General features: G+C 35.7%; 1 protein-coding gene across 2 annotated transcripts; it reads left to right on the top strand.

Annotated features, from left to right (window-relative positions):
* The first annotated feature begins 6,257 nt into the window (after positions 1 to 6,257).
* LOC115924032 (ikaros family zinc finger protein-like) lies at positions 6,258 to 30,454 on the top strand. 2 transcript variants are annotated; one of them, XM_030985610.1, is made up of 3 exons: positions 6,258 to 6,325; positions 24,949 to 27,100; positions 30,010 to 30,454. In XM_030985610.1, exons 2-3 carry the CDS (start codon positions 25,002 to 25,004, stop codon positions 30,044 to 30,046), a joined length of 2,136 nt encoding a protein of 711 aa, XP_030841470.1. In that variant the 5' UTR covers positions 6,258 to 6,325; positions 24,949 to 25,001; the 3' UTR covers positions 30,047 to 30,454. The 2 variants fall into 2 exon arrangements, with proteins under 2 accessions (XP_030841470.1, XP_030841469.1); XM_030985609.1 differs by lacking the exon at positions 6,258 to 6,325 and adding an exon at positions 21,890 to 22,892.
* The last annotated feature ends 25,935 nt before the right edge of the window (positions 30,455 to 56,389 follow it).

Raw genomic sequence — 56,389 nt, 5'->3', positions numbered from 1 at the left:
GAGCAATCTTGCTACATGAACATGCTTTAGATTTCTTTAGTGTGAATGGGGCCTTACTGAATTTCAAAGTGACATTTGCCTGTATAATTATGTTCACGTTTAGCCCTTCTAGCTGTACTTTACTGTACTTCAACCATGAGAATACATCCTATATCATTGAAATCATGTGTGAGCTTCCATTCATAAATGACGATGCAATTCGTGAAATTGACAGTGACATTCAAATAAGGCCAATCTTGTATGGAAATAGCTCGTTTTAACCATAGACCTATTCAGTAGTAGGTCCATATATAGATTACATAGATTAATTCCTAATGGATGTTTGAAATCAGACAAACATTAATCCATCCTACACTTGCTTATGGTGACCAAGTTGTACATACATGCAAGGGTGTTGACGTCAAGGCGTTTAATCACTCCATGAATCACAGGACTCTTTTAGCAATATTCCTATGTATATTCCCACTTTCCCATTCCCATAGGCTTCACATCATCAGTCAACTGTTGAAACCATTTTACTATCAAACCTCTTTATATGTTTACATGATAAACACAGTGCCTTTGATGCAAACCAACCCTCATTTTCCCCATTTTTGAAATAAAATAGTTTACCAAAATGTTTAAATTTTAGAGGCCATGTGATATGGCTGATGCATGTGGCAGGGATGAAGTTAGAATGGGAATTATACGCAAACAATATAATGAAGGATTAAATAACAATATTGATACAAATGTGCTTTTTTTTCTTTGCTCATTACTGAGGTTTTATATATTTTCTTCAAAAAAGGAAAACGGATACTCATTTGGTAAATATTTATTGGCTTAAATAAAAACTTAGAGTATTAATTGTATTTATGAGAATTTATTTTTGTAATTACTAGATCTTAAGATTGCTTTAATATCCCTCACAAAGGTGTTTTTCTTCACTCTGGCTTTACCAGAATCAAAGTTAATTTCATTCTTTATGAATACAAGGTTTATTGAAAAGTTTCAACTCATTTACAGACTTCAATTAATTTCAATTCCTAATGTAGGAATTCAGATTACAAATGTATATGGTAATTGCTCTGAAGTATTCCATATCGATCAAAACTAAACCGCAGGACTGTTTGTAGCTGAATTTGTGATGTATAGATCTAGTTGCAGAACAGTGACGGGCTGAAGGGATATAGCATCGGGTTACTTTCTACGAAGACTGGGGTACGCGGGGACAACATCTCTAATGTCCACTACTACCCACTGGCCAGAATCGTTCAGTTTGGTTTGCTCCACATTTGCCAAGGTCAGCGAACTTGCTGCTGCCGCTGCTCAGTCATAATGACGATGATGAAAATCAGGTCAATCAAATTGGCAGCGTCAGTCAGCGCAGCAATGAACATAGCAGGCTCTATGTGTTAGAGAGGGCAGGGTACGTGTGAAAGAGATTACACCCCACAAATAGGGATGCAACTCTGAATGGGTTCTAGTTTGCTTGCATTTCAAATTTGTAGCAATGCACTACTGTCAGCTAATGAAGGGATTACACATGGTCGATGCGCTGAAGCCTTTGCTGTCGGGATCTGACATCGATGACCATTCGAGTAACTCAGAATATTGTAACCGCATCATCTTTTGCTACCTATCTTCGCCTGATATCTTCGTTGTAGGATTGACTTGTACGGATTTTTGTCGACTAAATTTACAGTTTTGCATATTTGCCTATTTGCAGAATTAAACTTCGAGAACAGGATTTTGTGAGTTTCAGCCATCTTTTAAATGGTCAAACCTTTGTAGCAAGCCATATATATATAAGCCAACATTGTAATTGCACTGTTTGCAGAGAATTGATTTGTAAAGTATATTTATATAATGTGAACATTGAGAATATGTTTGATATGATTTAGGTATCAGCAATATGGATATATAAACATGAATGTAATGTTATGAATTTTATTTTTGTTTTTGCTTCATGGTCGACTGTTCAAATGTATGTTGAATACGGTGGATTCGCAATCCACAGCGCCATCTAGTGACACCAGTGTTGAGTCGATTTCATGTGATGCATCATGGGAAAATCAAAATTCAACAAAAATTGTTATATAGCCTAGGAGATAAGGGCATTCAATCAGAAATTTTTCTGAGGAAGGTTTGAATATGATGGACCCTATACTTCTGACCTTTAGGTCATTTTGACCACCGTTTGGCCAAAACTTACTATTATGGTCAGCAGTAATTTTTCAAATGATTATTGTCAGCAAAGGAGATTTAATGGGCCTATTTCATGTGAAAATGTGCCCTGGTGGTCACTCTTTGGCCTAAAAATTGAAGTTTTTATTGATATTTGCCTCAAATCAGGCCAATTTGTTAGTAATTTTTGATGGGTACGTTCTGACTTCCAAATAAAATTGTTTGCTGATATCATAATAATCAATCTCATTGAATGGATTTACAATTTGGACCACTTTGGACATTGTAGGTGGCTAGCGTTATGCTGCGCTGCACTGGTTGAAAGATGTCAGCCCACAAGCTGAAAATTGTTACCTGTCACGGTTGTTGGTGTGCGGTTGCTGTTAATTGTGAATCCATCCTACTGAATAAGAGCTTACAAATTAGGCCATATGTAGATCAAAGCTACTGGTGTTCATTTTGAGTAGAAATCATGTTACCATGTACTTCTCATCAAGAGGAGCAGATGGAATACTCATTCATGCCTCTTCACTTTTATGTTCACATGAAAAATGTCACTTTAACACTTTGGTTGCTTTCTTCGCCTCACTGCACTGTCACTCATGTGCCATATGTGCAATCTTGCACAAAACACTAGGCACTACAAATTGACGGGAGAATTGCTTTTGCAACACAATGGCTTTACAAAAATACATTTTTTCTGGTCTTTATTAACACCTCTTTTTAACACCGGTATAGATAAATCTTGCACTAGATACAGTTACATAGTCTGGAAGCCTTTGTTACATTTATCCCATGCTAGATACAATGTGGTACAGGGAGATTACTAGTGTTGCATATAAAGAAATAATGGTAATGTAAATTCCATCTAGAATGATTGCAATTATGCAGGAAATAAGTTGTAAATACTTAGAAGTTTGTCTACGTTTACGGCTATAAATACTTTCATACGCAGTTGCAACGTGTATTCCCACGTCTAAATGGAAGTATTTATTAATTATCTCACATCTCAATCAAGTATGAAGGGTTTCACATCGTATATGTTTCACGATATCAATCTAGTTTGTGATTAGTTGTTCCATGGCATGCTCTGTGATGAAGTGCTCAGTAGTTGGAAACGGGTAAGAAAAAGAAAGAAATCCTGAACGTAATTTGGAGGGAACGGAGGATAGATTGCGAGGAGGCAGTTGTTGATATCGACGACGCAACTTGTATTCATGAGGTAGAACATTTCAAGTGATGCATTACGTTTGCGTCATATGAGTATAGCGCCAGCCCATGGGAAGCATGGGTACTTGTGAACCGCTGCATTGTGTTACAAGGTAGTGGGTATGATATGACCAAAGCACTGGAGGAGAATGAATGGCAGTGGTGGAGATAGGGAGGTAGGGAAGGGGAGGGAGGGCTTGAATATAGCAGTTGTATAATTCCATTTGTAAATCATTGTTATACGCGAGGGGGGGGATTAAAGTGCTCATATCTGTTGCAATGTCTTACCATCAATCTAGGGAATTCAAGCTTAAGGGAGCAAGGGCAGGAATCATTAGCTTTTGTTCTTGTACTTTATAGATAGCTAGGTGCTGTTCACTGTTACTCTGTGACAAATTAATATGCGGTACACTGACAAATCACATGTTTGTAGAGTATGCTTCAGGAATGGGAGGCCGGGAGCTTGAAGTGCGTTATCTATTACACTTAGCTTCATTTAAGTATGAGAGAAAACTAGAGTTTTAAGAGGGCAGATTCAGGCTGGTGCAGGGGCAGGTATCCTAGGCATTCCACCTTAGGTATACCGGTAGGTAAATGACGTACACTGTTACCACATTAGAAACAAGTGTGGGTATTCAGGGAGGGATGTGAAGGGGGGGGGGGCAAGTGAAGTGCTGATATCTATTACAATCTAATACATATAAAATACTGATGAAAAATTGGATTTGGGGAAGGACAAGTTGAGGGGCAGTTACATGTATCAGTGGCATTTACCCATAGGGATCAATAGATACATTATATTCTTTAATCCTATATGATGAATATGTGAACAAAATGGCATACATTGCCTAGGGGTTGACAGGGGTGGTAACAAGCACTGTCCCGCAGGAGCAAATAGATAATACTACGTGTTGACTCACTATTGATACAGTTTCTATACAAAAGGCTTCATAAGTTCCAAGGTAAATCATGATTTTACAAGAAAATGTACCCGAACTTAATTAATTACAAATAGCGTAAAACATAAACAAAATATTTCCTCATAATAAAATGGTAGGATTATTACGTTAGAACAGGAAAAGATGTTTCTATCCCAAATTAGCTTGATAGGGAAGTAGGAAAAGGAGAGGGAGAGAGAGGGTGAGTTAGTGAGTGAGTAAAGAGAGAACTATCTCAGTTTTAAAAATAAATAAATGAAATTGAATTTCTGGCAATTTAATGGCCATAATTAATTCACAGCCACACAACTTTATTTGAGCTATAAACTCTTGAAGTTTTGTGAGGTTCTGCACAGCTCAAGTAAATGTTCCGTCTACTTGAGATACTGTGGTATAATACCATAGATCCTGTTTCCATGGAAACAAAAAAGGTGATGATGATGATGATCATGTTATCAGGCGCACATGTCAAGAACAGCCACTTTATCACAGTCTGTTTCAGGAAACAATAGGTGACATGACTCTCTTCACGAAATGAAGTAATCTCCAGAAAGGGAAGATGGAAGATGAAAAGTGGAGTTAGTTTATTATAAAGAGGTACTCTGGTTGCATGATTATCAAAAGTAATTACAAGTTATTTGAAGAGGTCAGTAAGTAGGTTTTCACAGCAGTCAATCTCAACATATTAGCTCTTGTATTATAATTACTGATTGGTGAGCTATAACCAAAAAAAAGGAATATGCGTTATATCTTCTTTCTTTTTTTAGAAAGAAATCGTCAGGATGACCACTTTCCATTTAAGTGTGCTTGAGGAAAAGTGGGAAAGACCTTTCATGAAGACTGATTGAGAAAGTACTCCTACTTGTTCTAAAGAGGAGAGCACTAGATAATACAGGATTGATTGAACTGACATAAAAGTTGAAGAAATGTAGTTGTTACCATGACAGCTAAATACAGTTATTTTATTTAAGATTTCCTAGAAAGATGCAAAATTCAATTTAAAAAACACATTGCCACTGGACCAATTAGATTTTCCTTTAAGTCTCAATACGTGTCGATCAAGTGTATGATATTGATCTTAATTAAATGACATTTATTGTTGCTATAATGATAATTAAAATTAGTTTTCGATACAGATTCCAAGAAAAAGATATTTGCTCCAGTCAGTGAACTGATAGGAGCAAATATATATCTGTATCGGTCGGGTCTAGTACTTGTTGATGGTTTCATTTATAAGTTGAGAAACCATAATTGATGAATATGTTGAAGATATTGGCATTGATGCAACGGCTGACCATTTTATTTCATTGCATTTTTCATAGGGATTCACATAAAACAAAAGGTCTTTTTCCATTAAATTGATGGCCTTGACCAGTTTACTCTTCCTTGAAATTCAAGCCAGTCTTGGTCAAGTATACTATATTTTGGTGACATCAAGTGATTTTGATATAAAATGTGCGATATGATTACATTCTCTTATTACATTCTTGCAATAGACTTTAATAGATAGCATGGTACCTGCATTTGTATCGTTGTATGTGAGGCTTTATGAGACCTTCTGGTCAACTACTCCATGTTCTTTTGGTGGTATCATAGTGAAAAAGCATCCTCTTTCCATTGAAACTTCAGTGGAGGACATAATGGCATCCATGCAATTTCCTTTTCCCTGTATCCGTTAATAAGTATCTTGAGATTTTTAAGACTGCATTTTCTAAGTTTTTTACAATTCTATGAGAATTTTTACTTTTTGAAAAATGGATAGTTGGTAGATGACTATACAGGGCATCAACTCATACACTTTCAAACAGAATCAATGCCCTTCTAGTTTCAAACAGACACATTCTTCTCCATAGTTGATTAGATATATAAGAGATATATATTTGTCACTGTTGATTATTATGATTCACTGTTTATTATAATATTTTTCTTATGTTTATATCTCCTTCTACAGATGTCCAATAGATAATCCATTGTGCCAAAGCTGTTCTTCTATTATGCTGTTACATTTGAAGGTGAGAATTTGTTTCCTTCATTTTGACCAACTATATGATCTGATCATTCTCTGTAATTGATGATTCTAGGTCAGTATCTTGATTTAGTCATATCCAACCTAATTTATTTCATTCTCTTATTGGGCTTTCCTCTTTTATTCCAAAGCTTTGTGAATAATGCATCTGTGATCCTCTTGATTTCAGATGTGGCTTATCACTTGTTGTACACTTGAGCTGAGATATTGTGAGGTATACCGTTTTGTGTGCTTCTTTTCTCCTTTGACTTCAGCCAGTTTTTTTTCCAGCACAGTTTGTGTAATGGGTATTTGGTTCTCTCTGCATTCAGAAGCCAAGTGATAGTATGTTAGCTGAAATGCTGTTGGATTTAATGCTGCATGTAGTTTCTTTTTTGAAAATTGGTCACTTTTATTGAAATGATGATGAAGACATAGTATTTTCACAGCAGTTTGTATGATGGAGCTTTCGTCCTCTCTGCACCTCGAACAGGTTGGTTGATAACTTTTGTATTCAGTTGCTGAGATCAAGATCTTGCAAAATACTTTAGATGATAATAACTGTTTCTTATAAAGCTAGAACCTACCACAGAGCTTACAGTGTTACTATTACCCTGTGCATTCAATTACTATTCCACAGATTACAATGTACATTCTTCACTCCCTGGGAAGCATTCCAGCTAGTCGCCTTTTTACCGGTGTACACATGCTAATCCAATGACATTGAGCTTTGCATCCTACTGGGAACACATTTAGTACCTGGGTGAAGAGGAGCAATTTAGATAAAATGCCTTTCTCAAGGACATAAGTGCCATGTTGTGGCTCAAACCCACGACTTTTGCATTCCCAGTCAAATGTTGACTACCACACGTCTACTTTTTTTCTGTTATAACCAACCTTGAGGCGACTATGAAAAATGTGCTTTGATAATGAACCCCATGCTGATACCAGACTTACAGAGCACATCATCATTTCCAAAACTGGATGATGTCAAAATTATTTTTGGCACGACACCTGATGATTGCATCCGTCATAGGAAATCAAAACAACTGTGCCGACCAGGAGTGGATGTTTATTCTATCAAAGATAATCTCTTCTAATTACATAGTTGTCAAATCCTGTCAATATGTTTAAAGAGGAAAATGTAATTTAACATTTGATTCATGATCATCATACTCTATAAATTATTTAGTGGCACAGAAGGGGTTCTGTTGAGAGCCAGAATGGCATTGACTCTGTGTTTAAGTATATAACTAAACACCTTTCTGACTCCAAACTTATAATTCAGTCTCAGCCTTAGAATGTTATCTACCGGTAGGCAATATTCAGGGCTAGCTCAACCCATACAGGGATCCAATACACATGATTTGCACCCTATACTTGCAACATTACAAAATTTAGAATTTATAAATTGATTTAGCCAATATTCAGGGTTCAGCACTAAAGGCTCATTTAGTTATGCACAAAACCGCCACAAAAACTTTTTTGTTTCCACATGTAAATGAATGGCTACTTCTCACACATCAGAGGTCCTACAATTATTCATACCCTTGCCAAATTTAGTGATTTTTTAAGTATATGAAAAATTGATTTGTCCCAGTTTATGTTTCATGTGAATGTGAAATATTAAAGCTTACATCTAAAGGTATTCAACCAAGGTATTAATTCAACCACAGTCCACCTTTCATTCTTGAGTTTTGAGAAACACAAAAACCCTCAAATTGATGAAGGGGTACAAGTAATTTAGGTGTTCACTGTAAGTGTATTCACGTACATGTACTGTAGCTCTGTGTTTAAGATACAGAAATATGAAGGGTATTACACTTAACATCATTAAACAAAATGTGTTGGTTCTGCCACATCATATCCAGTTCAAATGGCCCCCGTCCTTATTTACATCCTGTAATTTTAAGAATTCACTAATCAAAACATAAATAAAATGATGTTAAATAAAGCAGAGAAAATGATGTACAAATCTATGGATTGATTGTTTGAATTGATGAAAACAGCACTGTATTACACATTTTTGACCTCCACATGAAATTTTTGTATTCCCAAATATTTTGTATATGTACGAAGAGACAATTAAATGAGGAAAAATTAAAATATGATTTCCCAATAGTATATTTATGTACACTTCCTGATTTTTTTTTTGCATGCATTTTTCAACTCTACAAAAGAAGTTAGTACAGGTAACTTTTATAACAAATTTAGAATGTGTTTTAGTTTAAATTTGGTTGACCTTACATAGGATGTAATTGCATGTTGGTTTATCCGGTATACGTTCACCTCCCTCACCCCACCCCACCCCACCCCACCTGCCTCTATAGTATTGACAGTAGTTCCTGGTAAGAGTACCCATGAAATGAGTAAAGTCAAAGATTATGACCTCTAATGTAACTGCCATGTTTTATGAAACCTTTAACACAACGTCACTTCCTCGATCATTCAACATAAACATTGCCCATTTTCGCATTTGACCATATAAGGCCATAGTGCCTATGAGACTCTATGATTGTTAATTAAGGTAAACATTCTGTTTTCACTCTCTGACGATTATTGAATTGTGCATGATTAACTATTAGATTGTCAGAAAGAAATACACATGTATAAAAAAAAGTTTAATAAGTAGAAAGAAATAACTTTTTTGTGTACAAAGAAAAATTTACCAACTTTTTTTTCCCTTTACATTGATACATTTATACATTGGAAAGTGTGAGTAACTGAAATATTTTTCATGTGTTCAAATTCACCAACTTTCCTTCCCTTTTAATTTTGATGAAAATGTTTGAATTCCACATGTGAGGAAAGAGAATCACCTAATATTTTTGCTCTATTTTTTTATGGTATATAGGGTCAAGTGATACACAATGATATTAAAGGGAATTTTAAAAGATAAAATTTCTTGCAAATGTAGTACTTGACCACCCATTTAACTAAATATCTTGCATGTTTTCATGTATCTCTTTGAAATGTAACAAAGAAAGACTTCAGAATTTCTAACATTTCAAGCCTATCAACAACAAAATAGCTTTCATATTTTAACACAAGAGTTAGCACCCTTCTGACTCTGAACAGATGATTTTATCTTCCATGATGTGTTACAGGGGTACGATAGAAAAAGGGGATTATGACATGTTTCAGGCGCTTTTTTACTTCAACACTCTTTGTTGTGACAATCAAAAAGACAAAAATTAATCAAAAGAGCCCATTTTCCAGGTGCTTTTTTGTTTTAACTTTTAAAGGGTGGCACATTTTTCTTTTGTGTACTGAGGATATACAGCAGTTAGTTTTAAAAGGGGGCATAGGACCTGTTGTGCTTGCCTTAAATCGACTGCTGCTGATCATGAGGATATAAAAGCGCCTAGTGAGGGATTTACAATAGAGATGAGCCTGCCTGCAGGGGGTAGGTACTGTATGAAACATGGAAGTGGTCAAGTATTATGATGAGCTCTTTTTATTTTTTCCACTCACTCTAGTTAATTACTTATGACTTCATACACCACTAAGACCTTGACCTGAAGCCTATAGGCTAGCATGGCCGGCCTACCCGCCTGCCTGTGTAAGTCCAGTCTCTATACCCGCTTCCATCCGTTTAGCGCCATGATTGAATGATCATGTTGTCCCTATTAGAATCGTCATCGTGGTTGGTGTTGTTGTGGTCGCATGGATTTGTAGAAAGTGAAATTTGCCTCTGTGATGAGCAGTGTCTATTCAGTAACATGAAGAAAGGCACTTCAGTTGTAGCAGTTTTTACAAATGCCTATTTCCACTAGACTTGCTTCGAAAGTGTCTGTGCTTAATACAGAAATTGTTCAGTAATTTTATTTATGGAATGGCTTATTGCTTTTGCATTTGTTTTGCATAATGAAGGATTCAGACAATGACTTTTTAGGGAAAAAAATAAATGAACTAAACAATTGCATACGTAAATGAAAATGATATTCTTTGAATAGTCCAATTCTCATGTTCATGTTCCCTCACCTTATTGCTCAGCTAATATAATGTTTTTATAGAAAATAGTTCTGCACACAATCTTTAGTTTTCTAGTTTCTAACATTCACTGTATAAGTTTGTTTAATTCATTTGACAATATATTTTCTTGCATTACCAGTCCTTGAGATTACCTTATTTTAATTGTAATGAAAAAGTTGCCATTAATAATGTATTTGTTAACTCATTTGATGATTCATTTGAGAGATAGTCCTTTCTCATAAATCAAGCCAAGGATAGCATATTCATGAGTTCATGTTTATCATTCTAGCTTTAAGCTATGTGTCAGGATGCGCCGCGAAGCTGAAAACAAGCAGAAAGATGAATAATTGACACTTTGGATTAAATGAGGCTTATCTATTCGATTGTGTATGCCAGTCTACATGACGCTGATGGAAATTGCCTTTATGTGGCAGATATTATCACAAGGAGGGTAAAGATAATGTGTATAGATCTACAACAAACATTTTTTTTAGTGTGGTACAAAATTAGCATGAATATCCCATCCATATTACATTTAAAAGCTTTCCCCGAGGTGCATTGTTAATGTAATATCTTTTAGAGTGGCATATAATAATTGATGCTTTGGAGATAGGAAGCTGAAAAGCATGCTATCCAGATAGAGGAAGGAGAGTGGGTGAGAGGAGGTGGGGGGGGGAGAATGAGGAAAAAGAGATGGGGAGGGAGAAAAGGATAGAAGAGAAAGGAGAGACAGAGTGAAAGAAAGATAGGGAAATTGGAGAAAAGAAAGAGGGGAAAGATAGTGAGTGAAAAACAGAGAGAGAGAGAGAGAGAGGAAGGAAGGAAGGAAGGAGGGGGAGGGAAAACACAATACAGTAGCAAATGTCCCCTGACTCTATCAAAAGAAGTAGTTCTGCAAGAAAAACTATAGTGCATGTTCCATTTGGTTGGATTGGGAGTTATAAATAAATATTGCAACAACAAAAGTCAGCACTATAATTACAGTCTATCACATTTCAAAAGTGAAATTTACCTACCTTTGGTTAAAAACATATTCATGAAATTATAGTAATAGTAGTAATAATGAGGGTTTCTGTAGCACCGGTATTGATCCGCCAGCTAGGTCATCATGGCGCTTGCTGCAAAACATGATATGTAATCGGTTGAACTCTGGCCTCAAGAGAAGCAAAGTTATTTCATATTTTTGAGAAATTCTTCACTCAATATCTTGTTTTCTTCCAAGACAGATAGTATTGGTACTGTGAGCTCTAATTTTGTGCTGTTCAATTTCAAATGTTTTGGCTTTTCAAAAATAACCTCAACATTTGCCCTTTTGCCTCCATTTTGCATTTAAATTATTGAGCTCATCTTTGAAACCGGAATCAGATATCATCTCGTCAGAGCCAAAAGGGTGTTCATTCTGTTAATACATAGGAAGAATTAATGCCCTCCTGGCTGTGAACAGATGATATCTTCCCTATTGGTGACACTCCTTCATAATTCCCATATCGTTGATATGATCACTACTTTATTCAAATTGGACACTGACGAACATCAAGGCACATTATTCAGTTTCATTTCCTCATGTTATCAATAAGCATAGATTATGACTCTAGATATTAGAGTGAGGAGCATCGACTCTTTCATGCTTACCGCACTGTCCTTGGGACATACAAAATGAGAGATGGAATCATGTTCCAGAAGGTGTTGACCTTTATCGCTGTACTTGCTCTCAACAGATGAAACAAAAGATGAAATAATTAGATGAGCGACTGTCATCTAGCTGCATCTCTTTAGATACTGACTTTTAAAAGTATCCAAGAATTTTTGTTAATGTGCCTGAACTTTGAAATTGACTATTTCTTACAACTTTGAGGCTCTTCATAATGTAGTGAAATAAGTTTAAACAATTGTAGAACACAAGTTGTTTTCTTCTTTTGTGGTCATCTTTTGTGTTCATAACACCCCCTTTAAAGTAGATTCTAAGCAAATAGTCTGTAGAGAAAAAATAAAACAAAAACTCAAATTAATTGTGAACACTTTGGATATCTTTATTACTGTGATAGTTGCAATAACCGTTATCTTTATTTGAATGTTAAAAAAAAGGATGAAAAAGTATATTTGTTGATATTGATTGATTTGGCTGACCTATGAAGTGGGGTCATGATGCTGATGCTGGTCATGCATTAACCATGCAACCATTTTCTTCACACATAATGAATTACAATTTAGAATGCTTTGGTCAGGTTAATAATGCAAATAAATAGATCCTGCAGTCAGTAAATGAAAGAAACTTCCTGAAACCAAGGAGTTATGAGGAGCTCCTCAAAGCCACTTGGTGAAACCATATGAAATAACCGCATGCTGTAGTTGACTGAATTGATGAAGAGAAACGTGAGAAGAAGGACAAAATTGTACTTTTATGCAAATACAAATAAGATAGCCATTTAGTTTAATGAAATGTGTGTGTGGTGTTTTTTTTTTTTGTTTTTTTAGGGGGGAAGCAAGTATGAAAACAATCATGGCCCTGCAGCCCCCTCTAAAGCATTGGAAGCCCCAAAAAATGGATTGCAAAATTGCACTTAAATTGCATCATAATGTGAAAGAGGATATCATTTAAACACATTTCTGCAAGGATTTTCAAAACAAATGTGTTTAAAGCCGAAATATAGATGAAAGAATACAAAATTGAGGTTTCCTGTGTACAACAGAACACCAAAATTATGTATTCTTTATCAATATTTGAGTTTGGGGCTCCCAACACTTTAGAGGGGCTTTAACATGAATAGAAATAGCCATGTAGTGTAAAGAAATATTTAGAAAAGAATGCGAGTTTGAACAAATAATGGCACTTTCAGTAGAAACCACATGAAGCAGATATGAAAGAAATTTGTGAAGTCATGCAGAAAGATTGGTTTTCATTGGTAATAACTTGATGATGGTGGAATGAAATGTTCCAAAAGAAAGAAAGAAAGAAAGATTCTTCCTATAGAATCCATGCTTCTGTTGGCTGTTCAGATTCTTGGAAAAAAAACAATAAAATAGGATCAAGCGTAACATACCAATGTGCTTATATCATTATAGGAATCATCATGACAAAATGCCAACTCTGGTTGCTTTCCCTCCCTTGCCCCAAGCAAGCTTGTCCCAGAAGGCGCGTCTTCATCATCTCAAGATTGCAAAATATCTCGAGATTGCCAAATAGCCCGCTATTTGGGAAATAATCCCGAAGTAACAAATCGCGTCTTCACTATCTTGAGATTCGACCTCCAAACTTGAAACTCGACCTTGAGAAGTTAGCTCGAGATATTTTGCTCAGCGTTAGCGTGTATTGCGAATCTTCGGTCTAGTGAAGACGCACGGGACAAATAGCTGGATATTTTGCCAAATAGTAGGATATTTTGCAAACTATCCCAAGATATCTCGGGATGACAATCCTGACCAAATATCCTTCTAATTGCTACTTCGGTCTGATGAAGACGCAAATTAGCGGGATAGTTTGCGATTGGGATAGTTCAAATAGCTGGATATTTGGCAATCTCGAGATAGTGAAGACGTGCCTATTGACATGAAGAACTTGACAGGAATGTATCTTTCCTAGAACCCTTTCAACATGCTGCTTTCACTTGTGACCACAGAAAGTTTTGAGGGGGTATGTGGTGTGAGTGGTTTGAACCCAACGGAATTCTGCTCCACTTTCGTAAAGGCTGCATTCATAAAATATATTTAGTCCACAAGAAAGCCATTAAGAGATTTCAGAGATTTTCCAATTCAAACATGAGCCTCAATGAATGTTCTGTTGATCACAATTGTAATTGTATTTAAACCTCTTATTTGAACTTTATGTACAGACATGTTTTAAATTACATTTGGCTATATTTAGGATTTGCTGCGAGATCTCAAACATTGAATTGTATCTATGCTAGCATTAGCTCATGACCGTCCAGAAACGCAGGCTTTCACTCATGGTACACTGTGCAAGGTCTTTAGATAAATGTCCCAATTTTTAATTTTAATATTTGCCACATATAATATATTGAGTTAAGCCATTTCTAAGTCAGAATATATCTACTGTAGGCATACCATTACAGCCTACGCAACAAAACAAAATATCGCTTATAGCCAAATGTATTAACAGAACATCTGCCCCCCCCCCAACAACAACAACAACAACAACAACAACAAATCTCATGAAGGTACAGGTAGTATGGGGGGGGGGGGGGGTGTGCTACAAATCAGTGACTTATCAGTGTATATATCATGCTCCAAATGTTGACTTCCTCACAAGCATAATGAACACACCTATTTGAAAGGAGTAAAAGATGGCTTTGTGGAATTCTATCGATGCTGAATATGAACTCTGTGGTTTTATACATGTGCCTTGAAAGGAAATTTTCCATGAGAGTTTTAATAGGAAGTCGTGATAATGGTTTTCTGGGTTGTTACATGTGGTGGAAGAGGAAGCCTTGACGGAAAGAGAAGTAACTGCTTATGTTCAAGAACTCATGTACCACTGCTGGTGGGGTGAGTTTTGTAGCGATAGGCTTTTGGGTTAGTTTTCCTGGAAAAGAAATCACATACGTTTCCTGCTTTCACGTAAGGATAATTGAGTTTGTATTTGTGATGTGATCGAGGGAAAGATCAATGAATTTTCCCAGTTTGGGCAAATATCAGATTGCTTGACAGTGAATGTTTCGTTGTCCAAAGACTATAGGTTACCTAGCCATCCTGGAAGTCAGGGAAAGTCTGATATATAAGTCCCTTTTTTTGCAGGCGGAGGAAAAGGTCAGGGAATTCAAGAAAAGTCCTTCAAATCCGGGAATTTTCATAGGCCTCAAAAAAAGAAAGCAGTTGATTATATTTTGTCTTGTATCCAATGGATAATGGATGATTGGCTATGAATTTGGAAACTCCATCAGTGAATTTTGTTTTCATGAAATGCGAGGAATTCTGTGGAAAAGATTGAACAACTGTTGGTAAGTTGGAAATTGTATATAAAGTTTTCATAATTCAGACATTGCTGTCATAATCTTCTCATGCAGTAACCATTTTTGTTTGTCTGTTTTAACCCATTGGCTACGGGAACCAGGTTGCCACTGTATTAAAGGTAAAGACCAGTATTGGAAACGCCCCAATTTCAAAAAATGAAATGGAAGCTCTCATTACCAATCATGTGAAAGAATATGTTTTGACTAATACATGATGATCAAAAATTTGCCAGGAAACCGCCTACTAATTCATATATTTGGTAAATTTGTTTCTCTCATGGTCTGTGAGAGATATAGGGTAGTCCCATATACATCTTTCTGTGTATAGTGCTTGTAACTTTACGAAGAATGGGCCAAATTTCTTATCATTTTGATGATTCCAGAACCTTGCAGATGCTAGATGCTAGATGATCAAACTTTTCTGATCGATTCCACAACGTTTCTTTCACAATGCAATCGCATGACCATAACTTGTCTTTACCTTTAAATGACTCATTATATTTATACTTACTCTTTACTGAGCATGAAAGTAATTTCCCCATTTTGGAAACAATGAGCACTTTTGACCAGAGATGATAGATTACATATAATTAACCTTTTTGGACGTAGCACTAATGAGTTCAATTCATTGCAACAAATAACAAATGTTTGGAACATTTTTGAGATTGAAAGTTGGCTGTGAGCGGAAGGAGGTAGAAGGGGGGGGGGGGGTGGGCAGTGAAAGAATAAACATGTTGCTTTTTTGTCTGTCACTATGAATATGACTGACAAAGAAAGCGGACAAAATATACAGTTCCTCAGGTAGACAAAGGAACATCCCTTCACTGCTATTATGTAAAAATGTGTAGAACAGGTGTGACATGCATATTCACCTTTTTACATAATAGCAGTGAACGGATGTTCCTTTGTCTACCTGAGGAACTGTATATTTTGTCCGCTTTCTTTGTCAGTCATATTCATAGTGTGTTGTCCCCGAAGACTTTGTTTTTGAATTCTCGCTACCCTAAATAGGTACGAAAATCTCGAAATTCGCGAGACGAGGTAATTTTCACTCTCTCGGGTCGTCACTACAACTTCCGGTATAGAGTCCCATCCCAAGTCACGGCCTTCATCCACCCCCATTTTTCAGGGTTCTTACGCTTGGAATCATGAGCCCAGTACTGTGCAGCCTCACAAAAGAAAACCATCGTCACTGATGTCAAAAGACGCAAAAAACAACGAATGAAATGTTCAAATAAACGTTGAAATATTTGCGAAAAAAAAACAAGACCGAGCAGACGACATATTCGGTGCATACACGTTGTGTGGCGACGGCGTTTTACGTTTGCGCTATCGCGCCGCCTGCACAGGAAGCTGTAATGTCGAAAAGCTATCCCATAATGCAATGCGCGTTTTCAGGATTTTCCCCGGATCTCGGCAGAATCGCTATTTGGGGTAGCGAGAATTCCAATCCTTGGTAGGGAGGGAGGGAGGGAGGGAGGGCTTCTTTGGGCTAAAAGTATAGGTATGACAGTAACATAGTATGTTGGTGGTGGTTATAGTAGTAGTAGTAGTAGTAGTAGTAGTAGTAGTAGTGATGATACCAACAAGTACAAAATGGGTCTACAGAACATTATATTGACGAGGTGATGCCTGTCTGAGAAAATTGATGCTGAATGCTCATTAGCATAAATCGTTGACCTGAGACCTCGTTCACATTAGACTTAGAACACAGGTTTTATAGTTGTAAATATTTTGTTTTAATCGTTTTTTTTATAACATTAACGTTAAATTTGGTCCTTTAAAAACTTTAAAAACTGTACAAACTCGATTTAAATGTGTTTAATAGAGAAATGACAAATTGATGTTTCCTTGGAGGCAGGCTAGATTGGTGGTTGGAATTATGTTTCCTTTATGCCTTCTTACTAGACATAAATGGAAGTGGCAAGACAGGAGGGAGAGGAAGTAAGGGGCTTTGCAAGTCTGGACTCTTAGGGTAGAAACTGACCCAGATCACAGACAAATCAAGTGTTTTTCCTGATTCTTTATCTCTCTTTCTCTCTGTCTCTCTGTCTCTCTCTCCCCCCCTCTCTCTCTCTCTCTCTCTCTCTCTCTCTCTGTCTCTCTCTGTCCCCTTTCTCTGTTTCTCTTGCTATCTGTTGCTTTAATTATCTGTTCCACTTTTAAAAACAGAAGAAGAAAAAAGCTTTTGATATTGTGTATGCCTATGTTATATCTTCTTTAAATTATATAGCCCCCCCCCCCCCCCCCCAACTGATGAGAGACAATTCGTCGCTGTTTTCACGAAGTGACGGTAGTGAGAAAAAAAATTGCATTCACTTTGCGTTACGATTTTCCTCACTACCGTCACTTCGTGAAAACAAGGACGAATTATTAGGAGTTTAATATCCATACATCGAGGGCAACTTCATTTTGCTCACACTATGAGCCCTTTGTTATCCTATGCCCTCCCTCATCAAACTTTCCTTTCAGTCTGATGAGGAGTTGACTTATTCACACTGTAGCATCCAATCAGACAAACATATACAATTGCCAGATGATTTTTTTAAAGTGAAACATAATTACAATGATTAGACCATGCAACTTGGCTCTTTTGTCCTGTATTTGACGAAGTAACAAAACTGCTTTGTAATTAGGCTTTGAGAACAAGTCCTCTGGCACGGTATGATGAGTGTGGTAAATAAAAAGTATCCACCCTAATTAGGCTATGAGACCAGCCTTTAATGGCTTTGAATAATACATATCCTAACTTGAATAATAACCTTAATGCTTCTAATTAGGCCAAGAGAACAGCCGGCTTCATAGCAACTGTTCTAGTGAGTGGCTGAGTTAACCCATTATAATTTGCATTCATGTGCATTACATCTAATTTCCTTTCTCCAAGTTGAATGCTAAAACATAATCTAGGCAAACATAACATTTGTACGTTATTCCATAAACAGTAGGCTGTCTTTCCATCCTGTAAGATCTTTTAACTACAGTGCATTGAGCAAAAAAGAGAAGTATGTTTTCTCCACATACATGTTGTATTTCAGAAACTGGTTCAGAAATATTTTCTTGAACTTTTTATTTATACTGGTTGTTTTTTCATCTATCAACATTTATGAATTGTTTTTCATAAAGAGGCTGTCTTTGTAATGTTTCAAATTAAATATTTCTCTATCAAGTGCCCGATAATCAACTAGTGCATTCACCTGTTATGAGTTATTGCCTTCAATAGTCAGAATTCTTTTATTCACTGCCCGCCCATAATGCAAATTTCATACAATAGATGTTTTCAGGTCTGACGATTAGCCTTGTTTATAATCCAACTAGCAACATACGTGCAATTTGCATTCAAACAAATGAACAATAATTCATAAAATTCACCACTAGGGAGAATTATACCATTGTAAACACATTACCCCTGCAAAATAGCTTATGACCATGAGTTTTGAATTTATTTTAAGATGCTGGTATTCAGTATTTATTTCTGGATCCAAGTAAAGAATACATAGATGAACAATTGACTGTATCATGCCATATGCTTCCAATATGTTCATTTGAACTAAATACATGACCCCATACCAAAACTTTGTATTACCCGTAATGTTCTTTTTGCTCTTGTTAGATGATATGCTGTACATTGTCATTGAGGTGAATTCTCATGCACTTGATTGAACATAATATTGGCTATGGTCAATTTATAACTTGAAATCATTCACTGTTCTCATGGTTTTAATATTAACCTAATTCAAACATCGTGTAGTTTATTAAAGATATGCACTGCAAGAATAGTGCAAAATCTTCATTCGTGTGGAATAATTTTTCACATATTTTCAAATGATAGGTATAATTGGTACAGTATTTGAGAAGAAAAAAAATGACATACACTGTAATTTGATATCAAACACATCCAGTACTTAATAACAAAATATGCAATTTGAAAACTATATCACATTCCGGGGTACTCTATTGTTATTGAAAAATCTCTCTTTTTTCACTAGCCTAAGGACAACTGTTGGTGCCCAAAAATAAAGGCATGTATTTGACCTCATTGCTGCTTCAGTGCACCTGTGTTAATCTCACTAGCAGACCCATTGATGCAAGCCCTAATTGGCTGACTACAATTCAAGTGTAGTTATATATTTTTTGTCTGTACAGTGACATAAGGTTAATAGAGGAAATCATGGTGAATATCAGTTGGATGTTGTTGAAGCAAAGCATGAAATTCAGTCTAATTTGGTCAACTAAAATGGACTATCTAGTTCCTACTGGTCAAGAGGTCTGAATGTACATAGACTAGTAATGAGTTCTTGGCCATGGCCTCAATTTCTTGTCACAGAGCATAAATGCAGTTTATCAATCTTTTGTGGTCACTCGGCCTCCAGATGCACCCCTAAAATAGCTAGGCTCCTCCCACATTTCATTTACCTGTTTTAGTCTAAACAATTCAGACTCCTTTCCAAAGTTAGTAAACATATTAAAGGTAAAGACCAGTAATGGTCATGCGATTGCATTGTGAAAGAAACGTTGTGGAATCGATCAGGAAAGGTTGATCATCTAGCATCTAGCATCTGCAAGGTTCTGGAATCATCAAAATGATAAGAAATTTGGCCCATTCTTCGTAAAGTTACAAGCACTATACACAGAAAGATGTATATGGGACTACCCTATCTCTCTCACCAGACCATGAGAGAAATAAATTTACCAAATATATGAATTAGTAGGCGGTTTCCCGGCAAATTTTTTATCATCATGTATTAGTCAAAACATATTCTTTCACATGATTGGTAATGAGAGCTTCCATTTCATTTTTTGAAATTGGGGCGTTGCCAATACTGGTCTTTACCTTTAAGCTTGCCCCATAATGCAGTGTGTGTATTTTATTTAAGATAATGTTCCATGAAAGTTGCTAAACATTTGATAACTTTTTGTGATTAACATGGACTTCCTACAAAGAACATTCCTCCTTAATTGGTTCCAAGCATAGGCCACTAGTAGTAGTACTAGAAGTTTGGGTTTTAGCCCTATGGCTACTGTATTCTCATATGGTTAATACAGAGACCACCCAGTTCCATAGGCAATGGGTTAATTGAGATTTCAGAAATTTTTTTGGGTCAGAAATAACCGTAGACAAAATAAATTGAAAGCACGGGTACATCCGTGTGTAGATATATCTTTAAGAAATAAAGGGCACTTTTAACCCGGCCCTTACCAGTTAAAAAAATCCATTTATCACAAAGTTCAAGCACAAAACAAGCTGTACATACACTGTTATCCACTTCAGTTTCTCCAACATATTGTGGCAAGAAAAGAGGTGGTTCTTCGGCCATTTTCAATTCTTGCTATCGCTAATACCCCGATGTACTATGCATGTGCAGTATACGTACCCGAACGCTCTCTTATTGGCTGCTACTGAATCCCTTTAGATTTTTTACAAGTCCATGATTATCCCAGAACAAAGTCCCAGGGTGCAATACCACTAAATGTCCATCATGTTGCAATTGTTCTTTGTCAAAATGCCAAACATAGTCATTTCAAACTTGTCTTGCCTTGATTCTCTGCAACTTTTTATATGTCATGTACTGTGTAGGGTTTGTTGGGAATTTTACCCAAATCACATCTCTTATCAAGGGATATTTCTCCAAAAGCACACAACAGATTCACAGTATCGCACCATATTCTAACTGACAATTCAGTTTGTAAGAGTAGAAAATTGCCTACGATATATACAACTTTACTATCAAATAGAGCTGTGTGTAAAGTGTAAAATACTTAGCCAAAAGCTCCAACTGAATACCAAAGTTGGCTAAGTATTTTATCTAAGCCACAAACTGAGTAAAAGACTCATATTTCTGGCTTATGGGTTACCGGTAATTAAACACAGGCCCTAGACCTCAACTTCAAAAAGTTATGAGTGTAATATAATTATTATAATAATATGTCTTGTTTACCCAGGGTAGCCTCATCAGTATTCATACTGTTCTCCCTGAGGGCCCTGCAATCATAATATGTAATGATCATGTGATGAACGTTAGTGAGATATCCCTTTGAACTTTTGATGTTGATTAGGTCACAAATCTCATTGCAATCATTATCTATGGACTGTGCCATTAATATAGTTATTTTCATCATGTAATGAATGAGATAACCATGTGATAAGTTTTTCCTAAAGGAAATGTTTGGGAGCATTGCATCTTTTGAATAGGGATTTATTGACCATGAAAAAAACATATACCTAACAACTGAATTGTTCATACCCCTTTTAAATATGATGTTTTTTGTGTTTTCCATAACTCAAGAATGATAGGTGGACTGGTTGAATTTATAGGAACTTTGTTGAATACTTTTAGATGTATTGTAACAAATCAGGACAAATTACTTTTTTCACATACTTCATAAATTATATAACTTAGTAAAGATATGAATAATTTAGTTGTTAACTGTATACTGGTATTTACAATAAATCAAATGCTATGAAAGGGAAGGAGATTTTGTTTTCCATTTTGATATCGGGCTCGAATTTGATCAGAAAATCTATATTCATGAACCAAAGAAAAGTTTGCTGGTGCTTCGTCATTCTAGCGGGGCTTTTTTTTCAGTTGGTATTTCCTTTCAGTTGGTATTTCCTTTGTATACATGCCCATTTTGAGAGAGGGGTGTTTTCAATATTATTCCAAAGAGTGAACATGAATGGATAACATGAAAGGAAGTACAGAGAGTTGGAAGTGTTTTGAGGTCAATAAGGCGTTACCAATCTAACAAACGGATCAAACAAACCAATCAGCATGTAGCGATGTTGTAGGGGTGGGAAATAACAAATCTAGAGAAAAAGGTCTTCGATGAATATGTATCATGTTCAACACATGCGCAGTTGGTGGATATGATTGGAGAATCATTATTGAGGAAAGGCCTGAGCAAAGAAGTTATTGACAACGAGAGAGAAACGTGAGCAGCATTGGTTTATTATAAACTGGAGTTGGTTGCATGTTATTAGCTGATTATGCTATCCATGACCGAGCCGTTCACCAATCAGATAGAGGAACAGTGTTTTTACATTTGGATCACAACTCTCGTAATTGTACTACACCCTTGACCACTAACTGCTGGAAATGCATCATAAGCCTAAAAGAAAAAGAGAGAGAAGGTAAAAACACTTTGCCAACCCAGCACAGCAACAAAAGCAGAAAGAAGAGAGGAACAGTGATAACAGATTTTGATTGGGTGTGCATGTATGATATAGGCAGTGCTCCCCCCATCCATGGAGCGGGTTCGGTCACTCATTCGCGTCATCTCAACACTGTACATGCCTGGTCAAGCAATGACAATGAAGAGAGAATAAATGCTGCGCACAATACAAGTACATTAACGTTGGAGTGTGAGGTCATTGCCATACCGAGCTAGAGCATACAAATCATATGTGGTGTATATAATGAGAACACTATGTGTGTGTGTGGTTAGTAGGAGGATTGGTTCTTTCCCAAGCTGCTGGCTGGCTGCATGGCTATGAGTGAGTAAACACTTGGTCAGGATCAGGCAGGGCTTCTCTTCTCTCTCAGTCTCACGGATCATTCATTGTCCATCCACTCTACAAGCAGAGGGCTTCTCTTTCCGCCAGCAAATATGGCCTCTAGGCAGGCCAGAACAGGGGTATGTTCTCTTCCATATCTACTACTTTTTTCATTTCTTTTCCACAACATTTCAGTGGTGGAATCTGTGGTAGAGTGTTAAGTCATCTGTTGATGCAGCCTGCAAGTTGCGTTGCACGTTAGCTCTCTCTCTTCCCCTCTCTCTTTCTCTCTTCCCCTCTCTCTTTCTCTCTCTCCCTCTCTCCACTTCTCAGATAGCCTACCACTGCGTGGATACTATGTTGTATGTGGCTTTGCGAACGAACTAGAACTACCCGTTAGATGTGCGGCCATGTACAAATGCCACTGGCCACTGCGTACACACACACACACCCGCTGCATTCACCTACAACACACGCTCGCTTTCTCACACACACACAACACACACACACATTCAGAGCTGAGCGCACATACAGCGGGCAAAGGAGGGCTCATACATGCATACCGCACTAAAGGCCTGTGCAGTTAGAGTTCAATGTGAACCTATGTGATTATGTCAGGTCAATATTTACAGTGGCCTCTGCTGGTTGCGTATTGGTCTTACTCACTCATTGTAGAGCGTAGTTAGGCTCTGGTTTCTGTTAGGCTTATGGAGTCACACGTTTGGAGTACTGTTGGTGGTGTAATGAAGCCTGATTCCTTCTGCATTTTTGATCGGTCTTTCTATCGTTGCTACAGCTTCTGAATACAATGTACTAACATATTTTTCTGCATATTTGTATTCTGTAAGGAAAGATAATAATAGTGTTCACATATTTGAAAAGGCTTTTGAGGGAGTTATATATATATATATATTCTCTCTCTTTTTCTCTTTCTCTCTCTCTCTCTCTCTTTCTCTCTCTCTCTCCCGCTCTCTCTCTCTCTCTCTCTGCCTCTCTCTCTCTCTCTCATTCTGTTTAATGATTGTTCATTGAACCCTGTACTTGGGATTACTACACACAAATTTGTTCCAACCGTTGCACTTTGTCCTCTCCATGGTATTGTAGTCACTTCAATAACCCTCTTAAATTTGAACTTCAGCTACCAATCATCTGTATTTCTACATGGTATCTGATATGCCTTTAAAGCTTAGTCGCTGTATTACATTATGCTTTACCAATGAATAAAGAGAGAAAACTTAGAATTTGCATGATTTATTTAGAGAAAGAAAGGTTTTTATTATCATTGTGAAGTTGAGAAAATCAGTAAATTTTATCATGATGCAAGAGGTATATTTTATACATTTCATAAATAGGAGTAAAATTATTTGTGTTCGACACTTTTGACACTTTTGACTCATTTCTAATTACTAATTTTAGTGGATCGTTGATTATATTGGCATTGTAAAATGCATTTATTTTATCTTACACTATTCAACATCAACAATTACATGTATGTTAGCAGCTGAAATCTGACTACCCCATGTGGTACCAACAAAACTTATTCTTTAAATTGAGTTCTAAAATCCATTTTTATTGAGAACAATTCTTTGGTTGTCTTCTTCACTCTTTTGACAATTCATATTTCCACATATTAAATAGATCACTGAATTTGATAAGTTTTTTTCCACACCGTACTTCATTTTATGAATATATAATGCCTTCTCATTATTGATTTTATAATTGTAGGTTGAGATGATATGTTTCATGTTTTTTACTCTTTTTTTGTTACTTTGTCATACTGTGTTTCCAAATTGCAAACTAATACTCTCATGAATTTCTAATATTTCAGCCATTTAAGATTACCCCGGTATGTTTAACCCTTTGTTTGTGAGGAAAGATTTTTATAGGCCAAATCAACTCCTCTGGATATTCCCATGTATGTTTTTACCGCGTGAAACCTTTGTTTAAGCTATTTACTCTTTTCATTACAAATATGTCTTCAGAAAATGGAAATAAAACATGCAGATTTAACATTTGCAGTGAAAAGTTTATACATACATTTTAAAGAGATGTTGATATACTTCTAGAACACATATCAGCCCAGGATATATTTCCTCAAATTATATTTCATAGAAGGACACCAATTATACCAGTAGATAATAAGCAAACTCAAGACTAATTATCCTTTTTTGTATTTTATCTTTTTTCTTCATGCAGGAAAAATATTGCAATCTCTGTTTCCAAGGAAATTGTGAAGAATTGGATCATGAATGGCTAACAAAGAAGAATTACGAACAGTTGGGTCATCCCGCAGTAGCTCAAGTCATTCCAGTATTGGTGAGGATTCGGCAGGAACACCTCCAGAAGTGCAGCGGAACACCTCACCTGGCGTAAGCCCTCGTAAGCCAAGCCAGGGATACCAGTGTCAACTCTGTACGTTTATTGCATCCACACAGGCCGCCTTTGACGAACATATGAACATTCATACGGGTTCACGCCCATACCAGTGTTTAGAGTGCGGTTTTAGTTGTTCATTACACAGCACGTTACAGCAGCATCTGGCAGTCCACAGAATCGATATGACGAGCTCTATCCTACTGGATCGACGCATGCCAGACATTAGTAAAATTAGAGACCTGCCCCCACCCCTCATGCCGGAAGTGAGTCGTGGCATTCCCTTGCATGTATCTACCTCAGGTCCCCCTCCTACCATGGAAGGTCTCAACTCCCTAAGCGCCCTTTCCCCATTTTCTGAACATGGACGAGTGTACCAGTGTAAGCTATGTACACACATTTCTCCTACGAAGACACACTTAAACGAGCACATGAATGTTCATTCAGGGAAGAAGCCCTACAAGTGCCTGGTTTGTGGCTTCAGCAGTGCCTTCCGAAGCAGCCTGATGAGGCACTTGATCGTCCACACCGGCACCAGTAAGCAGTTCAAGTGTGACCAGTGCCACTACCAGACGCCCTACAAATGCAACCTTCAGGCCCATCGTCGCAAGCGCCATAATTGCATGGATGTCAATGGAGCGCCTTTGCCACCCTTGTCCATGGACGACGACAACTCGCCACCTTACAATGCTCAAAATAATAGCTCCTCACCTTCAGATGAAGGGCCGTATAAGGCCCCTCTCTATATCAGTGAAGGCAAACATGGCTTAGATACCTCAGGTTTTGAACATGGTCCCCCTCCTTTAGCTCATGCAATGGCCATGCAAGAAGGAAGCCTCTACGATGGCTCAGACAATGGCATTAGAGAAATGGAGATGGGCAATGGCAAGATAGCAAAACATTCAAATATTTCACTACCTCATTCAGAAATAGCCTCCTCAGAAACACTTAGTCCCCAGAAAGCAAGTCCAGGATCAAGTACGGGTCAACCTCAGGAAATGCCTCCCCAGGAATCGCTGGACTTCCCGGGCAGCGCCTCACCACATCTACCTTCCCGAGATGTCCATGAAAGCGATTGCAACCACAGTGCCCCTCCTCGATCAGGTAACATTACACCTGGTTCTCTGGGCATGGTCAACAACACCACGAACTCTGTAATTTCAAATACACCTATCTCCCCTCATCCTCTTCCTCCCAACGAAAATGCGCCTCACTGGGCCAACTTTCCAATCTTCAGGCGCAAGAAGGAGGGCGGTGCCAGGAAGCGGAAGAGGACACCCTTCCCGAAGAGAGAACTCGTATTATCGCCAGAGCAGGAGCATGGTACTGAGCTCTGGATCGACACCAGGTCTGACGTACCCAATGCAGAAGGTCAGGCAGCAGCAGCAGCAGCAGCATATGCCAGTGAAGCTAATCACCCTCTTGGTGTAAAGGCTGAAGGGGTCATGCCTGCATTCCATCATCCCCAGGCAATGGTCAATGGTATTGACCCAAGCTCACCACATGACCTCAACATGTACAAGTATCCTCATGGAGTGGTCCAAAATCTAAGATCACCTGGTGATGTCACACCAGACTCAGATGAAAACCCTGGTCACTCACAGAGGTACTTCAAACAAGGGGTCTACGAGGCCGACCAGGTGATCAACAACGGTGAAATCTCTACCTCTATCCCGCAGACATCAGACAAGGGCAACAAGGGCAGCAACAAGAGCAGCAGCAGTAGCGGTGGTGAGGAAGATGGCAAGACAGATGGTCAAGCGCAGACGGAATGGATTGGAGGTGATCCGGTGGGCATTCCACATCAGGCGGTCAAATGTCCTCACTGTGAAACCTTCTTCACTGACCATGTGATCTTCACTCTGCACATGAGCTGTCACGGCACCAGGCATCCGTTCCAGTGCAGCATATGTGGCTACGTCTGTCGGGACAAGATCGAGTTCACCTGTCATGTGACTAGAAGCCAACACATCAGGTAATGCTTTCAAGCCAAGAAATATCTTTATCATTACTTTGTTACTATTAAGTAGGTGTTGGAGCTTGGAACTTAAATATTTTATGATGCGGGTGCAAAATATATGAAATATAAGTGTTTTTGACTATTATGTGTTGAAATGTTCCATGTTATACTTTAGCACAAGCTTATTTGTCAAACTGCAATGACTGTCGATTTTATCATGTAAAATGTGTATTATCAAGTGTATTGAAATCATTTGACACAAAAGAGTCAGTAAGTGCTTGCATTTAATTTTGTTCAAGCAAAGTCTTATCAGGAGAACTACTGTTATAGTTTTATACTTTTATATCCAATGAGAATATTTCTTATGTGCACCACACATAGAACACATTTATATGCCAAGTATTTTCTTGAAAAAGAACATGATTTGTTCATGTTTCCTTGATTCATGTATATGGCCAGTCAGTGTATCTATTTTTGCCTTGTAATAGGTTTTTATGATTGTGAATGTGGACGTTTTTAAGTAGGGATGTCTTATTGTAAATTGTGTAAAAATTGATTATTGGTAGTATATAAATTTGTACCTCTGTGTGGAATTGATTATTGGTAGATATATATAGATCTGTACCTCAGTAACTTACATTTTATGACAAGAACAATTTAACAACCATCAATTTTTCTTTTAATTGTCTGCACAAAGACATAAGTATATGTTTTCAAAGCCAAACACATATCTCACAGAGTTTTACATGGCTGATGATGTGCCAAAGTTACCTCTTTTCATTCAGCCAAGCATTTAAAGTGAAAAAAGAGAGAAGAAATCTTCTCGTGATGAGCCTATCCTGTAGGATTTAAAAATCTGGTCTTTGTTCTTGGTAATAATGAATTATTAATAGAGTCCCAGTCAGCCCACATATTGATCTTCTCCTAGTGTATCATAGGGAAAATAAGAGACTGAGGAGTAGGCCCGGGCCTCGTTCACATACGATACAATAAACCGCCTTTAAAAAAATGCCATGGCAAAATGAAATTTCACAAGCCTATATAAATGATGCACTTCGCATTTCTCCGTCTAATCACACGCATACATGTAAATATGGGTATGCTTTGTTGCTTGTGGCTACATTTTTTTCCTTCACCCTAACCTGCCATTTATTTATGTGTGAAAGGGTATAGTCAGATGGCCACAGCACTTTTCCGAGGCGGTCTAATAACTCATATGTGAATGAGGGTTAAACTGCCAAAACAAGTATTAGGGCGAGTCTAGATTGACATACATCTTTAACACCTTCCTAGAGTTTAAATTACACCCCTCTCTCTCTTTCTTTCATTCTCTCTCTCCCTCTCTCTAATGTTAATGAATTGTATTTTCTCAGAGTTTCAAACTTAAACTCCTTAATCTCCCACTATCTTTTGTCCCTCCCCTTTTCTGCTCCCATCGCTTGTTTTAGCTGACTTTTTTTGCACTCTGTACCTTTTGTCTCCATTTTATCTATTTTCTTTCCTCCCAGGCTCCCACATTCTCTTTCTTGCTTGCTTTCTCTCTCTCTCTCTCTCCCTCTTTATGTCTATTTCTCTCTCCTTACCATCCTTCTTCTCCTTCTATTCTCCATGAGCTAAGGATTATGAGGATCTGTAGCAATCCAGAGTTTTCTCTACTCTCTGCTTAGTCCCATTTCATGGCCTAAATTTGGTGTGCCTTAGAGAGCCTCATCATGCATACATTGCTATGAAATCCTCACTGATCTACCTTGAATGTATAAACATACATAATATGGAGATAAAATAAAGCATTCCCCTTATGCCCGTTCTAATCACCCTTCCATAGTCTGATCCCTCAACCTAATTCTTTAGAATATATTTTATCAACAGTGTCAGATGAGGGAGATAGTTTTCTCATTAAAATGCATAAGTCTTGAATCTGAGTGCCAAAGCTGTTCTATGGTAGCTTTTAAGTTCGCAGTTTCCGCTGTCCCATATCAACAGATAGACAGTGATTTTACAATACCGGTCTGCCTTTCTACACCATAAGTTAACTTGTATAATATGCATTGGCATGGTTCTTATTATGATCCTCTATACTACATCCTGATCCAATGTATTTCTCATGTCAAGCTCCTACCCCTTCTTCTCTGTCTTGTTGGGTTCAACTTCATACTTGGTTTATCAGTATGAAGGAAATGGACAGTCATAATAGCAAGGTCATATACAGGGGACAGTTACAAATTTAGCTCTACTCGCTTCACAGGGGCTCCTTTTACACCAAGTTCATATCCTGCTTGCCTGATGATTCAATGCCCTTGCTCCTGACATACTTCTTTCCTTCTCATTCTCTCCCTCTCCTGCTTGTTGGTACATATGTAAGTCCAAGACTGCCACATTGATCAGGATTTGATTGCTTCCTGATTAGCCCCCCCCCCCCCCTGGATGTCTCGCCAACTCTTTAGTTGAGTATTTACTGAATGAATGACATCTGTAAGGGGTGAAAAGGAAAACCCGAACACTTCCCGCTTGGGAGAAGGCTTAGCCTGCATTCAGAAATACGGGAGCTGAAGTGGATCACAAGAGTAGAGATCAAATGCAATCTGATCCCTCGGAGAGAGATCCATCTTCTCATCTCTCCCTTCTCCCTCTCAATGTCCTCTGCCCCCTCCTCCTGCCCCCTCCTCCTCTTCTGTTTACATGGATGTTGCCATTCTTATTTGAAAGACTTTGACAGCTTCTAGATCACCACCATAACAAAAAACAATGCCAATAGGTGTGCATATGGTGTTTGTTTAACTTTCAACCAACCAATTTGCATATTCAAATTTCATTCTCGCTTCTATTTCAATGGTCACTAATGACAACCTCCTAGCTTTTAATAGACTTGTCTAACATAGCAACAACTAATGTATGCAACCTGCATTCTGACTTTTGAAATACAGGAACTTGGAGGAGGTGGATGCAATAGTTCGTGACTAGGATCTTGAGGTAGACGACTCCAGAAATTGGGATTCATTTGTGAACTGGTCTATACTAAAGCTTCTGTGGCAGTGACTCTTTTCAATCCATTCTTTCTGTTGGCACTTTATCACTTAATCGCTTTATCACCTTTCTTCACTTTTGGGATCATTAGATTATGTTGTCGGGTGGGAATGAAGTAAGCTTGGTAACTTTTGTCTCGGGTATCAACTATCTTGTAGTCTGCACACTCAACGTATCAATGCATCCATATTCGGGTACTTAAACCACATTAGCCTGCTACAGTCAAAATCATAAAGGAATTGTTTGACAGGCCAGTAAATTTGTGTGTATAATAGTAGAGCAATGACTAATTCCTTACTAACAATGACTAACCCTATCTATCAACCCCCTCACTTCACTACAACATCATCTTTCTTTGTACGGTATGTGTATATTTTAGACACTTTTTATTAGACCCTCTTGCATAAGTTTTTTAGAAGATGTACAATTTTTTTTTTCATTCTCAGGCTGCAAGAAACTGAAATATAATGAGTACAACTTATCTCTCTTAGTCAAACGCAAGATTTCGAATGATTTTTAGATTCCAAACAAGAAAAAATACAATATGATTACGGGTACTTGTTTGGGGTCTTTAATATCAAGGGTTGATCGATGTTTGAGTCATTGAAATCATCATTTCTGAGGAAGGGGTTTGGTCACTCATTCTGAAATTTATTGAAATACCTCCCCAGAGGTGTCGTGGTCGAGTGGATATGTCACCGGACTGTGGATCACAAGGTCCGCGGTTCAAGTCCCGCCACGGCACTAATGTCCTTTGGCAAGACATTGATCTACATTTGCCACTCTCCACCCAGGTGTTAAAATGGGTACCCGGTAGGATGCGAAAGCTAATGTGGTTTGATTAGCAATGGCGCTTGTAAAATGGCGACTGGCTGGAATGCTCCCCAGGGAGTGGAGAATGTGCATACCTTGTGTGCGGGTAAGCCTGAATCCGATGACCGGGGTAATAATATGTTCCGCGCCTAGAAACGTAGTATTAGGCGCATTATAAATGTGAGCTATTATTATTATCTGGGATTTTCACCAAATGAATCAATGTTAATTTGATACATTTAAAAATAATCTCGTCTGATATGAAGCTTGAATCAAGCTTTGTGTCAGAGAAGATACAGATAATATTAATAGATATCTGAGGGTATATTTTGACCAATTTGATGATGTATAGATTAATGGGAAACAGGAATTTGCATTCATTGTCTGAGAACTTTGAATGATAAAAGGAGAAACTGTGTACATGTTTTGTGTATTATAGAATTAAAAAATAAAAAAAAAAGTAACTGAATTTGAATGGCACTGTTTCCCATGCACATATTTTCTTTTGTTTTTTTTTAGCTGCATTTCAATTTTACCATTCAGAAATATTCTTTATGCTGCATGCACTATTTCTGCTGCTTAGATTAAGTAGGTGGAAACCATTTGTAGATGAATTGTGCAAATAACTATCAACTGTAATATAGGATTAAGAAGAGTTTTTCAAATGGGTAAATAAATGGGTTCTCATTTCAATGCTAGTGCCAATCGTGTTGAACATCCCCTGTTAAGCAAACTACAGAAATGTGTTGGGACAAGGGCTAAAATCTGTATCTTGCTATACGATTTCATACTTCTTACTTTCAACATTACCGGGCTTTAAGGGTTTAGTGTTCTTGCTCCCATAGAGCTCTTCACTCAAAGCTTTTGCTAGTATCTTGTGCTTCCAGTTCAATGCTCAAAATCAAACCTTTGCTGATGATCCTACCAACACACTCCCCATGCTACTACCTCTATTGTCATAATACGTGCCATCTTGTCAAGATATGCAACTCATGGTTTCTTTTTTGTGCTCATCCAAATATTTGTTTTCGCTCCCTTTCTTCCTCCCCAGCAAGATTTGTTGTCAATATACAAGTTATGAATCTGTATTTCAGAGAAAAATCACACTCACTATTAATGAGTATACCGCATCCCAGTGATATTTGACGGCTTAGGTGTGATGTGTCCAGAATAGACATTAGGGCTACAAGGAACAAAGCATTTGCATTACATGCTGAAATGAGAATTATTAAATGATCAACATATACATATCTTTCCAATTCTTTGTGAACCCTTACTAAGGTCTTGTCTTAAACAGCTCAACATTGATGAGATTACTGAAAATCCTCTTTCTATGAAGCTATAATAATGATTCAAGAATATCACTTCCCAGCCCTTGAAAGGGGTAGTCCACCCTCATAACTAGCTGGTACATGCATGTATTAATGAATTACAATGAGTTCATTATCTCAGGGACTTCTATTTTGTCAAATATCTTCTGAAATAGAACCTAGAGGTACACAAAGTTAGACAATGGATCCTCTCTACTTATGGTATTAAAATGAGCAAAATCAATATATTCATGTATTTACACTCTAGATTCTCTAAGGTGGTATCAGAGAGAGAATCGCTACTTTCCTTTTTTCTCTCCCATTATCTTGATGTTTGAGCGCATTTCTTTGAAAAAGGGTAGATCAATCAACGGAAGTGTTGTCATAATTCCACTTGAAAACCTTATTGATTGCATAGAAAATATGATATTATTGTGCCATCACAAGAGGCGCAAAGACACATGTGTTTGAGACTTTCAGATGATATGTGAACGCCACCCCCCTGAGAAGTACTAATGTATGTGTGACAAAACGCACAGACACAGACAAATGCCATGTAATTTATTTCTCCTTTTGTTTTGATTTTGTTTCCCTGGTATTGTAATGTGCTGTGTACACAAAAAATTGCTACCTCATGAGTTGTTGTTGTTGTTTCTGGGATTTTTTTAGCTGATAAGATTTGTTTAACCCTTGTATTTCTGATACACAAAATAAGTATTTATAATTCACAGAGACTGAAGCACAAAATTTGATATATATGGGTAATGAAATGAAAGAACTAACTACATAAATAAACTATAATTATTCAAGCGAATTTTTGAAATAAATATAAAATACAGGCAATACAAAATATTGTTGAAAGCTTCATGTGGGTACTGGTACACATCTTGTGTACATGATGTTTTTAAGCGCTTTGTGTAGTAATTATCACAATAAATCTTGACAATGTTAATAAGAACATTTGTTAGTGCTTTTACCTTACTTCTTTGTCAAATTGGCAATGATGAAAAGATGAAGATTGTGCATTATCTGTCTACTAATACCTCACTGTTTGTATACAGCACATCTTTATTGAGCCATATTTTCAATACACACTATTTTGCAATTTTAAAGATGTATAGTATATGTGTGGGACTTTAAACACATTATAATGTCACATATTTTTGTGAAGAAAATGAACTACCTTTTTAGAGTATGTTGTTCAAAGTGCATTCAAATTTTTGTTTACGCTATCAACGAATATTTGGTTCCTCAGCATTTATTTCATTTTTACAGTTATTACCATTTTGTGAATTTTTTCTGTACTACAAATATTTATGAAACTTCAAAACAAGCAGTTTTTTTTAACACATAGTTGGGTTTCCTTTTTATTATTCTGTGCCAGTTTGATTCATGTTCAATGATTTAGAATCATGAACAAAAAAAAATTAAAAAAACAACCTTTTCACCTCACTTAAATGGGATATATCACTCTTAATATATTCTGTTGTAATTGTCATTTTTTATGAGATTATAATATTGCTATGTTATTGATGAATGAGATTTTAATGAAAATTGTTAGAGGGTACTTGTAGTGGCCATTGTAAATATTTGATATTTGTTGAAAATCTACCTCACTAACTAATTGAAATAAGAGAGATAGGCCATTTTAGGTTTGAATATATCAATCTCTCTGCCACTGTAGTGTATTTTGAGAGCATTTATTTTGTTGTCCTTTAAACTTAGAGGTATGAGTTTGTATAAATGGAAGGTTGTTAGATGTGTTGTGGATTTCTGCAGGGAATATAATTTGTTTGTCTACATGCATCCACTTTTCGTTGTTCTTTGTCTTCGGCCCCATTGTTCTAACGGGTCATATTGTATTATCTTTTTTTGCTGTAGAATTAAAGTTTTTTCCATTTTGAATGTGACATTATCTCTCACAAAATGATGTTTTGATTGGATGAATGTATACATGTATTATAGGATTGTTTGCTTCTAGATTCACGCACAGTGTTTGGTGTAGTGAAATGAGATTGTATAGTTTAATAGTAGCATTAGTAAATTGATGTTGTATAACCGTTATGGTATGTGTAGACTGTAAGCAATTCAGCCACATGGGTCTCCAACAATGGATCTCAAACAAATTACATCCAAAAGAAAAAGGAGGAATGACAAATTATTATCCTTGCACTTCGTAGGAAGTGGGTAATAAAGAAGAAAATGAATTAAGTCAAGGTAACATTTGTTTAGGGATCATATCTTATGATTTTTATTTCCAAAATGCTGCAAGATCTATTGAAATAAGTATCCTCACATAATATACGTATATGTGTATGTCACTTTATGATACTAATTATGAAGAAATAAAGTTGATAGTGATATTACTCAAGTCAGTAATAATGAACTTAATATTGTCAGTTAACTATTTCTAAAAATGAATCGCCCACTGCTCAATTTTGATCATCAAACCTTGCCATATTGTCACAGCCAAAATAAATTTTCAAACTCTGGCCAGTATAACCTGAAAGAAAGTAATAAGAATCTGTGTGGAGCTAGAAGGGCATTAACACATATATTAATTACACACATATAATTCCTTCCTGGCTTCAATCAGGAAAGATATTCAGTTAACCTGTAAGAATTAATGTTGCATTTACTAATACAGAGATTGTTTGATGGATAAAACATATTGAGCCAAGTGCAGAAATAAGCAGCCACATTCTTAGAGAAGTTGTATGAAATTTGGTGTCCAAGTATGTATTGATCACACACTGGTTATGCAATACTTAAAATCATGCTATTTGTTGCGATTGAATTTTATTACAATTGAAATAGAAATAATAATCATCCTTCTATTTCATAACGGGTTGAAATGTTTTCTGCAACTCTTTATCTTTAGGCACATTTTAAAAGGATAAAATGGTGTCTGATCCCATATCCATCAAGTAATTACAATGAGTCACAGATACACTGTAGCTTCTGTTTGGAGCTGTCTTGACTGGAATAAGAAAAGGCTGCTATTTATGGTAAATTTGATTTAGAAGGAAATCTTACAATCATTCCCATGTGACATTCTCTCATGTACTTGTTTATTGGGCCTTGCTTCCTAAAATAATGCTCATGTGTTTATTTCTCTATAATAATTATAGCAATGTTTTTAACAACAGAAATTATGAGGAGATGAAAGGTTTAAAGTTCATATGACAAGGAGGATTGTGTTTTGTGAATTCAGTACTAATGCCCTTTCATGCAGCAGCGAGTAGATACAATTACTACTATTCTAAAGAATCAAATAAGATTTTGTTTGCAAGTTAAGAAATTTAACCTGATAGCAAGTCAATATGATGTAGTCAAAATCAGCCTGTAAAGCAGTTGGTGTAAATACAGAGCATTTCAGTTCTGATCCAAAAAACTTTATTTGGAGAAAAAAAAATCAAATTAGTGATGAAGCACCCTACCAAAATGTTTGTGAAACAAAGCATTCCTATTCATGGTCAATGAGACTATATCATTTCTTTTCAAAAGACGAATATTGATTGTGAAATTTTCAAAAGAAGATGCTTGTTTGAATACCTCCACACTGGTACGTATCTCTTGTATCATGCAGGTAATTCATTTAACTCCCAGAAAAAAATTGTTTCTCGATCTGCCATGTGGGCTGTTTTGCAAAAGAAAGGAAGAAGAATATATGTGTTTTACAAAATTGGATAGTTGTCATGGATGGGTAAGTGGAGGAAATTACTGAAAACTGAATTTGATTATATAGGTAATGGGTTATTGAATGATCCATTTTAGAAAGCTAGATTGTAGTACATTCGATCAGTAGAGATAGTGCGGTGTGTATAGAGTGAACTAAATAAAAATTGAATTAAATTGAACTAGTAATTACTATTACATTAACCATTGATGGTGTATGAAGAGGAAATCATTTGTAAAGTGCATGATGATAAAAACACTATTTTGTGAGGATTGGGTGTCGGGAGGACCTTGTGGGCCCTCTATCAGATACTCCCCTCCTAATTTGTATCTCAGGGAATAAATGCTATATGTTAAGATAAATACCTGAGCCTTTTTTTGTATTATGCATGCTTTTGTTTCCCATGTTATAATGTGTGATAACAAAAGATAGAAAGTTTAATGATGTCTCACAGGAGAGATATATCAGGGATATCATTCAGGCGTTATATAGGTACATGTATATGTATATATATATATTTATGGAATATATATGTGTGTGTGTACCTATATCATGGATCCTGACTTTTTTCTTTTCTTTTGTCTTAATTGTATTTGTACATTTGTTGGATATATTCAATTTTATACTGTGTAACATGCTTGCTATTTTCTTTCTATCTCTTGCATTTTTTTTTCAAGCTTCTTGCAGTTTTAGTGCTATTAGATGATAAATACCCTGTTACTATACAGACTTTGAGTAACTTTTTAGCATGTATCAGTAGTGTATAATGTAAGAGGCAAAATAAGAGAAGACTTCAAATCTATTTGAACTTGTGATTTGGAGCACTTTTGAGGATAATGCTGTGTATAGTTGTAGCACACTAATGAAATGATTGTACTGTTCACAGTGTATTTACTGATTGTGGGTTTCATGTCATAACCCAACTCACTGTATACCAGAGAAATCACATCAAGGCAATGGAATCTAATCCCCATTATTCTGATCTTCAAACAAATGGACTTGCTCCTTTTTGTTACAGAATCGGGGCATTTCACTCACTCACTCACATATATGTATTGTATTTCTCAGGGAGCTCTCATCAACTCAAATTTGAAAGAACTGTACTTGTAACCTTCTGTGGATGAGTGAAGGCACAGTCAAGTAGTTGTTGTAAGAAAATGAAATCATTGCCAAACTTGTGGATTATTTGTATCTTTGGATTCCATTGTCTTTATTATGTTGTTTTTATCTCTCTCTCCTTGATAACTATCTTATGGGGCATGACTTCCTGGTCATCATTTGGGTTTTAAACAATATTCCATTAATTGCAGGGCCAACTTACCCTGTCCAAATGATATGTGGTATAACGGCTCCCATCTCTCATCACCAAGGGAACCTTCAAAGATTCCATTTCACCATACAGAGGTGTGAAGACACTGGAAGGGAGGGGGCCCACCCGTACACAATGTCAATAGAATAGACAGTAAATGGTATGACACCAATATTGTTTGAAGTTGTAGAATTTTTTGGGCAACTACAACAAGAAAGAAAAAATGAAAGGGGGGGGGGTGATTCATATTTAAATGAAAATTTGCTATCTGCAGAGGTCATGCCCTATAGGTATAGGAAAAATGCACCATACACTTTGAGCAAGTTAGTAGTAAAGAAACAAATTACTTATATCTTGTGTATAAAACTTAACACGTCAGTGTGTACGGTTATCTAATTTGTTGTGCTTGAATTTTTTATTTTCTTCTTAATTTCTCTCTATTCTCAAAATTATGATTCTCCATTTTAAGAAAAAAAGAAAGAAAAGATATTGTTATATTCAGTATTGGTGAAGGGAATTGTGTTTTATATTTCACTACTGAATTCAATTCTGATTGTACATTTGTTGTTCTTTTTTTCCATTTCTAATGATATCAAGAATCATGTTTGTGTCTGTTTATGTTTGTCTATTCTTGTACTATGAGGTGTTTGGTATGTCATGCACAGCTACAGGAGATGTATCATATATATTTATACAGTGCAAGTGCCGATACCTTCAATGTACAGTCCAGAAACACATTAAATTTAAAGATACTCTGTAACATTTTCATTGTGTACTTGTGTCATGTGTAATTTGGTTATTTTCTGTTTTTCTTTCCAAAGTGAGATATTTTTTAATATTACTCTTAGATCTTTGCTTCTCTATGGTTCTCTCTCTCACTCTCCCTCCTTTTCTCTTTTTGTTTTGTTTTCCTTCTGTGTGATTTTATTTCATCAGCAATTAAAATAAAGTTAAAAGAATAAGAGAAAGAGATGGTAATGCATTTTTGAAAGCGAGTGGGAGGTGGTGGTATTAAAAGCAAATGTATGAAGAAACACTTTAATTAAATGAACGAGAGAGAGAGAGAGAGAGAGATGAACGGAGCTAAAAAAGAAATATAAACAATGTCAGAGGTTAATATTACATTAATAATTTACTTTATTGTAAATGAACTATTCATTTACACGTATATGCCCCCCCCCCCCTAAATTTTTTTAAAGAAATACACTTGCTCAAAACTCAAACTCTGTCCACTGTGTAGTTCAATTTTGTGAGACAATTTAATCACAATGGCATATTTGATAATTGCATACATAATATGTCATGTGGGATATATTGAACATTACATGCATCAGGCATAAATTGATGTGAAATATTTTGAATATTATAATGCAAAATCATGCGAAATAATTTCAAGGAAAAAAAAATCTATGAAAGCGGGATGTTTCTCGCAAACTAGTAGTAAACCATGTACAAACATTGATAATTAGCATGAGTAGATGGAAGTTTGTCAGGTCATGTACATATCTTGTTTTCACATGGTCACATGCCTTCATGTCCCTTGTTTCATAGTATTAATTTGCTCAGCATGAATCAACGTTTAACTTAACAAAGTCACCAAGACCAGGGAGGTGCCGAGACGTAGTTTGAAATAAAAAAAATGCATTAGAGATTTTGAGAATCATATCGTTCGTGCTGCATGATGAAAAGCACATTTAGAGAGAGATGGGGGGGGGGAGTGAGAGTAAAGATATTTTTAAAAACGTGGTGAATGTGATTTTTGCGAATTAACCACCATTAATAATGTGTAAACTAATAGAAAAAAGGCAAGAACTACGTGTAAATAATACGCATGTATAATAAGAATATAAAGAGATGGGATAGGGGTAGTATAAAATCTTTTACATATCATTATTATTATCAATTTTCACTTCATTTGCATCTGTTAATCATAACTGATAATGATTATGCTATGACTATGAGAGCAAGAGAGAGAGAGAGGACTATATACTGTAGTACACAAAATACATAAACAGAGTGAGTGGGAGGAAATCAATGTCCATTTGAATTTCTAAGAAATGACATGATCACGAATTATATATCAAACAATACAATGGGAGGACGAAAGAGAGAAGAAAAAAAAGTCTTATAGGCCTACGTCATAAAGGCAGATGTAGAGTAGAGGGAGAGGGATAGAGAGACGGAGAGAGAGGGAGAGAATTGAAGATTCATGCCCTTTTCGATTTCTGAGAAATGACACATCACGTTGGGAATATGCAAAGTTTGCCCGTTCCCGTCCAAAACAGTAAGCTGAGTCACATAACTAATGCTATACATGCACAACATGTACGGTGTAAACCAAATGCTTCCCGGTAAATACTCTACTTGCGTAAATACACTTATGTAAATAACGATAACAAGAGGTCACCTCATTTTCAAGTCGTAATATTTATATAATATAATACAGTAAAGGTATATAGTTCACCACATCATATTTTAAGATACACATGAGAGGAGAAGAGAGGAGCATAATATTAACTTCGCAAGCGCTTTCGATTCATCCTCATCAGGTAAAGACTACATATTACACACACACATATATATATATATATATATATATATATATATATATATATATATATATATATATATATATATATATATGTACACATGTGTTCTGATGCATAATTGCCACTGATGGCAATAGTGAATTAACATTTTCTTGTTAATCTTTTTATTTTACGCCAATTCTTTAATGTTTATCGGAACTTCGGACGACTTTCATGTTAAAATAAATTTCAAAATGGTTATTATTTTGGATTATTTATCCATTCCGGAATATGGTTAGTTCCTGGTACATGTATGTTATGGGTGTATACCCCTTGTATACAGGTCAAACCAGGGATATGTGAGTTTAAACTGGTCAAACATAGTTACATTCACGATCATTACACAAAATGTTCCTCTCACGTTTCCAAGTTTAAAAGATAATTCAGCACCATTTAACCCATTGCTTACTGGAACCTGGTGGTCCCTGTGTTAATTATATGGGAATTAGATAATTCAGTAGTCAACGGGTTAAAATGAGATGATACTTTATGGTCCGAAATGATTAGCAAAAAAAGCGCGAATTCGTTTAAAATAATAAACGGCGAAAGTGACTGATGCGGCGTGTTTATGTCAGTTGTGAAACATGCATTGATTATTGTAGCTGGTTCAAATGTGTGTGTGGGGGGGGGGGGGGGTGTCTCCTAAATCGATTTGAATATGAACATAGCTTTGTGAGCACAAAATTGCACTGGCAGTAAGATGACCCAGAAAAAAGTACCAATATTGTATTTCACAAACTTTTAAAAGCCTTTGGCGTTGTTTGGGGGAATAATGATGTGAAATTTTAGATTGTATGCAAACACAATTAGATTACGTGCTCATCACCATGAATTATCACATGACATTTTTTCACTCAACCGTATACAATGTCCCTTGTGTATGCCTGAGCGGTCCTACAGGGTAAAAATGACTTTGCACATGTTTTGTTTCCATTTAAGAACTATAGACAACTATTTACCTCCAAGCTATATGTTATTCAGTGGTGCTGCGGTTTTGTTGTATCGTAAAAGCTATCATACTAACTACACAGTGTATAACCTTCACATTGATGACGTACAACATAGTACTACCAGTATACATGAGTCAAGGCCCACATAGTCATATGATATGATGCAGGCATTAATACCAAGATCATGGAACACTCGTTATATACATTTGCATACAACTGTAGCTTTGTATGATGAAGCCAGTGGGTTTGTTTTCTAGCGTAATGATAGCACATAACATGGACACGATCAAACATTGCAGCCCTTTATGACGACATAATAAAGAAAGAAACCAATGACCGCTTGACTGTCCATTATATAGGTTCAAAGTTCACGGTCAAAAAAATACATAGTCTCCGAAAACAGACACGTTTATAATCCATAATATTCTGGACAATTCTAAAAAATTATCTTCTAACATATCGTTGTAACATTTTGTTCACAATAACGTCTAAGTCTTACATTTGTTTTTCTATCTTGACCTCATTATATATATATTTTTTTAATTCTTCATTTGTGTACTATGATGGTAATTTCTGTGTGCATATTTATAAAATGCATGTAAACAAACAAAATATCTGAATATGATTAATAAAAGAATGTAGAGATAAATAATTGATATGGGGGAGGGGTTCTATTGTAGCTTGATTTTTAGAATTTGGGTAGTGTGTGTCTTTTTACATTCTTTGCCATTACGTAGTAAAAAAAAATGTTGGTGTTCGATTATCAAACTACAGAAGATAAACGTTCATTTGGTAATATTAGGAAGAACTCTAACCCTCACCGAATTAACCTTATCATTGTTTACTTACTAGTAAAGCACCATAACATGTTTTCACATCAATATGTAAAATAAGATAGCATGTGATAACACTATAGCAAATTGATGCAGCAAGTTTAATAACTAAAATCATAAGGATAAAAAATACAGATTATATTCACATTTAGTAGTTATATATATTATGTGCATTCATGATTATATACAACTTATTAGAATGGTATGGAGGTATATAGGTATAGATTTAGTTACAGTGTAGTTACATGTTAATTAGTATAGTAATGTGTTATCTAATGATGTGATAGTATAAGAGTAAGGATATGTAATATAACAGTAATAATATTATAATATAATATGGTAACAATATATTTGAGGGTAGTGCGTGTTAGCTTGAAATAATGCACTTATCATTCTCGTCGAAAATTCCCACAGGTTTGCAACATACGAAGCAAATATTTGAATTTCTATCATTTACCAAAAACACTAAGGTGGCAAAAAGGAAAAAAGATATATTTAGTTCAGCCGTGAATGTAACCAAGCTACCAAAGTCATAATAACATCCTTTGTCATTTCAGAAAGGAGAAATGAAAGTAAACATCATGAGAAATGTGTTCTATGTCAAAACGATGAAACAGTACAATGGCTGTGTTTTCTTAAACCTTAACATGTATCAAACATTCCCACTGTGTTACTACTCATTGCTTGCACTGAGATGTGAATTTCACGCATCGTATATTTCACACTTCCCAGTTGAACAAAGAACATAAACAAAACCACAAAAATTACAAACCGCACAAAGAGGGAATGAAAAAGAGAACCCTTGATGTTGAAGAGTCTATCTTTTATGTTTTTTTATGAGAATTAATATTACACTAATAACCTATGTAAAAAATAAACATAGGCCTTGTGATCATGCAAAATCAATTCTCGGGTTGTCTTTGTTTTATTTTATTTATTTATTCAGCAAGATAACGAATACAAAAAAAATCCAAGTGACATATACTTTTGATACACAAAAGCTAATATGGATATATTTCTAACGAAGACATCGTAACAAGTTTAGAAGTATAGGACTAGGAGTGACAATAGTAGTAGCAGCATCAGTAGCAGTAGTAGTAGTATAAAACGAGGTAGCAGTGGTGCTGGTAGTAGACATAGTAGAAGTAGTACTGTTAATAGTTGTAGTAGTAGTAGCAATTGCAGTAGTAGTAGTAATAATAGTAGTAGTGCTAGTAGTGGTATCAGTAGTAGTAGTAGTACTTGTAGCAGCAGTAATTGTAGTATTTAGTTGTAGTAGTAGTAGTAGCAGACTAGCAGTAGTATTAGCAGAAGCTGTTGTAGTAGTAGTAGTAGTAGTGGTTGTTTTAAGTATAGTAAGTAGTAGTAGTGGCAGACTAGCAGTATTAAATCGTACTAGTAGTAGTAGTAGTAGTAGTAGTAGTAGTAGTAGTAGTTGTTGTTGGTGTTGCTTTTTTTCTTCAATCTTCTTCTTCTTCTACTTCTTTTTATTTACCTAAGTAGTAGAATAGTTTTTGTTGCAGCATCTGCAGCAGAAGATGTTGTAGTAGTAGTAGCAGAAGCTGTTGTTGTAGTAGTAGTAGTAGTAGTAGTAGTAGTAGTAGTAGTAGTAGTGGTTGTTGTAAGTATAGTTAGTAGTAGGAGTAGCAGCAGCAGTAGTAGAAGTAGTAGTAATGGTTGTTGTTGTTATAGCAGTAGTAGTAGTTGTAGTTATTATTGTGTAAACAGTAGCAGCAGTATATTAAAAGTAGTATTTTTTTGCTGTTGTAGCTGTATATCAGAAGTTATAGTTATAGTAGCAGTCAAAGTAGAAATAATTTAAGTTGCTTCTTGTTCTTATAAAATCTTCTTTTATCCTTTCCTTTTTATCTAAGTGGCAGTATAGTATTTGTTGTGTAAGTAATATTATGAGAAGAAGTAGAAATAGTTAAAGTAGTAGTAGTAGTAGTAGTAGTAGTTGTAGTAGTAGTAGTAGTAGTAGTAGTAGTAGTAGTAGTAGTAGTACAAATATTACAGATCTGAATCGAAGTGGTTAAATTGAGAGTAGTAGTAGTATACAGCCATCATCAAATACTGTATGTGATGTCCAGTAATTAATGGAAGAAGAACACTAAATACAATTACATGTATTTCAATTTCAATGGATGGTCAACAACGATCATGTTATTGACCTTTCAGAACATAACATATGTTTCGCATGATTATAAATTATCAAATATTGTAAGAGTTTATGTAAATTTCATACCGTAGGTAAGAGATAAGTGCTTTAACTAATCTATATTTCATAACTTATTCAAAAGACTGTCGGCTACAAAATCTACATAGTCATTTATTGCCATGTCTTATCTTTCATAGAGTTAAAAATTACGCCATTTCAATTACGCATTCCGTTTCTGAAATAGTGTAGTTATCATTAAGATATTCGCGTAGAAGTAAAATGTATATTAGCCCATCATCTTTGATACAATGGTGTGTATTTTAATACCCTAATGTTGCTTCTAGGACTCACGGTGGGATTATGTCATACGTCACTATCATGACTCACATTTCAATAGGTGATACACAAGGGGATGGAAATTGCCAAAGGCTGATATAGTGATCATCACTGTTTTCCCCACCAATCCGGATATACATGCTCTTGTTTGTTATCTAAAATCAAAGAGAAAACCAAATACAGTAAATAAAGAAAAACATAATCATTTTCAACTCATTATCATTCACTGTAAAGCTCTGCCGCAGCTTCGAGAATGTTCCGGAAAGAACGCTCATCTTACTGTGCTCATTTCTTATTCTTTAAAAATAAAATCGTTTCTGAAATAAAAACTTACCACACCCAAAGTTACATAACAGATCCTGTTCTGAAGCATTTCATGTCGAAATAAATGGCTATTTCAAAATAGTTTTTTACTTTTTATTGTTTATCATATCCGGACAGAAACTAACTATGTTTAGTTCCTGGTATGTTGTGGGTGTATATACATGTAAAAGGTCAAACATACCATGACGGCCTCCTTTATAATCATAAAAAATAGACCTGACATAAAACGTTATTCTCACATTTCCGCTTGTAAATTATATTATTCAGCACCATTCAAAGTGAGATGATGCTATATAGTTTGAAATGATTACCAAAGTGGGCGTGATTTTTTTTTAATTAAACGGCGAAAGTGATTGATGCGGCTTTTTTATGGTAGTTGTGTGGTTGTGTAGCATGCATTGATTAAGTGGTTGGTTCAAATCGGTTTGAATATGAACATAGCTTTGTCAGTATAAAAAAAATTCCCTGGTAGCAAGATGACACAGAAAAAGATACATGTAGGCCTATGTCCAATATTGCATTTTACACATTTTTGAAAGCCTTTGCTTCTTATCTTTGCATTTATTTTTAATTTATGATACGGTGTATTTTTATTAGGTGATTAATAATAAATATATACTTTCATTTTCAGAATATACAATGAAGGGAATGCCACTGTACTTTTTACCATCCCTGGTGATATTCTTTAACCCTTTTAAAAATTGTATATTGACACGACTTTGAGTCAAACATGTTTACTACAGTATATCATCACGCATCACAGTTATATGTAGGCCTATAAACCGTGAAACTGCGTTTTGCAAAAGTACTAACTACAATAAATATTGTACCATTGAGTGCCTAGTGCACAAGCCGCTCGATGCCCACGCAATTTGCATATTTTAAAACCATTCTATCTTACGTGCATTCATTCAATATTGATGATTACTACAAAAACATATCACTTTAAATTCAAGGGCAATAACCACTGTTGGTTACAGGTATATTCATAGCGTTTGGGATGCTCAGTGAATAGCACATGCTATGGTGTAGGTCTACAGTAAGCGATTATTGGGGGTCATGTCCGGACAACGCTGAAATCATTATCGATGGGACAATGTTTTTTACTCAATTTAATTCGATTTGTTTTCAATTATTATGAAACAAGATATTTGATGCCCGGTGGATGAAATCACTGAGTGAAGTTAGCTTGGGAATTAATAATAACATGTTGTATGAACTAAAAACGAATAGCTATTTCGTGGAGAAGTATATTGAGCTTTTTATCATAATTTGATCATGTTAAATTATTATATATTATTTTTTCTATTTTGCAGTGTTATTGATACCATTAAATCAATCGTAAAAAATTGTTATCATTATCATTTATTATCATTATTGTTATGTTGCGTCCAAACTTGTTCTATTGATTCAAAAAAGTAATTTATAACAAATTCGATAGAAACAATCACATAAGCAGATTATGCTTTTGTTTTTAAATATTGTGATTCATTTTCAAGGTGAGATGGTATTATTATAATCATATCTCACTTAATCAAGATCAGGATTACTTTCAAAATGGATGACAGACTATGATCAGCCGGATCCGTCTTATGATCGTCTATTTTTGTTGTCACCCGCTATATCGGTCTTTTTTCTTTATTCGTTTCCATTATCTTAATTACTACTAGCCAGTATTAAAATGACCATGGCCTCAGAGAAGGACAGAGAGAGAGAAAGACAGAGACAGAGAGGGGAGGGGAGGCAGAGAGAGGGAGACAGGATGAGAGAGAGAGAGAGACAGAGAGACAGAGACAGAGACAGAGAGAGACATAGACAGAGGGACAGAGAGGGACATATATATATATATATATAGAGAGAGAGAGAGAGAGAGAGAGAGAGAGAGAGAGATTCTTTCTTTCTTTTCCTTCTGTATCTTATCAACGTAAGTGACCAACAACAAAAAACGCTTGATAAATGCAAACATTCATCGCGTGTTTATTATATTAACTTTTGAAAAAGCAAAAGGATCGATCTTCGTATTCTAAGAATTTAAATCAAATTATTCTCAAATAAACAGAAAGTCAGCTTCCTACGTTTATCTTTTTTGCCAATTTTTTTCTATTTCGGTTTATTGGTTATTGAACATATCTTTATAATTTGTATACGAATATCGCAAAGAATGCATGAGAAATATAAGACTCAAGAAAGAATATAAAACTCCTGACTCAAGAAATATGAGAGCAAGTATAAAATTATGATTTCAACTGAGAAAAGTTTCATTCCGTTCAGTTTACTTCATTGAATTTACATCTAATTCTATCTAAGTAAGATCGTTACATTAATAACAGAAAAATGTATTGGAATAAGATGAACATCTATGAAACTATCATAAAGGGCATAGTTGTTAGAAACACCTTTTTTGTGGTTCAAACTGATTCCCAAATAGGTATGATGTAGCACTGGGGAGAAAAACAAAGAACAGATAAAGTATAAGTTAATGTAGTTCATAAATTAATTCGACTTAGTTCATAGAAAAACCTCAAATTGATAGAAAAGAGTGATAGCAAAGAGAAGAGATCGTGCACAAGAAGCGAACCGTATATATAGATACATTCAGTGAAAGTCGTGTAATTGTTTTTAATGCTGTGTTTCCACGACTTCTCCACGCTTTACATGCAATTTAAAAGGTTAATGGATCTGTAGACAATAAGCACACAATTAATATCTAAAAGCGATTGGAGCATAACGACAGCATACTTTGTTTTGTTTATGTACCGAAAAACCCTAAACGATGTGCAAAATAACCCCGTAGATTGGGAGAGTTAATTGTAACATTGAGATAGTTCAACATGAATTTATTTCCTAGAAACAACACGCTATCAAAATAATGTATTGACTAGACATGATTATGATTATCAAATAGAACGTTTCTTAGATGGTTTTATAAACCAGGTACCCATGTACTGCACCTGGGTAGCGAGAGACTTATGGGGGTAAAATGACTTTTCTTATGAAATAAGAACCTAAAGGCTAGAAGTCCCGATATAGTTACACAAAATTACACATAGTTACACAGAATTACACATAAAAGTTGCATAATCTTGTGTTACGTCTTATCAACGATGTGATGAAATGAATAAAATGAATTTGAATTTGAATTTGAATTAGGGGTATTAACATGACCCCGGATATGTTAACCACTATTCTTGAGAAAACAATAGAAATATCAGTATTATGAAAGATAATTTGACTTCATTTTAACTCGATAGATTAAAGTTATCAGTTTTATTATGTTTTGATGCACTTTATTTAACGAGATAATTTTTTTAATTAATATTATAAATATAGGTCTATAATTATGTATGATTTTTTTTCTCGTTTTCATTAAAAAAAAGAATTTCAAATAAACGCGTGCATAATAATATTCTTTGTGGAGGATCGAATAGACAAACTGTGTAATATGGTCTATATGCATTAAAGTGATATCCATATATATTCTACATTGCTAAGAATACAGCTCATGCTTGTATTTCAATTGTGTCCATATTCAATCGATTTTTACGGGTCAGTTATAAAATATGGAGAGAAACTCATCATGGAAAATTGAATGGCCTCAATTCAGATGAGTGAGCACCGAAATTGATGTTTTTTTTAATAATAGGCTAGCGTAGATGAATGATAACCCCCTAAAAAAATAGATGATAGTTTTTTGTTTTTTACTCTTTTTTGTCCCCTCCAGTTTTATAGCTGATGGGAACGATGGAAAAAATGAGCATAAAAATGAAGCGATATAACCATTTATCACAATTATTTTCAAAATGATTATAGTAATTGTATTTATCTACCTCATCAGCATCACTGATGTTCTTCCAGAAGGCCCTGCAATTGTTATTTCCCCAGCAGTTGCCAGGTATTAATTTACACCTGGGTGGAGGATGGCAAATTTGGATTAATATCTCGACTAAAAATATTAAAGCCCGGCGGTTGAGATTCGAACCCACAACCCTTAGATTTAGAGTCTGGTGAATAAACCGCTTTACCACAACACATCTACGTTGGTAACTGCATAATCTTCGAAGTTTTGTTAAAACTGATAGGGTTAGAAATTAAAACCGACAATCATTTTCCACTTTTTGTCCTATATTTTCCAACGTTGAAATTAAGATTCTTGGGTTTGTTTATCTGCTTTTATGAATTAAAATGATAAACATATAACAATTCAACTCCTTTTTGACCACGTTAAAGTGTTATATATTATCATTTCTTAATATGCAAAAACAGATGTGGGAGGTAGAAGTGTGTGTAAATGAACAACAGCTTCCCCAAATAAACAAACGAACAAACGACAAAACACATCGACAACAACAACTCAACAAAAAGGACTTCCCTGCAGATTATGTGAAAGGTTGAATTTAATTAATCTAATCAAGCAGCGATAAACCTTACCCCTTCTCACCCGAGTATTGTGATCATGCTGATTAACTCATGAATAACTAATAACATAGCTTATACGATGTGTATTTTTCACAAACAATAGCTTCATGGCCAACAAGTGCAGGAAATATTAACCCTTGTGTCAAATTACCCATCATACTAACAAGGGAAACGCAATGGATTGTGAAGATCCAGAGTTGAGGGTGGGGGGGGGGGGAGGGGTGGTCCACACAATGAAGAATTTAATTCATTAACATTTTGCCGAGGATTGTTATTATATTAAAGAAAATAAGATCATTGGTTATTTTTTAGAATAAATTGGCCTCGATTAAGCACATACACCGATTAGGGACATACATTGATTAATTCACCGATACAGTTTATAACGGGCTTTATTGCCCCGCCCCCTCCCTCTCGAGAATTAAATCTTACGTCATCAAGCGATTTCCATTTCAAAACAAAATGATTGATACTTCAGCACTTGATACTAGATGATCCTGAAACACTTTTCTATAGGACAATCCTGCATACATTATTCTACTAAGTAAATCGTAAGGGTTTTTATATTCAATACACACATACTCATCATTTTTGTTTTCATTCTAAAGGGGCATGCAAAATGTTATCATGTAAAATGAATGTTACTTTCGATTCAATTTCAATACAGATTGGATCTTGCATTAATCTGTGATTGAAATGGATCTCATTAATTATAAAAGAATATAAAAAATACTTCAGCATTAAACGTAATCAGAAGTAAATCAGTTTCCGTGTTTTCTATCATGCAGTTACAAAAACAAATCAAATGAAAGCTTTATTTGTGTTTCAATGAATTTTTCATGCAGTGAACATATTACTTCTTCGAATATATTCACATGACACTCTGCACCGGCACATACTTATGAGCCTCAATTTTATCCAAATTTGGAAATAAGAATGTGATTTATCATAGTCGAACATTTCTCCCTAAGACAGTTATGAATTAATAAGTTTACAGGAAATAAAATTAGATCATTCATTCATCTCATGAATACATTTTTGTATAATCCTTACGAAAAATGTTGAATGTACACAAATGTAACATAAGCTTGGGGATTTACAAATCATACAATATGTATAATTTCTTATAGATTGTCCTTTTCAAAGTAGTGAAGTCTCACATAATGCTCAAATTCGTAGAGATAACGGTTTTTATTAGATCGAAATCTTTCATATTATTCCATTGAATCACATAATTATAAAAATAAAATTCCAGTCTTGGAAATCTACCTTTTAAATTAAGCATTTTCTTTGCTTTCATACCGCTGCTAAACCTGACCTGGAGAATTCCATCTAAAGCGAGGGAACAACTAGGGATAAAGTACTGAATTTTCGTTAATGAGAGGTCAGTAAGAACATAATTATTATGTATCTATGGTCGTGTCCTTCACGATAATAGATGGGTTTGACCATCGTAAACAACACACACATATGGAACATGCATCAGCGAGCGTGATTCTTTATTTCCTTTGAGCATTCAAGACTGATTGCCTTCAATCTTAGGCCAATTTCATCCATTTCCAGCCCCCATATCGCATACATTATCTCCCCCCGCTGTCCTCCCTCTCTCTTTCATTTCAATCTCTGTTTTAGAAGATGGCGACGAGCTCTAATTTCTTTCCCTCTCAGCTCATCTTCTTCTCATCAAGAGAGCGGAATTGACCATGAGTGACCATTGGTCAGCTGCTTACGACTGACCGCCTAGCCGCCTGGTCCAAGCAGACGTGTCCGTGTGAGAGAAAAAAACCCGCCAAAAACCAAACAAGAGCAAAACCAATCGATGTTGATTTGCATTTTGCGCCTTCATGTCAGTTCGTTGACCGTCTATTTCTATATTTCTATTTCTGGTATTGTCTGTCTGGATATTCGCCCCCAAATAACACTTTGGCTTCGATTGAGCGTAGTTGTTCCTTTATCTATATAAGCAAATTGGTTCCTTTATCAAATAGTCAAAATAACGTATTACTTCGTTCCCTGATTGCAAAAGCAACACAGATAATTACATGTACATTACATTTTTTTTTTAAATTGGTAATACCTTTAAACGATGAAATGGAATCATTAGTGAGAGTGCGTGCATGCAAAAGAAATCAAATAATATTTTGATATTTGTAATGGTTCTTTTCTTAAACACCTTAAACAAAGTTTAGATTTGAGATTTTGTCGCCACAAGCAGTAAAATGCAAGATAGATAGTTTCAGTACCAGTTTCATTATTCATTCCCAACAAAACCGTTATTTTGACAAGAAATCAGATATACAATTCAACATTCAATAATATAATATATTTTACATGGTTTAAAGTTATGAAATAGAAAGTATACATAAATATCCAGTATAATGGGTGTTTTAAAGTTTTTTAAAGATAAACCTGTGGAAATGGAGAGATCCACTGAAAAGCAAAGCTTGTAAAATTATAAATCCGTAATTTGAAAAAATTGTTACGACACGTCTATAGTTTAGTGAACACTGGAAAGGTCAAAATATACAATGACGACTGAGAGATAAGATATAAATGTATACAAATAATTTTAAAAATATATAATACAAGACAATAGAAAATAAGGCAAGTAAAGAGAGAAATGGAAGAATAGAAAATGTTGCTGCATATGTGAAGAGTTAAGAAAAAGAGAGGAAAGGTGGAAAGGAGAAGAAAGGAAAGAGAGAGAGAGAGAGCACGAGATGTGCATATTGCAGGAGTAGTGGTCATTATAGTAAGATACATACAGAGCGTTAAAAAAAGTAACGGGAAGACATGCTTTGACAATGCACTGATATTAATTTGTATTGTAAGGAAGTATAAGAAACAATTTTGATTTCCTCTTAAATGAATTAAGAGAGGGGGCAAATCGAATGTCATTATGAAGAGAGGTCCAAAATTTGAGGGCTGTATAAATAAACGTGTTTTTAGCTAGAAGGGTTCTCAGCAAAGGTACACGAAAGTCATTACAATGCCGAGTTGGGTACCGATCAGACGATTTATTTAGGGTGAACATCATCAACAACGAAATGAAGCATGTTATTATTTTAAGAATACATAAACTGGCCTTACTGAAAGAGATAAAGATCTTTAACTTTCAGTCTTTTTAAAATTATTTTTATCATAGATTTATTCTTCTTTAACATAATTATAGCTAAATTACAATTTTAATACAACTTAATTCATTTACTTCCAATTCATCCTAAAGTCATCATTTTGATAACATATCATGATGTCTTTGTTTCAAATTGTCTACATTGTATATTTGTTGGTATGAAACATTTCACTTTATTTGCCCGCTGTGCATTATTGTCTTTGATATCTTTTTCAGGGCGCACATGTTAATAGTTGATGATTATGATCCACTTCATAATGTGAGGGGAAATGCGCGATTTAACCTAAAATGCCTACGCCTATAGATAATTTACTGTATTGAAACCTTACAGTAAGGAAAGTTACAATACAGAAATAATAAACTTTACTTTCTATACCTTCATTCACGTATGTATTTAACATTCAATTAGTTATACAATTGGTGACCTGTATGCTATGATGATCAGGGGCGTACGCAGGATTTTTTCAAGGGGGGGGTTTTAAAATATTTTGCTCCCGAAAATTTGAAAATCGCGTCGGCCGAAAAGTCGCTCAGTGGGGGGGGGGGGGGGGGTAAGCGGACACTTTTTTTTGTTTTTTTGGAGGCCAAAAAAAATCGCAACGACTCAGCCGGCAGAAAAGTCGCTCAGTGGGGGGGGGGGGGGGGGGGGGGGGGGGGGGGGGGGGGGGGGGGTAAGCGGACACTTTTTTTTTTTTTTGGTCTCAAAATTTCAACATTTGACATTTTTTTACGTATGGGGGGGGGGGGTAAGGTCAACTTATTTAGGTTAGCCGTGGGTATAATTTTTTTTTTTTTTTTTTTTTTTTTTTAATAAAAAAATAAATAAAAAAAAAAGCCAAAGGGGGGGGGGGGGGTTTTAGGTTTTTTTAGGGGGGTTTACATACATTAAAATATCAAAGGGGGGGGGGGGTTTGAACCCCCAAAACACCCCCCCCCCTGCGTACGCCCCTGATGATGATGTAAGCCTATATAATATGCATTATGAATAAAAAGATCGAATCAAATCAAATCTTGAATGGTGTTCAGTACTTTGATTTGTAACCAAGTCGCAGTAAGTTTAAGCTGCAATGAGATTTCATTGTTAAATTTGACATATGGATTTATACATCATATTTTGCAGTTTTAAATTAACATCATGGGTAATACTGATTTTCTTTTTTAAATCTAAGGTGTCAGTATATATATATATATATATATATATCTACAATAATAATGATAATTAATACTTAGGGAGAGGGAAAGATAGAGAGAGAGAAATAAAGATATCAAAAGAGAGAAAGAGATACTTAAACAGATAGAGAGAGACAGAGAGAGAGAGAGAGAGAGATGGATATATTGGGCAAAGAAATGAAATGATGACAAATATCTGCATATGTATGTAATGTGTGTATCATGTGTAAGGTTAAGTAGATGCACATGTTTTGATGGAAATTTTCCACTGGTCAGCTTGGGCAATGACCAGTGGCTGATACGTGACCGAGACATGAGAGAAAATTTAATAATGTATGATGAGGAAGTGACCATGACTGACCAGTAGTCACTATAACATGCATGATACAGTTATATATCCAAGGACATCTAATGCGGTCACTTTCAAATTGATATATGAGGTCGGTACAGCACGTTTATTCTATTACTTTATATTTCCAACAATACAAAGCATTCTGTCCGAATCTCTTCCTTTATGGAAACGATGAAGTAAAAAGTAAAGCCTTTTGTTCAACTATACCGCTCATATATTGACTACGAAAAAAAAAACAATCAGACGAAAATGTATTTGTGCATTCAAGTCCATCGCTATATAATTATTTTATCTCTCTCCCACCCTCTCTCTCCCTCTCTCTCTCTCTCTCTCCCCCTCTCTCTCTCTCTCTCCTCTCCTCTCTTTCTCTCTCCTCTCTCTCTCTCCCTCTTTCTCCCCTCTGTCCCTCACTACATATGTCTTTCTTTCTTCCTCTCTATCTATCCCTCTACTAACATACATGCACATACATACGCGCGCACGCCCAACACACACAGACGCTCACGCACACCCGCACACGAACACGCGCCCAACGCCCCTCTCTTTTCTCTCTCTTTTTTACTTCCTTATATCTATTTATCTACGTCTTTTCATTCCCTACCTTCTCCAATCTGTGTTCATCTCTTCCATATTCTATATCTTCTCTTTCCTCTCTCTCTCCCCTCTCCTTTTCTTCCTTCTCCTTCCCCATCTCTTCCTCTCTCTCTTTCGTTCTCCCCTCCCCTCTCCGTCTCCCACTCTTTCTCGATCTCCCCTCCATCTCTCTCTCTTTCTTTCTCCCTCCCTCTCCGTCTCCCATTTTATCTCCTCTCCTTTTTCTATCTCATTCTCTTCATCTAACCCTCAACCCCCCCCCCCCCCCACCCTCTTCCGTCACCCTCTCTCTCTCTCTCTCTCCCATTCTCGCATTTCCTTTTCCCTACATCTCTTTCTTTCTGCTTGGCTACTGTTGTAATTTACTAATGGTCAGTTGATAGAGGTATATCACTTTCATCACAATCCGTGTTAATTACCCAGTTCTCATACCATGACTCATGGCGTACTCTCACACCAATGACCAGCTCATTCTGACCTGATCCATCAATATAGCATCAGTCTGCATTTCACTCTATAATCAACTAATCTATTCATCAAAGATGCTCTTTTGAAAATGAATGAATAAACATATACATAAATAACATCATCCTGGCGTTGTAACCTTACAGTATTGGGTTAGTGTAAAAACAGCTTCCTATTTGAATGCATTTACATCATTTTGATTGTACTTTGTATATATTATAAAAGTCAATTTGAATTCTATTTTCTATCAAATCAAATCAAATCGAATCGAGTTAAAGAAAATAAAATTTAACTTTCTTATTTTACTGTTCTCAAATAGTCTTATTCGTTGTATTTATTCATACAATGCTATGAATTATTGAACATTAACTATTTTTCCTGTAACCTTTCTTCTTCCTATCAACCTTCTAATTCACAATTTGGTTCTATTAAAAACATTTTCAGAATAACATGTTTGCTCAATTTATTGAGTTATCTTTACTTATCCTGCAGTTTTGTCATACAATAGTCGAACATGATCTACTTTGGATATGGGGACAACAAATGGGATAGAATAACCATCTTAGACACCATCAATTCCACCAGAACCAACACCAGAATCACCACTACCACCACCATCGTCATCATCATCACCACTACCAATATCAACACCACCACCACCACTATCCTCATCATCAACACCAACACCACAATCAGTATCATCATCATCACCACACAAATATCATCAACACCACCACTATCCTCATCATTAACACCACAAACATTATCATCATCATCATCATCATCATCATCACCACCACCACCACTATCCTCATCATTAACACCACAAACATTATCATCATAATCATCATCATCATCATCACCACCACCACTACCACTATCCTCATCATTAACACCACAAACATTATCATCATCATCATCATCATCACCACCACCACCACTATCCTCATCATTAACACCAATACCACTATCATAATCATCATCATCACCACAACAATATCATCAACACCACCACCACTATCTCATCATCATCATCATCATCATCATCATCATCATCACTACTATCATCATCATCATCATCATCACCCACCAACTATCTTCATTTTGGAACTCCCGACGACTCATCTTGTTTATTCACTATTTTCTGAAACAAAGAGTTAAAAGTTTTATATGTTATAATTTCCAGTCAGGAAATCAGAAATCAACTTTGTGCTAGTGTGCTTTTTTTGCATCATATAGCCTATTGGTCGTAAATTTCATTGACATTTGAGATTGCTTTCCTTTCCACCAATCTATATTCTATTTGATGCTTTGAAATCGTTATATCATTCTATTTAAAAAAAAAACGATGTGAATAAACAAAATTCTTCTAGAATACCATCTAAGCATCACATTTGAATATGTTGTGGTGACTTACGTTTTTATTTTAAATCTAAACACTTTAATTAGCATTTTATTTCACGTTTTAATAAGTTGATATTTATAAAATTTATTGGTTAGTGAGTTCTGTTCAGCTCAGTTTAATTCATTTCCTTTCAACCATTCTTACAACAAAAAATATCTTATTTTATCATTATTTTTATTACGATTTTTAATAAATCAGTCAATATCTAGTACCATGACAAGAAAATCTTTTTCCTTTTCTTAATTTATCACGACAAGTTTGAGCTGACGAATATCATCATAAAGCCGTTCACATCACGTTTACCTATTTAATTGATAACAATTGATGTATATGAATTACGTATTTATGAGTATGTAGTTAGGATATGTGCGTGTGTGGGTGTGTATTTGTGCGGGTATGTATATAATGAAATCATAATATGTATACAAATCATTACACATAAACT

Source organism: Strongylocentrotus purpuratus, unplaced genomic scaffold (assembly GCF_000002235.5).
Source record: "Strongylocentrotus purpuratus isolate Spur 01 unplaced genomic scaffold, Spur_5.0 spur5_scaffold_15, whole genome shotgun sequence".
NCBI classification, from domain to species: Eukaryota; Metazoa; Echinodermata; class Echinoidea; order Camarodonta; family Strongylocentrotidae; genus Strongylocentrotus; species Strongylocentrotus purpuratus.
The sequence above is the reverse complement of the archived record's forward strand: the minus strand, read 5'-3'. Positions and strand labels throughout refer to the sequence as shown.

Excerpts from the sequence above, each read along its gene's own strand:
- LOC115924032 (XM_030985610.1), top strand. The coding sequence starts at position 25,002 with ATGGCTAACAAAGAAGAATTACGAACAGTTGGGTCATCCCGCAGTAGC. Across the intron at positions 27,101-30,009 it reads ACTAGAAGCCAACACATCAG|GAACTTGGAGGAGGTGGATG; the intron begins GTAATGCTTTCA and ends TTTGAAATACAG.